Source organism: Aethalodelphis obliquidens, unplaced genomic scaffold (genome assembly GCF_003676395.1).
Source record: "Aethalodelphis obliquidens isolate GAN/ISIS:26980383/991018 unplaced genomic scaffold, ASM367639v1 scaffold62, whole genome shotgun sequence".
Taxonomy (NCBI): Eukaryota; Metazoa; Chordata; class Mammalia; order Artiodactyla; family Delphinidae; genus Aethalodelphis; species Aethalodelphis obliquidens.
The window spans coordinates 998,419-1,070,507 of record NW_020838006.1 but is presented as its reverse complement, the minus strand read 5'-3'; positions in this window follow the sequence as shown (position 1 = coordinate 1,070,507).

The window sequence follows — 72,089 nt, the reverse complement described above, 5'->3', positions numbered from 1 at the left end:
GATTCTGACCTTGGAGACTACTGTGGCATTTTCACTTTTCAAATGGAAGAAGTAGCAGATATATTTGAAGTTTGTTAACTCTATATAGCTCTTCTTTCTGTCTTTCCTGATACGTTTGAGCCTTGCCTCCTGTTCTGAAACTAGGAGACTGGTATTGCTGTACTGGAAGCAATGATGTTTCAGACATAGAGTTACGACCTGCCTGCTTTTGGTTGTTTCCTCAGCTGGTGCAGCAATCTTTTCTAGACTGGTGGTTTAACTGGGCAGGTAAACACCCTGGCTCTGAGGTCAAGCAGATTTGGATTCAAATGATGCTCTATTACAGTCCTCCCTCTGTGTCCACAGGGGAGTGGTTCCAGGACCCCTGCGGAAACCAAGATCTGGGGCTGCTCAAGTCCCTTATATAAAATGGCTTAGTGAAGTCGGCTCTCCATATCCATGCATCCTGCACCCCCGGATTCTGCATTCGTGGGTATGGAGTGCCAACTACACGTACTAACTGTATTGGCCAAACTTGTCTCACTTGTAAAGATGGAGATAAAAAAATATGCCTATCTGAAAGATTTATTGTGAGAATCAAATGAGACGATATTTGTAAAGTGATTATCGCACTGCTTTGGTGCATGGAAAACAATCAGTAAATGGTAACTATCATTATACTTATGATCTCATTGCTATGCTGAGAACCTGCACTGTGCTAAACAGTGTGGTTCACAACCCTTCCAGACTCAGTGCCACAAAGATGAATATCAGCCTCCAGATATTCATAAGCTACAACCCCCACCCCCAAAAAAGCAACCAAAAAACCCTACCTATAAATAAAAGAGAGAGAAAAAGAAAGTAGTATAATGAAAGAGTCACATGTTTACCTAAATCAGAATCCCCACCAGTTGGAAAGCTACGAAGCAGACTGTCTGGTATTGAAATACCAGAACCAACACTGCAGTTAGGAGCATGATATTTCAAAATAGTAAACATCTCTCTGTAAAATTCTGAATAAAACAAAGGACAATCTTCCATGGATTTACATGATAGTTAGATTTCTGGAAAAGTCGGTGAATCTAAAAATTGTGCTAAATATACTTGGTGTTAATATGAAAAACAAAGTTATTTTTTCATCATTTTAGCTTTCATCATTATAGCTGACAAGTAACATAACTGAGTGTAATGCAACCTAAGACAGGACATCCAAGAAATAACTACACACTTGTGTTACCGAGAGTGGGTCCGGCTGCTCACCACTCAAAAGCCAATAAAGAGGCAGGGTTAGTGGAAAGGAAAGTTTGCTTTATTTCAGAGGCCAGCAACTGGGGGAGGGGAGGGCAGACTCCTGTCCAAAGGCCAACTCCCTCGACTGACAATCAGTGGGTAGAGCTTTTATAGACGGAGAGAGGGGGCTACATGCAGAAACAGCACAGTCAGCTCTGACATGTACTTCAAGCCAGCAGTGATACACCTCGTAAGTAGTTATACTCTGTGACAACTTCATTAGACAATTCTTTTCCATCATGAACACTGGAGTCAAAAGTATGGTTAGAAGTAAAATAATAGCTTTCCATTAGATTAAAAAAAAATTTTCTTTTTACTAATATTTCTATCTGAGATGTCTCAGGGGTGCTCTGGACAACTCAAAGTTAGCTAGAGAAAGAAACTTACAATCTGTTATCAAAAACAGCTCAATATTCCAGGAGAACTTTGTTCTCTTAACACAGAGAGAAAACCAAATTCAGTCTTGCATCAGTTTACTGTTAATAACAAAATTCATTTACCTAATTAAACTCAATCTAATTTTAATCCTGACAATGTACAAAATTCTTTTTTCAAAGTTCCTTTTTCACAAACCTTTTAGCACTTTCTGGATCCATATTAATTTTTCCCTTGTTTTCCCATACAGAAGCCACCAGCCCTACGACAAAATTATTCTCCTTTTTTTCCCAACAAAAATATCTCACCTTTATACCTTCTCTTGCTGACAACACATATCGTACTTGCTTTATATACTGAAATGCTTCCCTTACCATTTTCACATATTACAGTTTTTAACCTTGAAAACCTTAACAAAACCAAGAAACAAGTAATTGAACTGTTATACCAGCATTTTTTTATTGGCAAACTTAAGAACATATTTCATAGCCTCTAAAAACATATATTTTTTTCATAGCACAATTTCTCTTTAATGGTACAAGATGTTTGTTTAATAAACCTAAGCCCTCTTTCCTCTCTCTTTTTTCTTTTTTCTTGGCTTGAAGTTTTACTAATTTACCCAAGGCTGAAGTCTCAGGCAAAGTGGGCTGTGTTTGTACTTTAAAGACACGATAAAAGTTAACTTCAAGCTTTATCCTAGGCATATTTTTGTTCTCTCAGGGTCAGAATTCTGAAAACAGTATTTTATCAAGCTAGCTTTCTCTAACTGCATATGCAAAAAGAACCAGTTTTGGAGTTTCAAGAGTTTCATCTTAACCAATTTTCTCCAGAGTCTAAAGAGTACTGTTGCCATACATTGGTTAAAAAAAAAAAAAAAAAAATCTTTTTCTTTAGTCATAGTTTTATAGCTAAAATTTTTCTTAATGAATTGAACCTGAATTTCCCATTTTACAAAAGGCAACAAGAATACCAGTCACACAAATGCAATACACACTCACACACCCGAAGACAGAACTGTCACAAACCCTCCAGAGGATGACTGATACAGAGTCCCAGACAAACACTTCCCAACACAAATGGGCCTTGACGTCAGACACAAGTCAGAACCAATTAGGAATACACCCAAATGACACTCAGTGCTCGCAAAGGGTCCTCAACATCAGAAACACGTCAGACCAATTGGCAAAATGCCCAAATAGCACCTCATGCTCAAAAGAGAAGTTTTCCAGACGCACACCAGTGCACTTACTCAGTCTTGGAGCTCGTCAGCTCGTCCAGAGGCATCTTTCCGTTCCACCAAGGAAAAGCGTACGTTGGCAGCCAGTGCCGAGCAGGGGAGAAACAGGGAGGAACCCTGAAACAAATGGTTTCAGCAGCTGCTAGGAACGTCCCCACCTAACCCTTCTCAGGGCAGGGCCAGTGAGCCATGAGCAGAGGACTCCTCACCGCCTTCCTGCCACATCATCATGGCGGCCGCTCTGCTTGGGAGAACCTGGGAGCCAGATATCGCGAGATCCCAGCCTCACTTTTGGCGCCAAAAGCTGTTAGTGAAAGTGGATCCAGCTGCTCCTGCTCAAAAGCCAATAAAGAGGCAAGGTTGGTGGAAAGGAAAGTTTGCTTTATTTTGGAGGTCGGCAAATGAGGGTGGGGGGGCAGACTCCTGTCCAAAGGCCGACTCCCCCCACTGACAATCAGTGGGCAAGAGCTTTTATAGGCGGAGGGAGGGGGCTACATGCAGAAACAGCAGTCAGCTCTGACGCTCATCTTGAAATTGGTCATCCACCAGTGGTCAGACTACCATCATCTTGATTGCTTTAAGTACAGTTAGTCTTTAGTTCCAGGGTTGGTTTGTTCCCGTTTCTTTGAGGCCAGCTTTTGGAATTGTGGCAGCTTATGTCATGGTCATAATGTAGTTAACTTCTTCCACCTGGTTTTAGTCTCTATAAGACAGCTCACAGTCTCTATCTGAGCTCACAGCTCAGAATATTATCTATAGCCCTTGAAAAGGAACTAAAGTCCTTCACTTTGCTTAATGACTAAACTATTATTATTTAGTTTTGTTGGACTGTTTTCCTTTGTTTCTGCATTTCTCTTTTTTCTTTTTTTTTTTTTTGCGGTACGCGGGCCTCTCACTGTTGTGGCTTCTCCCGTTGCAGAGCACAGGCTCCGGACGCGCAGGCTCAGCGGCCATGGCTCACGGGCCTAGCTGCTCCGCGGCATGTGGGATCTTCCCGTACCGGGGCCCGAACCCGTGTCCGCTGCATCGGCAGGCGGACTCTCAACCACTGCGCCACCAAGTAAGCCCTTATGTTTTAATTCTTAAAATTAACAACAGGTGTTTAAGATAGAGAGGTTGTGATATTGTAATTTATTAAAGGAAATATATATTTCACTTTAGTCCCCTCCCTGGCACAGAGCTCCTAAATAAAATTCTTGGAATTTCCTGTGATGAGAGCTTTAAAGGTGTCTTTTGCTATGTTAACGAGTGACTTTTGGAAAGCCCTCCCACCTAAGGATGGGAGATGGTTGCTGGTGGAGCCAACGCAGTGATGAGAGGTTTGGAGCTTTCAGTCCCACCCCCTGAGCTCTGGGGAGGGGAGAGGAGCTGGAGGTGATTTAATCACGGGTGAATCATTACCTGTGGCCAATAATTTAATCAGTTGTACCTGTGTATTGAGGCCTCCATAAAAAACCAAGAGAGCTTCCCTATTTGTGAACATGTGGGGGTCTGGGGAGGGTGGTGCACTCGCAGAGGGCAGGGAAGCTCCGAGCTCCTTCCCACAGACTTTGCCTGTGTGTCTCTTCCATCTGGCTCTTCCTGAGTTGTATCTTTTCACAATAAACGGGTGACCTAGTAAGTAAGATGTTTCTCTGAGTTTTCTGAGCTGCTCTAAAAAATTAATCAGACCCAAGGATGGGCGGGGCCTGGACTTGCTTTTAGTGTCTGATGTTGGGGGAAGGGTAAGGATGGCCGTCCTGCAGGACTGAGCCCTTGACTTGTGGGATCTGACACTCCCTCCAGGTAGATTGTGTTAGAGGTGAGTTGAATTGTAGGACACCCTGGTATTAGAGAGGTACTTGGTGGTGTGGAATAAAAACACACATGTTGGAATTGGTGTGGAAATCTTAGAGGCTGAGGGAGATTTGACGCACACAGAAGAGGAGGTGTCAATGAGAGTGGAGGGATGAGGCCACAAGCCAAGGATGCAGGCAGCCGCCAGAAGCAATTCTCCCCTTGAGCCTCCAGAGGGAGCACTGCCACGTTGACGCCTTGATTTCTGCCCAGTGATACTGATTTTGGACTTCTGGCCTCCAGAACGTGAGGGAATAAATTCCTGTTGTCCTGCACCACGAAGTTTGTAGTAATTTGTTACAGCAGCTGTGGGAAACAAGTAAAACTAACATATTAGTTATGGTAAATGTGTTTCAGGTTCTCACTTTGGGACAACTAAACTGGTCCGTTTTGCATAGTCACATGACTATGACTACATGAAAGCCAAGCAAAGATGCTAATCTTCTAAACAAAGAGGCACCAAGGGAGAGACTGGACCTGGGGACTCACAGGACTGAGAGAATCACGAAGACATTCTGCACTGGGTTTGCACTGCACTATCTTCAAGACCTTAGAAAATTCTCATTAAAAGTTATAATGCTGACTTTGTTAAAAATACCGTGGTCCCGGGGAGCACAGATGCCTGCAAGAAGCTGGCTCAAAATTGGCAAGAAGAGCACAGCAATGAATAGTCCTTGGTCTGTGGTCCAGAGCAAGTTGGGGGCTGAAATGGCAAATGACGACCAGGGAAGATCTAGGAAGGTCTGAGCACTTCTCAGGTTCCTGGGGGAAAGAAATAGAGTCAGTATCTGGATTTCCTGAGATCAAACAGAGTGAGACTCAAACTACTGTGATTTGGCATTTAAAGGAAGTGTGACACGAAAACAAACTGAAATTTTTAAATCATAGTCCTTATAAAGCTTGGAAAAACATGCAGCACAATGCCTCATTATACTAACAAAGGAGCTGAGGCTCACAGGAATCATCAGAGTCTCAGTTTCCCTGTCTTTAAAGTAGGAAAGGTGGACAAGATCTTCTTAAGTAATTCTAAGTGGTGGAGGGAATGGCTGCTGGAGGGCAGCCAAGTGTTTGCTGCAAATTGTGCTGAGTATCAGCCTGCTTTCTGATAAAATATTAAGGTTGGGAATATTTGCCTCACAGCTAAAATTTACTATTTGTTTCTGAGGCTTTTGCTGCCTGTGTTTCTGTCACTTCTTTCTTGATTGTACAACAGCCCCAGCCTTCTGACAAACCTGCTTTGGAAACTGGCCAAGAAATGCTAGCTTGCTCCCAGGGCCGAGAGATGGCATGTCACTTTCTCATCTGGAAAGAACGACTCTAGAAAAGGCCATTTCTCCTTGTATTATCTATTGGTCCACCAGCCACCTTTAGGCCAAATCTGTCAGCCTTCTGTGTGTCTGCTCCAGGACCAGGCCTGAGCCTGAAACTTCTTTTGTACCAGGGAAACTTCCAGATCAGCCCCACACTCCTCACTTGGCTTCTCCGTGGGCAATAAAGCAGCAAGTTCCATCACCGATGTCCAAATGGCAAATGAGAAGTGATGGTTTGAGTAGAAGGTACTGTCTGGAAAAGAAGAGAAAGGCAGCGCTTGTGACAGAGCTGTTCACACTTTCCCTGCACAGCTGGGAGACATTAGCTGGATTTCCCCAGACTGGTCTGCTTTCTGGCACCGGTGAGTTAAAAACCCCCCAGAGCCTCCAAGTTTAGCTGGACTTCTATCATACACATTTAGCAGCTAAATCACCAAAAGTCGCTTTCAAATATTCATGCAAAGCTGCATCTTTACCCGAGGTCAGGAGTTCAATAGAAGTTAGCAAAAAGAAAAAAAAGGAATGGGAGGCAGAGGGCAAGAAAACAAAGAGAAAATATGGATAGATTACCTTGGTTCAAAAGCTGCTTTCTTTTCGAGGGAGTTTGTGCTCAGGAAGGTAGATAAAAGATAGTTCTGCAATAAGTAGGGTGTAATATACAGTAGGAGAATGAACACAAATAATATTTCTATGTATGTTGATTTCTACTCCTGCCACCCTACTGAGTGGATGGTAAGGAGGTTAAGCATTTGAAATTTAGTAAATAAATAACCCACATTTCAGGATGCTTTCTTTACTACACTTATATCCAGCAGTCTGGTCTGCCTCTATCAAAGGCTGTCAACTGATTTTATCCAAAAGTTATATGTAAAATCTGTTTAACACAAAATCTGTTTAGTAGCAAAATATGTGGTCTTTTTATTGCTTTTGTCAAAGCTATCTTAAATCAGACACCAGAAAATGTTTTTTATGAATACCTTTTAAATCTTGTGTTATTTGCATAGTGGAGGGGAAAAATCCAAAACACAGCCTCAGAATAGAAAAGGCTGGATTCCAGCCCTACCTCACAGCCAAGTAACAATATTTTCAGAGTGTCCTATAACTATGGGGCACAGCATCCTGTTCCCTTCACTTTAATGGGAACTTAATTATGAAAAATTCTACTTTTCTCAATATCAAGTGTTCTATTAACAGCTTCTGATCGCATAGTCAGGTGCTATCTCTGGAACTTTTGTTTATACCTCACCTTATTCCAACAGAAATCCCAAGTTGCTCTATGGGCCAGCTTATAGGACTTTGATATAGCTTTCAGATTTTAAATGTTTTTCTGAATCTATACAGCAATATCAGAATGGATTTTGAAAGTGTCAGCTCTGATTTAAAATGGCTTAAAACAGGATTGTGTCTAGAAATCTTCATTTATAGCTTGTACCTAAATAATTTAATCCTGCTCACTTAAATGATCTATGTATTCCCTTCTGCCCCAACGTATATAAAAATTAAAAAAAGACAAACATCCTTCCACATGTTAATGATATAATCTTAGTATTACAATATAAGAATGGCCTCAAGAGTAATGACACCTGCTGGCAAATTCCCAATTTAAGTAAAAAGAAAAAAGAATTCTGTCTCAAAAAAGACAATATTTTAGCATTTAGATCTGTGGTTTCCCTGTTTTCTAGAGCCGGGGGCTCATGAGAGCAGAGCTAGAAAGACTGAGGCAAATGGAAACAGCTCCAGCCCACCCCTCAAAGAGCAGCACTTTCATTGGTGGTGGTTTTATTTATTGGACTTCTACATAAAATTCAATTAAAGAAAAGGATTTCTTTTTAAATTCTTATTTTATATTGGAGTATAGTTGATTTACAATGTTGTCTTAGTTTCAGGTGTACAGCAAAGTGATTCAGTTATATGCATATATGTATCCATTCTTTTTCAAATTCTTTTCCCATTTCTTGACCAAAAAAACAAAAAAGAATGGAAAACAAACACAAAAGCCTGATCTAGGTGGAAAGAGGCAAACCAGGAGCCATGAGAGCAGATCTTGCCCATGGAGTTTTTTGGCCTGTCATTAAATTTTTAAAACCATGTTGCCAATATTTAAAGACAAGTCATTTTACACAAAAATCTGGATCTCTTGACAACTGGGGAGGTCTGAAAACACTGGGATCCCATTCCCACAGATAACTGGGTCTGGGTAACCCCCTTTAGAAAGTCACACACCCTCCAGTTCACCAGGTCCCCACACATCTGTTGACCAGAGTGAAGTATTCTGTAATTAGAGTGTTCTGAGAGTATAGTGAAAGAAACAATAGAGGATGTGTCCTGACCGTACCAGACAGCACACAGCTCTCTACCCTCTGGTGTGTTGCCCAAGATGCATGCCTGCTCAAACTCAAGCTTTGTGACTTAGACAAATTGAGTCTTTAAGGGACAGAACGCAGCAGCTTCCACCAGGGCGTGGTTCAGCTTCAGACAGATTGGGGGTTTGGCAGCCTTATGTCCTTGGTAGCATTTTGTGAAGAGAGGCTGGCACTACCTGGGTTAACTTCAGGTAGAATCAGGAGGACATCAGTTTCCTATCACATACCAAAGGATGACTGATTGCAACTCTGCTTTTGTCTAACAGCCCAGACATCTTCCTCCCTTCTCCACCCTACAGTGATCTCAGAATCACAACTGAGATGAGTCAATACAGGAGGGTTGTGTAAAGAAGAGCTTTTCCAACCTGTTTGTACCATGACCTGCAGTACAGAATGTATTGGGCCACATGTACACACAAACTCACACGCACACAAGTTTTGTGTTCTAGCACTTGCCCTTGCTAAGTAAAAATATCCTATTTTGTATTCAAATTTATTGTTTCATTTTTAAAAGTGCTGTTTCTGACCTAGTGTACTGATTTCACAGTCCTTAGTAGGTCATAATCTGAAGTTTGAAAAACATGGTTTAAGAGACATCCTGTTAACTATTTACAATAGCCAAGACATGGAAGCAACCTAAACGTCCATAGACAGTTGAATGGATAATGACGATGTGGTACATGTATACAACGGAATATTACTCAGCCATAAAAAAGAATGAAATAATGCCATTTGCAGCAACATGGATGGACCTAGAAATTATCATACTTAAGTGAAGTAAGGCAGACAGAGAAAGACAAATATATGATATCACTCATATGTGGAATCTAATTTAAAAAAAGATACAAATGAACTTATTTACAAACAGAAGCAGACTTACAGATATCAAAAACAAACTTACGGTTACCAAAGGGGAAACGTTATGGGGAGGGATAAATCAGGAGCTTGGGATTCACATACACACACACTACTATATATAAGATAGATAACCAACAAGGACCTGCTATATAGCACAGGGAACTCTACTCAATATTCTGTGATGACCTATATGAGAAAAGAATCTAAAAAAGAATGAATATATGTATATATATAACTGAATCACTTTGCTGTACACCTTTACTAACACAACACTATAAATCAACTATACTCCAATAAAATTAAAATATTAAAAAAAAAGAGAGACATGCTGTCAATTTATCTCCTAGATTTTTAAAGTTCTCTCTCCATGGTAGTGGTCATAAGAAAATAACGTCTATGTGATATTATTTTAACTCCTTATAGAGATGCTAAAATTGAATTATGAATTAATATTTTACCCTTGTCTTTCATCAAAGGCTGAGATAAGATACAGCCATATTCATGCACAGTGTTCTTTGCAGGGTTGTATTCTTGATGTGTTCCTCTTGGAGTTCAAGAAAATTTTGGTCGTGACTGGTATACAGTATTTTACTATGTGATTATTATGGAATAACATCTTTCATTTCCTGTTTTTCCATGACCGTTAGGAAACTTAAAACTTTAATACACGTCTGCTGTAGCTTTTCTTAACCTGGATTTTCTAGTTTGATTATTTCTTCTCCATCTCTCCAAACTCACTGTCTTTGCCATTATCAGTTCTCATCTAAATTACCGCAATAGTTACTAACCACTGTCCCTACTTCCTCTACTTCTTATCCTACTCCACACTGTTCTGGAGTGATTTTTGCAAAACACAGATGTGCTGATCTAAAACACAAAATGACCTCCCCCCTGCTTCACATGTTTCCATGGTGCCCTTCAGGGTCACCTCCACGTGCTTTGACTGGAAACTAAGTTAGGTAAATATACTTATACAACATTATAATTTGTAGTACTTCAAAAGCATAGATAGAAAAAGAGAAAAATGTCTAAAGGGCAAGTAAAGAATATGTGGTTCTAGACTGTTTTATTTATGACTATATATTATTTTTTTTAGTAATGTACATATAGAAGCACATAAAGTTGATGCTTATAGAACTAGGAATGATCTGACTTACTCAACAAATGAGAGACATCTAGGTATGGATCTTAAACTGGTGGCTCATAGGCCAAATTCAGCCCTCAGCCAGGCTTAGCTTCTCATGTTCAGCATTTTAAAATTTGCCCCTTGAATACCTTCACATAGACGTGTGCTGACTGCTGTACCACTCCTGACTGCCCTACTCATAGCCCATCACATTCATTTCAGTGACCTGCAAGACCCCAATGGCTTTAGAATTTATCATTCTTGATAGAAAATTAAAAGATCAAGGAGAGGTGATCAAATGGGGTCCTTCTCATCATAATCTAGTTTGTCTCCCAAATACTGGTGTTGCTTCTCCTTCTCATATTCCGTCCATGTTTTATTCTAAATGTGCCTGAAATCCCAGAGGAAAGAACTGTCTTCCTACCAGTCTAAATAAATAAGTAAACAAACAAACAAATAAAACCTTAGGTAATGTAGTGAGCACAGCATCACTGATCAGGTGGTGAGACTGAAGCAGGAGGGGTGAGCTATGCAAAGAGCCAGGCAAAGAAAATTCTAAGAGAAGAAACAGCAAGTGCAAAGGGCCTGCAGCAAGAAAGAGGCTGGTGTGTTAGGTCAGTGTGACAGAGGCTCAGTCAGAAAGAACGAGAATGGCTGTGATGTTAAAAACATTGCCAGGGGTTGGAATGTGAAACACCTCTAGACCACAGTAAGGAGTCTGGGTGTTAGTTAAGCAGTGGTAAGAACCCTTTTAAGAGTTTTGAGTAGGGGGTGTTGTAGTATGATTGTAGTTTTGACCACTGGGCAAGAATGAATCATAGGGGAGCCAAGGAAAGAAGCTGAGAACCCTGCTAGGAGGCCACTGCCGCACACGAGGTGAGGGATGCTGGTAGTTAGACCAGGTGCGGTGGTGGAGGTGGAGAAAGTGGGTGGATGTGCGTGAAACACGTTTGGAGGATGAATTGACAGGAATTGCTGGTTGGCTGGTGGTGAAGGCACTGGAGAAGTAGTATTCAAGGATGATTCCCAGGTTTCAGGCATTATTAACTGAGTGGGCGATGGTATGGGAAGGCAGGGGATGAATGAGGTCATGTGGTGGTGAGTGGGAGAAGGGAAGGCCTGACTCCTTCTGTGCATGTCCAGTTTGAAACCTATTAGCCATGCACTGAAATGGGATTCGGAGGAGAAGCTCCTCACTGGAGACAGATCAGCACTGGCTAAAGTTGGAACTTCAAGCCTTAGTCAGAGTGTAGACAGAAAAGAGGAGGAACCCAACTGAAGGTCAGTGATCCTCCAATAATAGGAGTTGGAGTAAAGCAAGAGGAACCAGGAAAAAGTCCTGAGGAGGAACAGCTGGACAGGAAGAAAGAGCACAGGGAGAGTGTAACGTCACCAAAGCCACACAGGGAGAAGACGTCGTCACACTGTTGAATGATACTCAGAAGACAAGGAAGGTGAGGATGAAAAACAGCCGTAGGGCATCACCAAGTGTGGGTCCTTGGTGACCTGAACAGAACAGTTTTGGTGACTGGTGGAGTGGAAGACAGTTGGAAAGAGGTTGAAGAGAAAGTGTGAGGAGAAGAAAGTGCTGATGGTATAAAAAGGGAGTACCTGAGCTTCTCAGTAAGTAGCTCTGCATCTCTGCTGTGAGTTCCTTGGATAGCTTAAAGCAGCATGAAAATATGAATTTGGGGAATATGGTTTCAGCGTTTGTCTTACTTTCAGGGCCCCTTTCAATTTGAGGAAGTCACCCCTTCCCTTGGTTGAGTCACTACTGATGTTTGTCAACCAACTACTCTTTTCAGAGACAGTTTTCCAACTTGGCTGTGATCATTCCACTCGTCCATGTACTTCAGGGCTCAAGGTCATATCAAGATGGTATGTTGGAGTCTGTACAAGTTTAATTGATTTAAAACTTGGACTTGGTAAGAGAGTCTCTTGAGATATAACACCTCCCTCCCCCTGGCAGGATTGGGGATGGGAAACAAATCATACACAGCAAATATCATTTATACCATTCTAACATGTTCATAGCATGTTCACAAAATCCTAACAAAGGGATGGAGAATGCACATGTGACAGGGAAGGTCATAACATGGGAAATATACAGTCATTTTAAGAATAGATGATCCAATAAGGAAGTTGTGGGTAAGTTACTGACCCCAATGTTCATTTTTAACTTGAGGAGATATCAGTATTTAGAATTTCAATATCTAAAACTAAAATGAATTCTGTACCTCTACACAGGAAAAAAAATTACTATTATTTTGTACTTGTCAGTATCTAAGCAACAATTCTCTTCTCTGTTAATCATGAAGGAGTTGCATATCTCATTGCAATTGCAGAGCTGTAATAGTCTTTTATGTCCTCATTTTAGAAATTCTGGATCCAGCCAGAACATCGCAATTTAGCCCCAAACACAAATTAAGTCCATTTTAAGCTAAGGGAGGGATCTTGTGTCTTGAGCCTCTGATGATTATAGTGTAGAATCATAGAAGCTTCCACTAGAAGGAATCCCAAATTTACCCTTAATGAAAGTGCCCACCTAAATAACAGGGGTCTTTCAAATCCTGCTTGAAAATTGTGTCGATGGTGTGCTTACCATCAGAGCCAATATCATTTTGAAACAGATCTCACAGAAAATTACTATGATTTCAACTCTATTCTCATCACAGGTATCACAACACTCAAATATTTAAAGCGCATGACAAAGTCTCTCCATTAAAATATTCTCTCTTCAAGGCAAATAACAATAGCAAATAAGTGTTACCTTCTTGTTGAATATTTACAACGTGTGCCTGTGCAAATTGTTTTACATGTTTTATCCCATTTAACATTCACAGTTCTGGCCTGAGGTGGTTGTGGCCAGCTCTATCTGTCTCCATCTCTCTTGCCTGCCCTCCTGCCGCAGAGGATAGCAAATCAAATGCTCTTTCTCATAACCTCTCTTGCAGCGAGAGAATTGTTTTGGTCAAGGAGACACAGAGGAAAATCTGCCAAGGGGATCCTGGGAAGACATTTCCTCTTTCTTGAAGGGAGAGGGTCATTTTGGGGGGTGTTTCTCTTCCTCATTCCCCTGCCCGCTCTCACTGCTTCCAACTTGAAACTTGGACTTGAAAGTGTGAGAATGAGCTGTCTGAGGCACTGCTGCCATTTCAACAGGGGTAGGAAAATCAAGGAAGGCACAGAGGACCTGCAAGCCTCCCATCAGGAAGCTGCTGGGGCAGCCCGAGAACTGCTCATGCCTTTATGGACTGAGCCAAGGTTAGCTTGCTCTTCAGTCACCTGAAGCCACTTTCACCCTGACTGATTCAGTGGGCAGGGTTAATATCCTCATTTCACAAATGACTTGAAACACACAGGAAGATGAATATCCTGAGGCGGCCCCGAGGGCAGAGCGCAGAACCCTGACTCAATCACATAGACTCAGAACAAAAACATCATCTCCTCCAGTTCCCTGAAGCAAAATTTTCAGGTCCTGCTTTATGCAGCCTCATACTGTCATAATTTGTTCTCTCAGTACTATATCTCTCCTTTGAGATTCTTGGGAATTTCCTGGCGGTACAGTGGTTAAGACTCTGCTTCCACTGCAGGGGGCACAGGTTCAATCCCTGGTCGGGGAGCTAAGATCCCACATGCCCTGCAGCGCGGCCAAAAAAAGAAAAAAAATTCCTTATTTGTCCTTTGAAATTCTTGGAGCAGGCAGAGTCCCTCCATAATGTGACTAGTGTAGACGCCAGCCATCACATTTGGAACATGCCCATAAACATGGGCTGGAATTTCACAAGCTTCTACTCACCCTCATACTGATTCATGTTAAGGTTTATTATTTCTGCAACTTCCCTCTGACCTTCCAATATCTATATAATGGAAATACTTTTAGAGAATTAAAAGGAGTCGTGTAAGAAGCATCTCCTTTCATCATTTGCCTTCATACATACACACGGGCTAATGTAGAATTCTTTTTTTTCCAGCTTTATTGAGATACAGTTGACATATAACATTGTATAGGTTTCATACACATATATAATGCAAAATGATTACAGCAATAAGGGTTGTTAACACCTCCATCACCTCACATAATTACTGTTTCTTTTTCGAAGTGAGAGCATTTAAGATTATGCTCTAAGCAAATTTGAAGTATATAATACAGTATGAACTATAGCCGTCAGGCAGTACATTAGGTGCCCAAAACTCATTCATCTTATAGCTGGAAGTGTACACCATTTGACCAGCATCTCCCATTTCCCCCACACTCAACCCCTGGCAACCACCATTCTGCTCTTTTTTTCTATGATTCAGCTTTTTTAAAAGAGTTTTTAAATTTCATTTTTATTTTATATCGATGTATAGTTGATTTACAATGTTGTGTTGCTTTCAGGTGTACAGCAAAGTGATTCAGTTATATATATATATATATATATATATATATATATATATATATATATATCCACTCTTTTTCAGATTTTTTTCCCATATAGGTTATTACAGAATATTGAGTAGAGTTCCCTGCATGATCCAAGTTTTTCAGTTTCCACATATAAATATTTAGTATCTGTCTTTCTCTGTCTGACTTTTTTCACTTAGCACAGTGCCCTCAAGGTTCATCCATGTTGTCACAAAAGGCAAGATTTCCTTCTCTTTTATGTCTGAATAATATTCCATTATATATACAGATCTCCCTTGACTTACAGTAGGGTTATGTCCCAATAAACCCATCATAAGTTTAAAATATAGTAAGTCAAAAATGCACTATTTACCATGACACTCCGTCTAACCAGTTATTTTTGGACCCTTAACTGCTGATATGCCCAGAACACATATGACATATGAATATGTCACACGGGTTAGAATTGAGAGCTATGTTGGAGCCAGTGACCAAGCAGAAGGAAGGAAGGAGTAAAGCCAAGATCTGTTGCAGTTACAATTTCCTTTGATCACTCAGTCTTTCCTCCTTTCACAGGAGGAGAGCATAGAAGGATATATTTCTAGCCACACCTTTTAGGTTTTTCCCAATACTGAGTTCTCTTTAATATGTTATCCTGATTCCTACTATTTTCATAGGAATCAAAATTAGTCTCTAAGGTCTGGATTTTCTGTTTCCCCTGATAACACATTACTTTTTAAAATCTAAACTTAAAGAATTTCACTAGGTCTTCATGAGTACCTAATTGCCCTGAGATTAGCCATGGGGTCAATTCTTTACATTGGATTTTGGAACCTGTAAGTGTGAATCCATTTACTCTTTATCATCACTTTAATCAACTCTAACGACTTTTGTTTAATTATCCTACTTCTTCTCCCATGAAGAGCCTATTCTAGATTTTGGCTCACTCACTGCAATGATTAGAAAAGCCCTTTAGCATAAAATTCTAAACAAGTCTGAGATAAACATGTCTAGAGTTCAGCATTACCAAAAGAACTTGTCATAGCTAAAACCAGGAAGAGATTCAGGAAATTATGATTTGTAAAGAGCGTTACTATTATCTGAAGTGTGTTCTCTTAACTGGTAAAGATGATGTCAAATAAGGAAAACTATGATATGAGTTTCTCTGAGAACATATTCAGAAATGTTTTATTGCTCTGAATTTAATCTAATTGAGCACTGTAGAATTTGGACATTGTAGAAATGTCTTCTTCATTAATGAGATTTACAACTTAGTTTGCCTCCCCAGTAGAAGGAAAAATTGTTACTATTGACGTAGTTGAAGAAGAAACCAGAGTTTGAAGCTACTCATCTGAAGCCTTAAGCTAATAGAAACACAGGTAACTATGGAAACAAAATGATAGCCCATCATTGTTAGAATATTACTGGCATCATTTATCTTAACATATTCTTTGAGTTAAACCTCTTAGAAAAGACAAGTGTTACATGCTTTGAAGTTGGTGTTCAGTTTCCAATGGGCCATAGTTGAAGAGACTTGTCACAAGACCCACCACCCACTTCCTTCCGATAGGCACTCAGATGAAACTATTTGCTGGACATTATTTATTAAAACAATCTCTAACATCTTGATCTAGGCTGCCAGGACTCTGTGCCACCCCAAGAATATAAAATCAAAATCAGGCATTGCCACAAAAGTGAAAACAATTGCCAGTGAGTAGGAAGAATGACCAAGTTCTACTAAATTTTAGCACGAGGCATTAGAGAATAAAAGGTGAGGAAAGTATTGGTAACAGTACTGTGAATTCACTCCCAGTCCTCTTCCAAATAGTGCTAAGTTCCAGGGAAAACCTGTACATTTGCCAGATACAACTCTTATGTATTCTTGAATGGAGTGGAAATTGATGCAACTTCTTTGGAGGACAATTGCCTTTGAGAATTTCATTTTTAGTAGTCTGTGCAACATATATAATCCACATGTTTTCAAAATTGTGTATGACATTCATAAGAACAGATTGAAAGCAATATAAATATGTCAGTGGAGGTTCACTCAATTATGGTACATTCACACAGTGGAAGGCTATCTGTCCTTAAAAAGTGTAAGCTGCAATGAAACAATCTTCAAGATGTTTTAAGTGAACAAATAAAATACATAACTTTCTCCCCCTTCCTGGTATATATTTACATTGAATTTCTCTGGAAGGTGACACACAGACAGATGACAGTGCTTCTAGAAAGGGAAACTGAGAGGGTGGGGAACAGGGCAAGGAGGAAGAATTTCATCCTACCACACAAGAGTTTAGATTTTTAACATGTTTATGTATTGCTAATTTTAAAAATTAACTTTTAAAATGGATGCATTGCTATATTCACAGTATCTGTGACTTTTATCATCAATGGAAATCCCATTTCTTATTATATCACAGTTGTTTCAGCTACCTGGAAATTGCGAAGTTCAACAGCATTAGAAATTAGAGTTGTTATTAAATTAGATACTAGATCTTGTTATTTGTGTGCTAATAAACATAGATAACTACCATAAATTGTATTTTAATAACATTTGGTTAACTGTATGTTAATATAAATATTTTCTTTTTATGCCTTTATTTTATTCCTTTAGAAGTGTTATTCTGAGAAGTCTACAGGCTTGACCAGATTTCCAAAAGTTCGAGGGGACAGAAAGATTAAGAAAGTCTAGAGTGATGGGCATTTCCTGAAAGATGTGTGACTGACATAGGTCTCTCCTTCCTTCCTCCTCCACCCCCAAAAAAACCCTGGAGGAAACCAGGGCACTGAAAGGACATGCGAATGGGGACCAGGTGGAGGGTGGCCTGCAGTTCAGCCTTGGGAGAGGTGTGTCATCACTGCTCCTACTTCTCACCACACAGCCTCAGAAGAGTCATTGCAAGCCTGAGGGCCATTTTGAGATTAGCAGCCACAAAAGAAGCCCAGATGGCTGGCTTGGCCCTAATGCCAAGGTATCAAAAAATTGCTGAAGTGTGGATGGACTCAGAACCAGAGTGTGGACTCACCATTTTCTCCTGCTCCAAAGCAGCAGACCAGTGGGTTACAGCCCCAGACCCATTGGGGTCAGTGGTGATGCCTGGAGGGCTGTGCTCTGGGGCTCCTCCCTCCCCTCTGCCTAAATTCACCAGAAAGTGTACCAGCCATGATGTGACCTACACCCCGCACAATGCCAGCGTGTTGCCAAACCCCCAGGGGAACAGCCTTCATAGCCCGAAATGCATAGACACTTGAGGAGTGCAGTCACTATAGAAACACACACTGTGTGTGTGAGGCAGATTTATGGACCAATGGATCCATACTTTAAAGTGAGACTGAAATCCGCAGAAATCTGACATAGGATATGTAGAGTTGAAGTCCCAGTAAGTAGAAGAAATCTTGCCCACTGTCAACAGTGACAAGTTGGTCAGTAATTTGCTGTAAGTCCATGATGAAAACTGAAATATTGATAAAGTTACTAGTAATTCTTATGAGGGCCCAGAGTCATAAAAACCAAGTAAGCAACCAACCAAACAACAGCAACAACCACAGTTAGTATCAGTCAGGAAGGGCCTCTTGGAGCAGAGCTTTGAACCAAAGCTTTAAGATGGACAAAAATAAGGTTTGGTAGAGGGGAAGTGAGGACATTCAAGGCAGACAGACAATATGCATCAAGGCACAATATGTTTTCTGGACAGAAAACCCAGACTTGGAAGAAGCAAGCGGATTCATCTGGCTTGAGCTGAGAAAGTGTTTAGAAGCATGAGGAAAGGACAGAAAATTGATGTAGGTTATTGAATAAAAGATTAAGGAGTTTTACATACTAGGCTGAAGGTAGCCACCAGAGATACTTAAGCAGGCAACTGACAGATATCCATTGTACTACACTGATATGTAGGAGTTTGTAAAATACACATCAAATCACATTCACAGACTTCCTTTTTAAATCTGCCCTCATTAATAACGTCTTCTGTGCTGTTAAAGTCTGGAGGCATCACCAATGCTCCGATGGATGACCTGGTGGGAAACAGGAGTTTCAGGGTTTCATGATAATGTATTTGGGATTTTGTAGTCCTTTTTAGCAAATTTCAGTTTCCAGAAAAGTCATCCTGAAAAAGAGTGCTCTTAGGATTTTTATATAATCATTGACACAATAAATGTCGTGGTCAAGATGTTAGGATAACTAGTATTTTTGACAAACTGAACATGAAAAAGTATTCTTTGTCAGTCAGTTAGGCTATTTTCTGTGCTTATTAATGATTTCAGGAATCCTTATTGTGAATTGAGGGTAAGATTAGAAGTGTGGTTAGAAGTTTTTTTTAACAAGGTGCTGTTGTGTTGTATCTATGATGTCTACGTATTTTATGTCTTCAAATCCTCACATAAAAAGGGGCCCATATACTTATTTACTACTTCATTCACTTCATACAGTTTATAATCTGATATTTCCCAGATTTGAATCCAAAAGTTTAATTGTTTGTATGTTTGCTTGTTTATTCTTTAAACTAGGATTTTGATAAGAATTGGATGTTAAATAACTTGCAATTATTTTCTTGGATAGGGTTTTGTTTTGTTTAAAATTTATTTTTATCCCATAGTACCTACAAATAATTTTAGTTATCAAAGATTTTTTTGTTCAGCAGAACAAAAATCCACCAGTCTCTTGATTCCTCTTTCACAGTTCCTCACAACGGGGCCCAGAGTAAATCATTTTCAGCTTTTTTTGTTGTCTCCTCTGACATTTACATCAGTATTTTAATATAATGTATACAGCCTTTTTCTCTTGATTCTGGCTAAGAACTAGACAAAATCACTGTTGCCCAAATCATTGTCATTTTAATTCTCATCCTTTTTGATATGACCCATCTTTCTTAAGGTCTGTTTTGTCCCTATTGTTTGGACATTTCGCAGTCCTGTGCCAGACTGTAGGTTCTTTTTCATGCATTGTGCTGGCACTCATATTATTCAGTTTGGGGAAATATTCTTGTATTTCTTCTGCATCATTTTCTCTATTCTTCTTTTTCCCCTGGAACTTAGAATATTGGAACTTTAATTTTCTCTTCTTCTATCATCATCTCTTTTTCCTTGTTCAGTTTTGGTAGAGTTCCTCACCTTTGTCTTCCAAAGTTTCCACAGTTTATATATTTACTCACATATTTTAAATTGCCTTTCCATTTCCTTTAGTGGTATGCTGTTCTTGTTTTATTTGTGTAATATTCCCTTATCTCTCATGTTTTCTCCAACGTTTTCCTCTTCTTGCATTTTCCCTTTTTTTTCCTGTTTCTGCTTTTCCACTTTGCTTATTTCAACCTCTCTATTTCTTGTTGGAGATAATCCTCAAATACATGGTTATCATTGGCTGTTCTTTTATGTTGAAGAGTGAGGCACTAAAAAATTGCCTGACATCTGTTTGTGCAAGGGGAGGGGGTGTGGGCTGGTGGCTGCATTGCAGGCAATAGAGAGGCCGTCTGGCTTTTTAAAGGGACCCCTCTTATCAATACTAGTGTCTTCCCTCTAGAGCTGTTTGTTTTCTCCACAGAAGGAGTTTCCAATCTCCTGTTTAGAAGGTGAGGTGATGACAGAGGAAGATAAAAAACCCAGCTGATGGGTGCTCTGGAACTGGATGGGGAAAGAAGACAGAAGGTTTCTCAGCAGTCAGGGTGTCGGTATTCACTGGGTGACATTGTTTTCAGTGCGCCACCCCTTCTACTGTCTGTCCTTGTACCTGGTATCCCTAGTCCTGAACCTGTGGTTAATAAAGAGGATAAAACATGTAGTTTCTTACTAGAGTAAAAGAAGCACTCTGACAGTGCAGAACAGAAGTGAGAAGTAGAAGTCCCCATCTCTAGAACTGACCTCCCATTTCTGAGCCTTTTGCAGGTTCTGTAGACACATCTGCTTGCTTCTGTGGCCACTCTTCACACACACACACTCAGTTGCTTAGATAGGACCTTCCTTCTACCTTCTACATCATTTATGATTTGTCCATCATTTTCTGTATGTACATTTTATTTGAATTAAACATCTTCCAGTCTCATTGGCAGTGGAATTTGGTTTTTTGTGTCTTGTTGCTGTTACTGTATGGGAATGATCTTTGGAGACAAGAGGTCAAAATACATCTTTATTAGGTTAACATTGAAATGAAAATCTCCTGGAAAGTGATTGAAGAATAGATCATTTTTGTGATTGGCGAGGACTGCATAAATTTTATATTAACACTGTCCAATAAAAGTTTTTGAGATGACCAGGAATATTCTCTTCTGGCACCATTCAATAGGGCGATTACCAGCTCACGTGGATACTGAATACTGAAATGTGGCTGAGGAACTGAATTTTTCATTTTGTTTAGTTTAAATTAATTTAAATTTTAATGTCTCCAAGTGGCTAGTGGCTATTGTATTGGACAGTGCAATTTTACATGGTAAAAAACTTGAGGAGCCAAACTAAGACTCCAGGCCAGATAGACGGCCGTTTCCAATATGGCAGTAGATTTAGTCCTTTCTCACTCATAAATAATTAATGCAATTCCCAAATACTATATTCTATATTTTTATGGTATTGTGGAGATTATTTTTTGCTGAAAGTTCTATATGTCATCTATCTACAGTAAATGTCAAGAGTACTCCAATGGAATGTCCAATTATTTTTAAGAGCTTTCAGGAAAAAAACTAGCAGAATCAATTACAAATAGCTCCACCAAAGTACAAATGAAATCTCCTACTGTATGAATGTATTAGCTATGTGTTAATTAAGTTTTAGAAGAAATTTGCTAAAAATAACATTTTAGTTTGAGAATAATTAATATTCAGTCCTCTTATGGCAGTTATTGAAAAAAATCTTTGTCCTCTGAGGCCCCTCCATATTCACTGTCACAAAAACATGTAACTTGCATACAGAAGGAATATTGTTTGTTCTATTTGTTATAGCCAAGGGGCATTTATCCAGAGCATCCTGGTCATTGGGTCACAGGATGAAAAGAAGGAAAAACAACACAGCTCCATTGCAGCTCGAAGAAACAGACTGTTTCTGTGGAGTCTGAGACTCGTACTGGTGTGTCTGGAGCAGGCTTCAGATGTTGTAGTAACTGGGTATCAGGATGAGTCTTTGCTGAGTAACCCATCATAATTCCTGTTTCTGGAACTAAACACCAAGGAAACTCAGGTGAAAGCTGAGATCCACGTTACATGATGTCTATCAGCTTTCTTCGTGAGATGAAGAGTGATGGGGAGAGAACCGTTCCCAGGCTCACTTCCCTGTGTAAACTGTTGTTGAGGAGTAAACTAGAATAATGTCAGGCTGGAATTTCCATCAAATTGCCAGCTCCACACTTGGAGGGGGGTGAAAAATTACTAAAAGAGTCATTTCCTATTTGTAATAGGAAAAGCGAATCCTCTGATAAGATTACAGTCATGGACTAGCTAGATACATTAACTATTCTTCGGTAGAAAATTTTTGATCACAGTTCAGTTGTTTATAATGATAATTTTGACACAAAGGTAAACAAAATGCCAAAATTCCTTTTTGCATTGCCAGTGCCCAGTAGGGACTGTTTTGGTATGAGTCTATGTAATGTTTGTGTTAAAGCTGAAAGGCTGAATACTTGTTAGTTTCTGCAATTGAGAATATGACTAAACACCTAAATTTGGGTTACATTTTTTACCTATCATTCTACTGTGAAGAAGATTAATTGGTTGGTCTCAATAAAGGTTTATGTCTAAATTCCAGCAAAATATGGCTTAAGCATGGGTCCCTGTGCAATGTGTGTGATGTATAAATCAAACACTTGTGGACCCCAGTGTTCTCCGTGTACTGAAGGGTACTAATGACTTTAATAAGAGTGAAATGTTGTGCTTAAAGCAAACTGATTAACCTTGACAACAGACGTGTAAACAAGAGTCTAATGAATATTAATTTTTCTTCTTTCCTGCATTAGCTGTAGCTGTTGACTGATTAGCTCTGACACCTACATGGTCAAATTAACAAGCATATTTGGAAGATATTTTCCATTGTGTATAATAGCAACAATACTCCTGAACTTTGGTAGCTTGTTAATGGCAAGTTGTCATCATTTTTTAAAAATCGATCAGATTACCTTTAAAGCAATCCTAGATATTAGCTCCTCTATTGTAAAAAATGCATATTTTGGAAAGGGTGCATCTAGTTTCAATAATTTATAATGGGATTTCAGAGGCTAAACCATAATGTAATAATGATTGTGTTATTAGACTTTCATATGAGCTGGAATTACTTATAAGCAGCACTGATTCAAGGGCAGGCTGGATGTAGCCAGAGCTACCATATTGAACTAAGTGCCACTTCCCATTGTGTCCTTGCCATCTGTATCATGACATCAAAGGAGACAAGGCAGGAGCAGATGGCACCAATGGCACACAAGAGCAAAAGTCACACCCACAGCATGCTGCTGAGTAATGAAAGTGAGGGGACGCAAGGCAGAAAGCAGAAGGAAATTAAGAAAGGGTCATGGTGGAGGTGGTTACCCCCACCATCACTGCGAGAGCAGCAGCCCCACCCGCTCCAACCCCCTCTCTGGGGAAATGCTCTCCCACCGTTCCCAGCATGTGCTTCCAGCAAGGGCTGTCATGTTTTTATAGGATCCCAACCTCCCTCACCTTAGCACCTGACCCAGTGCAGACCCATTTTGCCTAGAATTTGAACTAAGAAAAAAGAGGTCTTCCTTCTCCAATGGTGATGAGAAGCACAAGTTGAGAAGCTGTGAGCTGTCAGTAGTGACGTCTCCAGCCATGAGGAGGAAACTAGCCTATGGTCAGGGAGAATGACAAATAATACAACACGACGTGAGAAACAAGGATGGAAGATACTTGAGGGTGGGTTTCAGAGGACAAAATCTCTGAAATGGAAGACACATGGAGTCAGATCTAACTGTCCCTAATCATGCAGGTAAAGGTGTAAACTTTACAGGCCATGGTCGGAACATGTAAAGACTGTGGTACCCAACCACACTGGTCAAGACTGGCCAGGGCAACACCTAGACCATTTGCTTCTTCTGATCTAAACTTGCAAAATAAGCAGGGCTGTTTCACAGTCAGTCACTTTCTCCACAATAAGGGAAACCATTTAGCTCCGGCCCAACAATTCCTGCCCCTCCCCAGGTCCACTCCATTCAGAAAGCCTCTTCAGAATGCCCAAAGTGCTGCCTTCTCTTAATCCTCTTAACTCTAGTGGAAGCCAGAAAGCTCTCATAAATTTATCCTTAGAGATCACTGGGATGTTCAGGGTCTTTGCTATGTGTCTAATGTGAGTTATCCCTGCAGAGCAGATTGGAACTGGAGAGAGAGACAGTGAGCAAGAGGGACATTCAGTGAATCTACACTGGTTAAAGTATTTTATAGTCATGATGATATTGTGATGGTAATGTGTCAAGTTCTCTACTAAATACATATATTAATCCATTTCCTTCTAGCAACAACCCTAGGAAGCAAGCACTAAAATTATCACTATGTTAGAGATGAGGAAACTGAGGCACAGGAATATTAACTTACTCAAGGTCACATGACTGATAATTGGCAGATCCTAGATGGTAACCAGGTAATCTTGTGTCTGTGTTACACCAACTCAGTATGAGGATGGGTATAATAAGGTTGATTTGCAAGTGATATCTGAATGATACTGCAAAATGAGGGCCATGAGAATTTTCTCATGGTGCAGTGAATACAATATCTGTTATTTCTGTCTGGGAACAGTCATGCCTAAGGGACACCAATATGGAATGGCAGCATAATACTGTGAAAAGAACATGAGATTGAGCTAGCAGGCTGAGATTTGGGAAGAAGAGGTGGTTTATCCCATTAGAAAAGTTTTTTTATCCCAACTGAATCTTTTTTTAAAAAAATTTTATTGGAGTATAGTTGATTTACAATGTTGTGTTAGTTTCAAGTGTACAGCAAAGTGATTCAGTTATACATATACATATATACATTCTTTTTCAGATTCTTTTCTCATATAGGTTATCACAGAATATTGAGTATATATGTATGCTATACGGTAGGTCATTTTTGGTTCTCTCTCTCATATATAGTAGTGTGTGTATGTGAATCCCAAGCTCCTGATTTATCTCTCCCCCACAATGTTTCCCCTTTGGTAACCATAAGTTTGTTTTCGAAATCTGTGAATCTGTTTCTGTTTTGTAAATAAGTTAATTTATATAATTTTAAAATTAGATTTCACATATGAGTGATATCATATGATATTTGTCTTTCTTTGTCTGACTTTCTTCACTTAGTATGATAATCTCTAGGTCCATCCATGTTACTGCAAATGGCATTATTTCATTCTTTTTTTATGGCTGAGTAATATTCCATTGTATATACGTCTTCTTTATCAATTCCTCTGTTGATGGACATTTAGGTTGCTTCCATGTCTTCTTGGCTATTGTAAATAGTGCTGCAAGGAACACGGTGCATGTATCTTTTTGAATTATGTTTTTTTCCCAGATATATGCCCAGGAGTATCCCAAGTGTATCTTAAATGGTGTGACCTTGTACCAACCATTTCACCCTTTTGGCAGTTAGTTTTCTTGTACATAGATAGCCATTTAAAAATTATAACATTCCATTATTACATGCTAGTATAGTTGGTCATGTCTGTAGAACTTACTTTTATACTTGGGATTAAAAGTGAAATTTCCTGATCATTCAGCAACTGAAATTTCCCATCTTTTGGACAGATGTATAACACTCCCTCAGGGAAGTAGGCATTATAGCTATTTAAATGTTTCTTTATCCAAATGAAAGTCAAATATCCAAAAAGTCAGGGCTGGCTGGTGGGAGTGGTCCATGGGACATGGGAATTTTAGGCTTGGTGTCAAGAGCCAAGTGGATGCCTGCTTTCAGCTCACATAGTGAAAGAAGTTTTAATATTGGTAGCTTCAAGTCCACGCTTTCTGACATGGATTCTAGTAGAAAAGAAAACAGAGAAGTACAAAAATTAATTTCTGCCTGGAGATAGTTCATTTGGGAATGAGATGGCCTATAACCGAAAAGTTTATTTATCTCTCTAAGAAGAGCACTACAAGTAAAAGGAATCAGTTCTCAAAGCTTGTGGGATGTGCAAGTGGGCACAAGGAAACTTTTGGTGTTGCTGGATATGTTCTATTTCTTGACTGTGGTTTGTGGTTGTGGTTACATGGGTGTATACATTTTTCAAAACATTGAACCATACAATTAAATTGGATACATTTTATTGTATTCAAATTCAATAGAGTTGAATTAAAAAAAAACCTCATGTTGACACATTGTTAGTTTACTCAAAAGGATTCTGTCTCAATTTTTTGAGCTAAAGATAATCAAAAATTCCCAAACACTTAATTCAAAATATGCTTACCTCTCAACTCACAAATTCATTTAGATAAATGATCCTTGTAAGGAAATATTAATTGATGAGAACTAAAATTAATCTTTAGGATGTTCACTGCAAAGTTGCTTATAATAGGAAACAGAAGGACACAAGGTAAATGTTTGGCCTTGTGGGATGGCCAGAATGTTAGTTCAGAGCCCAGTTCTGCTGGTTAATAGCTGGAGATTTCAGGAAAGTTTCTTAACCTCTCTTGCCTTAGTTTCTCTATTTCCAAAATGAGGCTAAGAATAATACTTACCTCATAGCATTGTCATGAGGATTAAATAAGACAGTGCTTGGCACATAACAAGTGCTGAATATATAATCATTAACTGAACAAAGTGTTTCTCTTCAGATTACCAGAGTTCAAGCCTAGCAATTGTCCATTTTGATGTTATCTTTTTTCTAGGTCCATGTTGACACAGTGATTTTATAACAAATATACTGAATTTTGATGATAAACATAACAAATTATTTTCATAAGAGTTGTAACTTAAGACCTGTAGAACTTTCTTCTATAGCCTTCTAAGCAATCCTCTTTATAATAGTGTGTATAGTATGCTACCTTTTTAAAAGAGAAGGTATATAAAAGTCCATGTGATTTTTTTAATGGAACAATAAACTAAAAATAAATATAAATGGCTATCTATAAACTAAAAATAAATATAAATGGCTATCTATAAAGGGAAGGAAGGCACAAGGTGGAGATGAAAGAAATGGAAGCCACACTTCTCTGAATGTAATTAGTTTCATAGTTTTGTCTTTGTTTCCATGTAAATGTTTTATTTAAAAAAAAATTAACCCAAAAACGATAGCTAATTTTATGTGTCAATTTGTCTGGGCTAAGTGATGGCCAGATAGACAGTAAAACATTATTTCTGGGTGTGTCTGTGAGGGTGTTTGTGGAAGAGATTAGCATTTGAATTGGTGACCTGAATAAACCAGATCCCCCCTGCAGCCCCACCCCATGCAGGTGGGCACTGAGGGCCTGGAGAGAACAAAAATATGGAGGAAGTGTGAATTTGCTCTCTCAGTCTGAGCTGGACATTCATCTTCTTCTGCCCTCAAACAGTGATCCTGGTTCACAGACCTTCAGACTCAGATTGGGATTTTCACCATCTGTCTCTCTACCTTCAGGCCTTTGGACTCAGACTGAACTACACCCTAGGGTCTCCAGCTTGCAGATGACAAATCATGGAACTTCTCACCCTCCCTAACCATGTGAACCAATTCCTATAATAAATCTCCTCTTATATGTATCTATATATATCTTAATGGCTTTGTTTCTCTGGAGAACCCTGATGAATACATCCAAATATTTAAATCCCTAAAAAATAAAAGCAAAATGAAACATAATTGTGGGCTTAACCAGATACATAACTTTATTTTATATATATGTATATATATACAATTATGCAGAATTAGTGGGATATACCTCAAAGACAAAAAGAAGTACAAGGAAAGCAAGCTATGTTTAATAATAATATTGTTCATAATAATTATTTTGAAATTGTATATTGTTAGGATCAAGCAAAGACATAATTATATTAATTGAATATCATTAGAAACCAAAATTCTCAGCATATGAGAAAGGAGATACAACTATAAAAGCAAATAAGTTAAATAAAAATTGTAAAGTTATTCTAATATTAGTTCATACTCATGAAATATTTTTTCTTAAAAAAAAAAGCTCCTAGTTCTGTCTTTTGAAAGGCCTGGAAACAATGACCAACCCTGTGGCAATAAGCACCCTTATGCTCAGACTGTGGTTTCTAAATACCATTTCCCACTAAAAGGAAACAGAGTTGTTGGAGAAATGGCTGAATCCAGACTCGGGTAAGTACAAAAAGAGCCTCTTCTGCCAAAAATCAAGGAAGCTATCAAAGAAACTAAAGGAAAGAGAAGACAACTTGAGGGGTCTGACTTTGGGAAAGGTGAAATAATTTTTCCATTCAAAATATATGATTTTAATGTATTAAAACACATCAAACTTTTTTAAAAAATCCATGAGTTCCTAATAATAGGCAATTTTTTAAAAACCATCAAGTATTTCTTCTATTTTTATTTCATAAAAACTTTTGCTTCAGGGTAACTAGTAAAGAACTTTATAATAGTTGGATCATGTTGAAAACACATTAACCCATTTATTTCTTTTAATAGCACCAAATGAAGAGACAATACATTAAATGCCTTCTGATCTGATATGGAAGAATTCAGGATCACCCATGAAATATTCTTACAAAAAAAGTAAAACCAAATCTGATCAAGCCTCTGGGTCTAATTATCAGTTTATTGAAAAACCAGGGACTAGATTAACGATACATATGACTAATCAGTAAATCCAGAAAGTGGGAAATTGAACATGACAAATGACCTGGTTTCTTTAATAAATAGCAAACAAAAAAAGTGGAGATTCTATAAATTAAATGAGACTTAAGAGATATATGGACCTACGCCACATGTGTCTCTTGTTGTATCTTCGTTTGAACAACAAAGAAAGAATATCAAATAAAAATTATAAGACAACTGGAGAAATTTAAGCCATGATTACATATTTGATTATATTGAAGAATAATTGTTGTTTCTATTTTAGGCATTATAATGGTAATATGTCTGTATTTTTTAAAAATTTCTTTTAAAAATACATTTTGAAGTATCTACAGGTAAAATAAAAGGATGCTTAAGATTTGCTTTAAAATAATCCAGATTGGGGATGAAGGGTTAAAGTAGGTGGGGCTATAAGTGAAACAAGTTACACAATGTGCTGATAATTGTAGAAACTGAGTGATGTATTCATGGGTTTATTATACTAGTCTCTCTACTTTGGTATATGCTTGAAAATTTCCAAAATAAAAAGGTACCACCTTCTCCTGATTCCTAATGTAGTTTTTGGATTCTTTGTTCTTTTCACACTGTTACTGTTTTATGGTGGATGTCTGTAATTAAATTGTGGGCTGAGGCTTCTTACAATTGAATCAAAACAAGATATGCAGAGTGGGTGGTAGGTGGGAAGCCACCGGTATATTAAACCTAAAAATCTGGCTTTTAAGGAATAATCTATTATTAATACTACATAATTACATGTGTCCTTACTTTTGTTTGACTTCCAATGAAGCAGCATTTCTTCATTTTGCTGCCACTGGATAATAGTGTGCGATGAATGTCAAACATAATTAAAACATAGCAGAGCACAAGGAGAGACATTGTCAGCAGCTCCTGAATACAGTGCTGTTTTTCATCTGGTAAAAAACTGTGCCACAGGCAGCTGAACAGATGCTGCATTTAACTCAAAGGAGTTTATAGAGAAGGGAAGCAATTTCACAAAACAATGTAACCCCATTCATCTCATCTCCTGCCCTTTATTACCTGGACTCTTCTTAGAGTCTCTTACCTGTTTTCCTTGCCTCCAGGCTTTCCCTCTCTAATCCTTAGTTTCCTAAAACTTGTCGGTTCAGATCCTGCTCTGGCTGCTCAGGACCCCACAGTCTGCTTAAGTTGATCTTGCCCCTGATCCTGGCATTCAAAGCCTGCCGCCATCTGGCTCCAAGCTTTGTTTCTGGCCCTGGCTCTGGCCACTCTCTCCAACATTCTGTGCCCCAGGCAAGGTAATTCCTTATTGTTTCCTTAACACAACAAAACTCCTCATTTAAAATTGCCACCTAGTTACAGCCAACTTCCACCTTTTACTGCCCTCCACCCCCACCTCCCACCTCACCACTACACCAGTGCAGTTAACCTGAAAGGTCATTAAAACATTTAAAATATTAAAAAAAACTCCCAATCCTTTGATTGTCATTCCCTACCTCAATGTCCGCCATTGGACTTTCAAAGTCATATACATATGCATTCAACTGTCTTCTCCAGATTCCAAAGCAATTTGTCAGTTTCCTCCCACTTACATCACTTTCCTAAATCCTTTCACTCCCCCAGTTTCCTTCTTCCTAGTCAGGCTCACGTTTTTTACCCTGTACCCACCAGGTCCCTACATTCTTCACCCTTTGTGATAAAATTACTTGTTAAATGTGTATCTCCCCAACTAAACCAAGAATTTTGTATGGCAACAACCACATTTGTCTTTTTCTTTCTTTTTTTTTTTTTTTTTACATCTTTATTGGAGTATAATTGCTTTACAATGGTGTGCTAGTTTCTGCTTTATAACAAAGTGAATCAGTTATACATATACATATGTTCCCATATGTCTTCCTTCTTACATCTCCCTCCTTCCCACCCTCCCTATCCCACCCCTCTAGGTGGTCACAAAGCACCAAGCTGATCTCCCTGTGCTATGCGGCTGCTTCCCACTAGCTATCTATTTTACATTTGGTAGTGTATATATGTCCATGCCTCTCTCTCACTTTGTCACAGCTTACCCTTCCCCCTCCCCATATCCTCAAGTCCATTCTCTAGTAGGTCTGTGTCTTTATTCCTGTCTTACCCCTAGGTTCTTCATGACATTTTTTCCCCTTAAATTCCATATATATGTGTTAGCATACAGTATTTGTCTTTCTCTTTCTGACTTACTTCACTTTGTATGACAGACTCTAGGTACATCCACCTCACTACAAATAGCTCAATTTCGTTTCTTTTTATGGCTGAGTAATATTCCATTGGATATATGTGCAACATCTTCTTTAACCATTCAACCGATGATGGACACTTAGGTTGTTTCCATCTCCTGGCTATTGTAAATAGAGCTGCAATGAACATTCTGGTACATGACTCTTTGAATTATGGTTTTCTCAGGGTATATGCCCAGTAGTGGGATTGCTGGGTCATATGGTAGTTCTATTTGTAGTTTCTGAAGGAACCTCCATACTGTTCTCCATAGTGGTTGTACCAATTCACATTCCCACCAGCAGTTCAAGAGTGTTCCCTTTTCTCCACACCCTCTCCAGCAATTATTGTTTCTAGATTTTTTGATGATAGCCATTCTGACTGGTGTGAGATGATATCTCATTGTACTTTTGATTTGCATTTCTCTAATGATTAATGATGTTGAGCATTCTTTCATGTGTTTGTTGGCAGTCCGTATATCTTCTTTGGAGAAATGTCTATTTAGTCTTCTGCCCATTTTTGGATTGGGTTGTTTGATTTTTTTGTATTGAGCTGCATGAGCTGCTTGTAAATTTTGGAGATTAATCCTTTGTCAGTTGCTTCATTTGCAAATATTTTCTCCCATTCTGAGGGTTGTCTTCTGGTCTTGTTTATGGTTTCCTTTGTTGTGCAAAAGCTTTGAAGTTTCATTAGGCCCCATTTGTTTATTTTGGTTTTTATTTCCATTTCTCTGGGAGGTGGGTCAAAAAGGATCTTGCTGTGATTTATGTCATAGAGTGTTCTGCCTATGTTTTCCTCTAAGAGATTTATAGTGTCTGGCCTTACATTTAGCTCTTTAATCCATTTTGAGCTTATTTTTGTGTATGGTGTTAGGGAGTGATCTAATCTCATACTTTTACATGTACCTGTCCAGTTTTCCCAGCAACACTCATTGAAGAGGCTGTCCTTTCTCCACTGTATATTCTTGCCTCCTTTATCAAAGATAAGGTGGCCATATGTGCGTGGGTTTAAGCCCAGATAGAAAGCCCAGAGGGGCTTTCTATCCTGTTCCACTGATCTATATTTCTGATTTTATGCAAGTACCATACTGTCTTGATTACTGTAGCTTTGTATTATAGTCTGAAGTCAGGGAGCCTGATTCCTCCCGCTCCATTTTTTGTTCTCAAGATTGCTTTGGCTATTCGGGGTCTTTTGTGTTTCCATACAAATTGTGAAATTTTTTGTTCTAGTTCTGTGAAAAATGCCAGTGGTAGTTTGATAGGGATTACATTGAATCTGTAGATTGCTTTGGATAGTAGAGTCATTTTCACAATGTTGATTCTTCCAATCCAAGAACATGGTATATCTCTCCATCTATTTGTATCATCTTTCATTTCTTTCATCAGTGTCTTATAATTTTCTGCATACAGGTCTTTTGTCTCCTTAGGTAGGTTTATTCCTAGATATTTTATTCTTTTTGTTGCAGTGGTAAATGGGAGTGTTTTCTTGATTTCATTTTCAGATTTTTCATCATAAGTGTATAGGAATGCCAGATATTTCTGTGCATTAATTTTGTATCCTGCTACTTTACCAAATTCATTGATTAGCTCTAGTAGTTTTCTGGTACCATCTTTAGGATTCTCTATGTATAGTATCATGTCATCTGCAAACAACGACAGTTTTACTTCTTCTTTTCCGATTTGGATTCCTTTTATTTCCTCTTCTTCTCTGATTGCTGTGGCTAAAACTTCCAAAACTATGTTGAATAAGAGTTGTGAGAGTGGGCAACCTTGTCTTGTTCCTGATCTTAGTGGAAATGCTTTCAGTTTTTCACCATTGAGGACGATGTTGGCTGTGGGTTTGTCATATATGGCCTTTATTATGTTGAGGAAAGTTCCCTCTATGCCTACTTTCTGCAGGGTTTTTATCATAAATGGTGTTGAATTTTGTCGAAAGCTTTCTCTGTATCTATTGAGATGATCATATCGTTTTTCTCCTTTAATTTGTTAATGTGGTGTATCACGTTGATTGATTTGCGTATATTGAAGAATCCTTGCATTCCTGGAATAAACCCCACTTGATCATGGTGTATGATCCTTTTAATGTGCTGTTGGATTCTGTTTGCTAGTATTTGTTGAGGATTTTTGCATCTGTATTCATCAGTGATATTGGCCTGTAGTTTTCTTTCTTTGTGACATCCTTGTCTGGTTTTGGTATCAGGGTGATGATGGCCCGTAGAATGAGTTTGGGAGTGTTCCTCCCTCTGCTATATTTTGGAAGAGTTTGAGAAAGATAGGTGTTAGCTCTTCTCTAACTATTTGATAGAATTCGCCTGTGAAGCCATCTGGTCCTGGGCTTTTGTTTGTTGGAAGATTGTTAACCACAGTTTCCATTTCAGTGCTTGTGATTGGTCTGTTCATATTTTCTATTTCTTCCTGATTCAGTCTTGGCAGGTTCTGCTTTTCTAAGAATTTGTCCATTTCTTCCAGGTTGTCCATTTTTTGGCATAGAGTTGCTTGTAGTAATCTCTCATGATCTTTTGTATTTCTGCAGTGTCAGTTGTTACTTCTCCTTTTTCATTTCTAATTCTATTGATTTGAGTCTTCTCCCTTTTTTTCTTGATGAGTCTGGCTAATGGTTTATCAATTTTGTTTATCTTCTCAAAGATCCAGCTTTTAGTTTTATTGATCTTTGCTATCATTTCCTTCATTTCTTTTTCATTTATTTCTGATCTGATATTTATGTTTTCTTTCCTTCTGCTAACTTTGGTTTTTTTTGGTTCCTCTTTCTCTAATTGCTCTAGGTGCAAGTTTAGGTTTTTTATTCGAGACGTTTCCTGTTTCTTAAGGTAGGATTGTATTACTATAAACTTCCCTCTTACAACTGCTTTTGCTGCATCCCATAGGCTTTGGGTCATCATGTCTCCATTGTCATTTGCTTCTAGGTATTTTTTGATTTCCTCTTTGATTTCTTCAGTGATCACTTCATTATTAAGTAGTGTATTGTTTAGCCTCCATGTGTTTGCATTTTTTACTGATCTTTTCCTGTAATTGATATCTAGTCTCATAGCGTTGGGGTCGGAAAAGATACTTGATACAATTTCAATTGTCTTAAGCTTACCAAGTCTTGATTTATGGCCCAAGATATGATCTATCCTGTAGAACGTTCCATGAGCACTTGAGAAAAATGTGTATTCTGTTGTATTTGGATGGAATGTCCTATAAATATCAATTAAGTCCATCTTGTTTAATGTATGTTTTAAAGCTTGTGTTTCCTTGTATATTTTCATTTTGGATGATCTGTCCATTGGTGAAAGTGGGGTGTTAAAGTCCCCTACTATGAATGTGTTACTGTCAATTTCCCCTTTTATGGCTGTTAGTATTTGCCTTATGTATTGAGGTGCTTCTATGTCGGGTGCAAAAATATTTACAATTGTTATATTTTCTTCTTGGATTGATCCCTTGGTCATTATGTAGTGTCCTTCTTTGTCTCTTCTAATAGTCCTTATTTTAAAATCTATTTTGTCTGATATGAGAATTGCTACTCCAGCTTTCTTTCGGTTTCCATTTGCATGGAATATCTTTTTCCATCTCTTCACTTTCAGTCTGTATGTGTCTCTAGGTCTGAAGTGGGTCTCTTGTAGACAGCATATATATGGGGTTTTTTTCTGTATCCATTCAGCCAGTTTGTGTCTTTTGGTGGGAGCATTTAATCCATTTACATTTAAGGTAATTATTGATATGTATGTTCCTACTCCCATTTTCTTAATTGTTTTGGGTTTGTTATTGTAGGTCTTTTCCTTCTCTTGTGTTTCTTGCCTAGAGAAGGTCCTTTAGCATTTGTTGTAAAGCTGGTTTGGTGGTGCTGAACTCTCTCAGCTTTTGCTTGTCTGTAAGGTTTTTAATTTCCCCATCAAATCTGAATGAGATCCTTGCTGGGTAGAGTAATCTTGGTTGTAGGTTTTTCTCCTTCATCACTTTAAATATGTCCTGCCCGTCCCTTCTGGCTTGCAGAGTTTCTGCTGAAAGATCAGCTTTTAACCTTATGGGGATTCCCTTGTGTGTTATTTGTTGTTTTCCTTTGCTGCTTTTAATATGTTTTCTTGGTAATTATTATTATTATTTTTTTGCGTTACACGGGCCTCTCACTGTTGTGGCCTCTTCCGCTGCAGAGCACAGCCTCCGGACGTGCAGGCTCAGCGGCCATGGCTCACGGGCCCAACCGCTCCGCAGCATGTGGGATCTTCCTGGACCGGGGCATGAACCCTTGTCCCCCGCATCGGCAGGCGAACTCTCAACCACTGCGCCACCAGGGAAGCCCTGTATTTAATTTTTGACAGTTTGATTAATATGTGTCTTGGCGTGTTTCTCCTTGGATTTATCCTGTATGGGACTCTCTGTTCTTCCTGGACTTGATTAACTATTTCCTTTCCCATATTAGTGTAGTTTTCAACTATAGTCTCTTCAAATATTTTCTCAGTCTCTTTCTTTTTCTCTTCTTCTTCTGGAAACCCTATAATTCGAATGTTGGGGCATTTAATGTTCTCCCAGAAGTCTCTGAGACTGTCCTCAGTTCTTTTCATTCTTTTTTCTTTATTTTGCTCTGCAGTAGTTATTTCCACTACTTTATCTTCAAGGTCACTTATCTGTTCTTCTGCCTCAGTTATTCTGCTATTGATCCCATCTAGAGTATTTTTAATTTCATTTATTGTGTTGTTCATCGTTGCTTCTTTCATCTTTAGTTCTTCTAGGTCCTTGTTAAATGTTTCTTGCACATTCTATATTCTATTTCCAAGATTTTGGATCATCTTTACTATCATTATTCTGAATTCTTTTTCAGGTAGACTGCCTGTTTCCTCTTCATTTCTTAGGTCTGGTGGGTTTTTACCTTGCTCCTTCATCTGCTGTGTGTTTTTCTGTCTTTTCATTTTGCTTATCTTACTGTGTTTGGGGTCTCCTTTTCGCAGGCTGCGGGTCATAGTTCCTGTTGTTTTTGGTGTCTGTCCCCAGTGGCTAAGGTTAGTTCAGTGGGTTGTGTAGGTTTCCTGGTGGAGGGTACTAGTGTCTGTGTTCTGGTGGATGAGGCTGGATCTTGTCTTTCTGATGGGCAGGTCCACATCTGGTGGTGTGTTTTGGGGTGTCTGTAGCCTTATTATAATTTTAGGCAGCCTCTCTGCTAATGGATGGGGCTGTGTTCCTGTCTTGCTAGTTGTTTGGCATAGGGTGTCCAGCACTGTAGCTTGCTGGTCGTTGAGCTAAGCTGGGTCTTGGTGTTGAGATGGAGATCTCTGGGAGATTTTCACCATTTGATATTACGTGGAGCTGGGAGGTCTCTTGTGGACCAGTGTCCTGAAGTTGGCTCTCCCACCTGAGGCACAGCACTGACTCCTGGCTGGAGCACCAAGAGCCTTTCATCCACATGGCTCAGAATAAAAGGGAGAAAAATTAGAAAGAAAGAAAGGAAGGAAGGAAGGAAGAAAAGAAAGAAAGAGGATAAAATAAAATAAAGTTATTAAAATAAAAAATAATTATGAAGAAAAAAATTTTTTAAAAAAGAAAAAAAAAAAACGGACAGATAGAACCCTAGGACAAATGGTGACAGCAAAGCTATACAGACAAAATCTCACACAGAAGCATACGCATACACACTCACAAAAAGAGGAAAAGGGGAAAAAATAATAAATCTTGTTCTCAAAGTCCACCTCCTCAATTTGGGATGATTCGTTGTCTATTCCTGTATTCCACAGATGCAGGGTACATGAAGTTGATTGTGGAGCTTTAATCCGCTGCTTCTGAGGCTGCTGGGAGAGATTTCCCTTTCTTTTCTTTGTTCGCACAGCTCACAGGGGCTCAGCTTTGGATTTGGCCCTGCTTCTGCGTGTAGGTCGCCGGAGGGCGTCTGTTCTTCGCTCAGACAGGACGGGGTTAAAGCAGCAGCTGTTTCGGGGACCTTGGCCCACTCAGGCTGGGGGGAGGGAGGGGTGCGGATGTGGGGCGAGCCTGCGGTGGCAGAGGCCGGTGTGACGTTGCACCAGCCTGAGGCGCGCTGTGCATTCTACCGGGAAAGTTGTCCCTGGATCCTGGGACCCTGGCAGTGGCGGGCTGCACAAGCTCCCCAGAAGGGAGGTGTGGATAGTGACCTGTGCTCGCACACAGGCTTCTTGGTGGCGGCAGCAGCAGCCTTAGGGTCTCATGCCCGTCTCTGGGGTCCACGCTGTTATCCGCAGCTCGCGCCCGTCTCTGGAGCTCCTTTAAGCAGCGTTCTTAATCCCCTCTCCTCGTGCACCAGGAAACAAAGAGGGAAGAAAAAGCCTCTTGCCTCTTCGGCAGGTCCAGACTTTTCCCGGACTCCCTCCCGGCTAGCCGTGGTGCACTAACCCCCTGTAGGCTGTGTTCACGCCGCCAACCCCAGTCCTCTCCCTGTGCACTGACCGAAACCCGAGCCTCAGCTCCCAGCCCCACCCACCCCAGCCGGTGAGCGGACAAGCCTCTCGGGCTGGTGAGTGCCGGTTGGCACCGATCCTCTGTGTGGGAATCTCTCTGCTTTGCCCTTCGCACCCCTTCCGCCGTGCTCTCCTCCGCGGTTCCGAAGCTTCCCCCTCCGCCACCCACAGTCTCCACCCGTGAAGGGGCTTCCTAGTGTGTGGAAACTTTTCCTCCTTCACAGCTCCCTCCCACTGGTGCAGGTCCCGTCCCTAATTTTTTGTCTCTGTTTATTCTTTTTTCTTTTGCCCTACCCAGGTACGTGGGGAGTTTCTTGCCTTTTGGGAGGTCTGAGGTCTTCTGCCAGCGTTCAGTAAGTGTTCTGTAGGAGTTGTTCCATGTGCAGATGTATTTCTCCACATTTGTCTTTTTCACATTGTAATCCCAAGGCCTGCAGCAAAGAGAGAAAACAAATATTTTCAGTGAATGAATGAATGCAGCAAGTCTCTTTGTTTTATTCCCTATTAATCAGCCAATATTAACTTTGTTTTCTCCTTATATTAGTGCATCCTCCACTCTATGTCAAGAATCATTTTTTCTTTCCTTTCCTTTTAGAAAACATTTCCTAAATCCAAAATTCCCTTACACCAATTTTTTTTAGCATATGCATAAACTCCTTACATTGTCCTTACATACCCATATCAGGGCTCTAAAATAGGGAAATTGAAGAATAAACAAATGTTTGGGGAAAAGTTCAGCCTAATCATAGAAAACGATGAATGTATAAAATCAGTCTTGGTGCACTGCAGCCATGGGCCAAATCCAGCCTACAGACTGTCTTTGAAAATGATGTTTTATTGGAACCCAGCCACACTCATTCATTCACGTACTGTTTATGACCCTTTTGTGTTACAAGGACAGAGTTGAATAGCTGTGACAGAGACTGTGTGGCCCACACACCTAAACTATTTACTATCTGCCCTTTACAGAAAATGTTTGAGGACTCCTGGTATAAAAGATTGGTTTTTTTTAGGGGATGATGTAGGAAGGATTTGAGTTCTGGCTAATTGAGAGGAAAGACTTCTCCAGGTAACACAGTTTGAGCTACACAATGGACTTTTGGCAATGTGCAGGGAACCTCCCAATAAAAAGGTGTAGTGTCACAAGGTCAAGATAAAAGCCTGAAGGAAAATCGTCTATTACTAGAGAAACAGCAGTACCAACGGGAATGCTCTGTTGGCGGTTTGTGTGAACTCGCGAAGCAAGTATCCAAAGGAAATGGTTCCAAACCCACATCATAGCTGGGTGTGTGCTCCTGAATTAATTATCTGAGAGTTTGTTTTTTGTGTTAAACAAGTGGCTTCTGGGTGATATGAAGGTTGGTGCTCAGAGCCACGGTTGGAGTAGAGTATGAGACCCAGGGACACAGGATACAAGGAGGAGACAGATGGGTGCCCTTGGCAATGAGTTCACCAAAAACCATGGGCCTCCATCACCCCACATATGAGATGGGGGGCAATCATGTATAAATGCTTAAATAAGAAAATGTGTATAAAATTATCTGGCATAATCAAATAAATGTATCCTTGGCTAGGCTGAATGGGACACTGCAATCTACCACCAAGGATTTTGTCATCATCATGGATATTGGCAGAATAAGCTCTCCATAAATAATAGTGCTTTTTCTGACAGTAAAAGTACATATACATGTTTATATGGGGACCTTTGATGACCTGGAATTACTATCAGATTTTCCCCTGATCCCAAAGTCACATAAGAAAATCCTGGCCCTGTGGGATTAGACAAGCAGGTAGCATTACCTGCTCCACAGTCTTTCCTACTCTTCATGTAAGACCATTTCTGATCTGGCGTGTTTGACAATGACTTGCCCAGAAGACAAAGAAATTGTGCTTACATGGCATTTTTCTTTGCCCTTCTAGAGGGAGTGTGCTTTTATTTGTTCATTCAGGGCCTCCCTTGTGCTAGATGTTCTCGGACTTGAAAGCACAGTAGTGAACCTTAGTACTTCTTAAGGGAATACTTGCTGCTATAATGATAAACTCCAAATCTCAGTGGGTTAAGCCAACAAATATGTATTTCTGGCCTCTGTAAGGTCCACTATGCAGAAAGAGGGAGAGGACACTCTGCTCCATAGAGTGATTCAGGGACTGGGATGCTGGAGGATCTGCTGTCTTCTGTCCACGGCTTCTAAAATGTCCTGAGTTAGCAGATGAGGGCTAAGAGAGCATGGAGGATGGGTCAAGTCTGGAAGAGATACACCTCAATTCCATGCACCTTTCTTTGGCCATAACTCAGTCGTGAGGTCCCACATAGATGCAGGACATGCTAAGCAATGGTTGTCAATGGCTAGAAACCCCTTCCTTGCAACAATTCTACGTTGTTAAAGGGGAGCATAAACTTTTGCCAGCTGACCATGCTGCCACCCTTTCCTATAAAAGTGAGACACCATTAACAATTACATGTAAATATTTGAGCAGGATTCCAGTTCTGAAATCCTAAGAGGGGAATTGCTAAGAGGGGAATAGAAGTTCACATTTTTTGCCACAAAAGGGCTTACTGGGAAATTTTAGTAAGCTGTATCAGACTCTCTGAATGAAACCCATAGGGTGCTTTCACACCAAAAGCAGTAAAAGATAGATACACACAAAACAAAAATTAATACAGAGGCTTTTTCTTTTTCAGTGTAACTTTATTTTACCACTTTTATTAGATCATTCCATTGTTTTCTCAAATGTTTTTCTTCTCGAATTTGCTACTATAATCTCAGAGGCTGCATCAATCAATCAATCAATCAATCTTTGTTGGAAATTTACTTGATGAGCATCTGTCATGGTATTTAATTATAGTTAACAGCAACCATAAAAAAATGCATTAATGACATTCACAGTTCTGAACCGTTCATCATGAAATTATCTGGCTCATGTTGTATTGTGAAGTTTTTGCCAGGGAAAAAATCTAGAAAGTTCCATCTATCATAGACCTCTGGGTCCTAATTAAGCAATCAGAGTCAACAAAGTGTGTATTAGTGTAAGATCACATACCTGGGGGGCATTAAAAAGCTGAAGTCTGTTCTCTGAAAGTCAATTACAATTTGTAGTGTCACAGTATCACTGTAAAATGTCCTATATTGTAACTGAAAGTATCTCCAGAGTTAAGAAGAGAAAGTTTCAATCCTTCTTCTGTGGGTCACTCAGTCTGAAAGGCATTTACCTTTAGGTCAATAAATAACTCTACTCCGTAAGAGTTTTTACCTAACTAACATATAAGTGAAACGGAGCAGGACCCTGTGGTCCTTGACCCCCATGTCCTCAGCCTGCCTTTTGTCTGTGAAAAAACTTTAGTCAAACAATAAGTTTAATCAGAGAAGTGAGAAAACGCAGACACAAAGGAAAAGAGTCAAACGAGACCAAATAATAATAGTTTAGTCATTAAGCAAAGTCAAGGACCTTTAGTCCCTCCTCAAGTGCTAGAGATAATATTCTGAGCCATATCCTGTGAACTATCTATATTATAGATACTGAAATCCCCACCAGGTGGAAGAAGTTAACTACATGATAGCCAGACTGTAGCCATGACATAAGCAGCCACAATTCTGAGAATTGGCCTCAAAGAAATGAGAACAAACTGACACTGGAACTGAAGACTAACTGTACTTAAAACAATCAAGAAGATGCTGATCAGACCCCCACATGACCAGTTTCAAGATGACTGCCAGAGCTGACTGTGCTGTTTCTGCATGTAGCCCCCTCCCTCCGTCTATAAAAGCTCTTGCCCACTGATTGGGGGGGGGGAGTCGGCCTTTGGACAAGAGTCCACCCCCAACCCCCACCCCTCCAGGTTTCTGGTCTCTGAAATAAAGCAAAATTTCCTTTCAACCAACCTTGCTTCTTTACTTGTTTTTGAGCAGGAAGCAGCTGGACCCAATTTAGGTTAAGTGTTTGGCTCCCAACATAAGGCTGCCCTCTCGCGATATCTGGCTCCCGGGATTTTCCCAAGCAGAGCAGCCTCCATGACACCACGCCGGGTTGGCTTCAAGGAGTCCACTGCTTGTGGCTTGCTGGCCACCGAGAGGGGATTTGGGAGGACATTCCTAGCAGCTGCCGAAACCAGTTGTTTCAGGGTTCCTCCCTGTTTCTCCTCTGCTCTTCACTGGCTGCCAAATTATGCTTTTCCTTGGTAGAAGAGAAAGATACCTCTGGATGAGCTGATGAGCTCCAAGACCAAGTAAGTCCACCGGTGTGCACCCAGCAAACTTCTCTTTTGAGTACAAAATGCTATTTGGGCATTTTGCCAATTGGTTCTGATGTGTGTCTGACATTGAGGACTGTTTGTGTTGGGGAGTGTTTGTTTGGCACTCCATATGGGTCGTCCTTCTTGGAGGATTTGTGACAGTTCTGTCTTCTTGTGTGTGAAAGTACATTCCACTTGTGCGATTGGTATCTTTGTTGTCTTTTGTAAAATGGGAAATTCAGGTTCAATTCATTAGAAAAATTTTAGCTATGAGATTATGACTAAAGAGAAAGAAAGATAATTTTTTTTAACAATGTATGGCAACAGCATTCTTCAGACTCCAGAGAAACCTGGTTAAGATAAAACTTTTGAAACTCACAAACTGGTTCTTTTTGCATATGCGGTTAGAGAAAGCTTGATAAAATACTGTTTTCAGAATTCCGACCCTGAGAGAACAAAAATACGCCTAGGAGAAAGCTTGAAATTAACTCTTATCATGTCCTTGAAATACAAAAACAGCCCACTTTGCCTGAGACTTCAGCCTTGTGTTAATTAGTAGAACTTCAAAAGATAGGTTTACTAAACACACATCTTATACTACATTAAAGAGAAATTATACTATGAGAAAAATGTAAGTTTTTAGAAGTTATGGAATATGTTCTTAAGTTTGTCAATCTGTAAATGCTGGTATAACTGTTCAATTACTTGTTTCTTGGTTTTGTTAAGAATTTTAAGGGTTAAAAATTTTAATATGTAAAAATGATAAGGGAAGCATTTCAGTATGTAAAGCCAAGTAAGATATGCATTGTCGGTGAGAGAAGGTACAAAGAGTGGAGATATTTTTCTTGAGGAATAAAAGGAAAATAATTTTGTCCTAGAGCTGGTTATTTATGTATGGGGAAAATAGGGACACAATATGGATCCAGAAAGTGATAAAAGGTTTATGAAAAAGGAACTTGGAGAAAACAATTTTGTATGTTGTCAGGATTGATTAAGATTAGATTGAATTTAATTAGATAAATGAATTTTGTTATTAATAGTAAGCTGGTACAAGGCTGGAATCTGGTTTTCTTTCTCCCTGTTAAGAGAACAAAATTTTCATGGAATATTGAGCTGCTTTTGATAACAGATGGTAAGTTTCTTTCTCTAACTTTGAGTATTCCAAAGGGGCCTCTAGGCATCTCAGAAGAAATATTAAAGTAACTAGGGTTATTTGGTATGTTAAATTATATTGAAAACATTTGATAACTTTCAGATCATACTGCTGAACTGGGTAAGAAATTTAAAGAATTCTAATGGGAAGCTATTGTTTTGCTTCAAACCATATTTTTGACCCCAGTGTTCAGGATGGAAAAAATTGTCTAGTGAAGTTAACACAGAGTATAACTACTTATTATGTGTATCATTGCTGGTTTTAAGTTTAACACTAAAAATACATGTACAATGCTTGTGTGACAATTGGGTATAAGTGATGTATAGCCTATAAAATATTTCCCCATCAACATACCTTTCTGTAGTTGTTTGTTATGTGTAATTAGTTGTCCCCCAATGTGGATGACTAGACAAATATATAAACAAAAAGTTGGCCTAGCACTGAGGGACATGAATGCACCCAGAGCAGGTAACTGAGCCACTCTGGCAATGTTGGAAAAATATATTGATTTTTAAGTGCTTTCTATGGAAAGATTTACAATTAAAACTGAAAAATGATGGAAGAAATTTTCACATATTGAGATATGGGGAAGTCATTCTGGCTTATACATGATTTAATCTTTAAGCTAACCAAAACAGCCTGTTTGTGGCCTATTAAGCATACACTGTACATCCACTTTACCCATTAAGGAAAAAAAGAACACATTTAGAGAATAATACAAAGTTGCATTTTGATTATTATCCTCATTGTAATACATCTACTAATTTTCAAATGTTTGTCCAGGTACTATGACAAAGTAATCAAAAAGAGAGATAATGTTTTCATAATACAAAATATTGATGCTATAATGTTTTCATAATACAAAATATTGATGCTAAGCTTGGAACTTGAGATTACTTCCAATTCTCTGTCCATTCCCCAAACTAGGCAGGACTACACCCCACTTTAGCAGGAAGTAGCCAAGAGCAGTTGTCGCCCCAATCCCTCAAAGAGTTGGGGAAAATTGGAACAGAAATGTAAACTAAAGAAAAATTCCTCTGCCAAGTCTATGATTAACCTCTCTATCCCAAACTTTATTCCCTATTTTGTTCTGTAACTGTCCCTCCTCAAGATTGAAGAGTATCAAAGAACAGGGGAGATTGAAATGGAGCAGGACCCTATGGTCCCCCCCCACGCCCACTCCACGTTTTCAGCCTGCCTTTTTGTCTGTGGAAAAACTTTGTCCAAAGAATAAGTTTAATCAAGAAGTGAGAAAATGCAGAAGCAAAGAAAAACAATCCAACAAGACTAAATAATAATAGTTTAGTCACTATGCATAGTCAAGGAACTTTAGTTCCTCCTCAAGGGCTGTAGATAATATTCTGAGCCATATCCTGTGAGCTGTCTTATAGATACTGAAACCCTCACCAGGTGGAAGAAGTTAACTACATGATGACCAGACTGTAGCCATGACATAAGCTACCACAATTCTGAGAATTGGTCTCAAAGAAATGGGAACAAACTGACCCAGGAACTAAAGACTAACTGTACTTAAAACCATCAAGATGATGCTGATCAGACCTCGCATGACCAGTTTCAAGATGACTGTCAGAGCTGAGTGTGCTGTTTCTGCATGTAGCCCACTCCCTCCGTCTATAAAAGCTCTTTCCCACTGATTGTAAGTGCGGGGGAGTAGGCCTTTGGACAGGAGTCTGCCCTACTCCCTCAACACCCCTCAACCTGGGTTGCCGGCCTCCATAATAAAGGAAACTTTCCTTTCCACAAACCTTGCCTTTTTGTTGGCTTTTGAGCAGTGAGCAGCCAGACCCAACTTTTGGTAACAGGATTATAGGATCATATGGTAACTCTATTTTTAGTTTTTTTGAGGAACCTACATACTGTTTTCCATAGTGGCCGCACCAATTTACATTCCCACCATGGAATGTAAATGTAGGAGTGTTCTCTTTTCTCCACACTCTCTCCAATATTTATTCTTTGTAGACTTTTTGATGATGGCCATCTGACCTGTGTGAGGTGATACCTCATTTTGGTTTTGATTTTCATTTCTCTAATAATTAACAATGTTAAGTATCTTTTCATGTACCTGTTGGCCATTTGTATGTCTTCTTTAGAGAATTGTCTATTTAGGTCTTCTGCCCATTGTTTTGATTGAGTTGTTTGTTTTTTTAATATTGAGTTGTATGAACTGTTTGTGTATTTTGGATATTAACCCCTTGTTGGTTTCAGCATTTGCAAATATTTTCTCCCATTCTGTAAGTTGTCTTTTCATTTCGTTGATGGTTTCCTTTGCTGTGCAAAAGCTTTTAAGTTTGATTAGGTCGCATTTGTTTAATTTTGCTTTTTTTCTTTTGCCTTGGGAGACTGACCTAAGAAAATATTGCTACAATTTATTGTAGAAAATAAAATAGCAGAAAATATTTTGCTCTATGTTCTCTTCTAGGGGTTTTATAGTATCATGTCTTATATTTGGGTCTTTAAACCTAAATTTACCTAGCATCATAACTTTACCAATCTTGACTGATACACCCAGAATCTAAGTTCCCACCAACCTCAAGGCCAGTGAAAGAAGACAGTTTTCCTTTCACCAGGAAAAGTCTAAATCTTGCCTCCCAAATGATTGAAAGAAGGGAATTCCATTGTTCATTTCTCCCAGGGAAAACTATATCTACAAAACTCACATCAAAACTCAATAACTGATTATCAGTACATTTCCCAAAATATGGGTCATTCCATATTTTTATTAATGACAGCTTTATTGAGATAGAATTGGATGTAATTCACATACCATAACATTCACTCTTTTAACATATATAATTTAGTGGGTTTTAGTATATTCACAGAGTTGTGCACCTATTGTCACTAATTTTAGAACATTTTTACTCTCCTCCAAAGAAATCCTGTTCCCATTAGCAGTTATTCCCCATTTCTGTCCTCTTCCCTCAGCATCTGGTAACAACTAATCTACTTTCTAGTTGTCTCTATGGACTTGCCTATTCTGGACATTTCATAAGAATGAGATTCCACACTATGTGGTCTTTTGTAGCTGGCCTCTTTAACATAATGTCTTTGGGTTCATCCATGTTGTACCAGGTATCAGTACTTCCTTTTTGTGGATGAATAATATTCTATTGTATAGATGTACCATATTTTGTTTATTTATTCATTAAGCAAAACAGATAATGGACATTTAGGTTGTTTCTACTCTTCAGCTATCAAGAATGATGCTGCTGTGAATGTCTATGTACAAGTTTTTGTATAGACATATGTTTTCAATTCTGGGTCATTCAATCTTGGAATTACATGTGGACCACAGACAGCCTTGTCCTTTTTCAGAATCTTTCTTCTGTTCTGAGATGGTGAAGTTACACATCTGTAGTAGTTTCCTGTAACTGCTGTAGCAAATGACCAGACTTTGGGCTTAAAACAACACAAATTTATCATCTTAAAGTTCTCAGGTCAGACGTCTAATTGGATCCTTGGGCTGAACTCTAGGTGTTAGCAGTTTCCTTTTCTGGCTTCTACAAGCTGCCTGCAGTCCTTGCTCTTGGTCCTCTTCTGTTTGCAAAGCCAGCAGTCTTTCTCACACTACGTCACGGTGACTCTGTCTCTTCTGCCTCCTTCCTCATTTAGAGGTCTCCTGTGGTTATGCTGGGCCCACCTGGATAATTTAGGATAATCTTCTTATTTTAAAGTCAGCTGATTAGCAACCTTAGTTCCTCCTTACCATTCCCAGATTCTGGCACAGACACTTTGGGGGGGCATTATTCTGCCTACCACAATACCTCTTTAACTGGCTTAGAGTCTCTGCTCCTAATCCTCTGAAACAACTGTTTGAATACACATACACACACACACTAAGGAAAAGCAATAAACTACAGACTCAAGACAATACCTGAAAAAAAAATCTATATGGTGGGAATGCAAAATGTTCAGCCACCTTGGAAGATAATGTAGCAATTTCTTTCAAAACTAAGCATACTTTTACCATATGCTTCAGTAATCATGCTCCTTGATATTTACCCAAATGAGTTGAAAACTTATGACCACACACAAACTTGTAACCTTATTTAGAACTGCCAAAACTTGGAAGTAACTGAGACATCCTTCAGTAGGTGCATGAGTAAACAAACTATGGAACATGCAGACGATGGAGTAGTATTCAGTGATAAAAAAAGTGTTATTAAGAAAAAAATTAAAGATACAGAGGAAATTTAAATGCATATTGATGAGTGAAAAAAGCTAATCTGAAAAAGCTACTTAGTGTATGATACCAACTATATGACATTCTGGAAAAGGCAAAAATATGGAGATGGTAAAAAGATCAGATCAAACTCCCAAGAGTTTGAAGGAAAAGACTGAGGGACAAATAGGGCACAGGGGATATTGAGGGTAGTTAAACTACTCTCTATGACACTGTGATGGTAGAAACATGTTTACATATTTGTCAAAACCCCTAGAATGTACAACAGGAAGAGTGAACCTAATGTAAACTGTGGACTTTAGTTAATAATGTACCAATGTTTGCTCATCAATTGTAACACATGTGCCACACTAATGTGAGATATTAATAATAGGGGAAACTGTGTGTGGAGGGTTGAGGGGTTATATGAGAACTCTGTACTTTCTTCTCAATTTTTTTTTTTTTTTTTTTTTTTTTTTTTTTTGCGGTACGCGGGCCTCTCACCGCTGCGGCCTCTCTCATTGCAGAGCACAGGCTCCGGACACGCAGGCTCCGGACGCGCAGGCCCAGCGGCCATGGCCCACGGGCCCAGCCGCCCCGCGGCACGTGGGATCCTCCCGGACCGGGGCACGAACCCGCGTCCCCTGCATCGGCAGGCGGACTCTCAACCACTGCGCCACCAGGGAAGCCCCTCAATTTTTATATGAACGTAAAACTGCTCTAAAAAATAAATTGTATTAATTATTTAAAAATTCAAACTACAGAGATATACTCTGACCACTATAAAAGTAAGGTTTCACATTATTTCTCAGAAAAGTGTAGGTCCTTAGATCTACCCTTCTCAAATGTCTGGATTTCAGAAATCTTTCTCTCATGTGTACAATTAAAAGCCTATCAGTGTGGTTTACCCCAAACAAAAGGTCAGTTGGATTTAAAAATAAATTGTAGCCCTTAGCTGATAAAAGACAAAACTTCTAAACAACAGTTTTTACAGAATCAGCTCACTAAAGTTTCAGACATTCATAAGGCCCATCTCAGTCACCATCACCTTGTTGCACCTGTAACACAGTTAAGAAATCCAAGAATGGGTCTCTAAGCTCAGTAGCTATTTATATTAGCTGAAATTCAGAGGAATTTCATCTCAGATGGCAGCCACTGTACATTTAATCTCAAAGTAAGCTATTTTTGCACTTTTCAAGTCATCCTCAGACCTCCCGGGGTTTACTCCTTTAGAAAAGGAAAATGTCTCCCCCAGTGAGTACTGAAATAGACATCTGAGCGCTGCCACCATTTCCTCTCTTCTGTGAGGATTTCTAGCAAGTCCAACTCACTCATCATTAACAGTTCTCTTCAAAAATTATGAAAATGCAAGTCAATCACTAAGAGAGTGAGTTTATTTAAATCTTAGGCAAGGGTTTCCCTGATGGTGCAGTGGTTGGGAATCTGCCTGCCAATGCAGGGGACACGGGTTCGATCCCTGGTCTGGTAAGATCCCATGTGCCGTGGAGCAACTAAGCCCATGCTCTGAATCTACTGAGCCTGCACTCTAGAGCCCTGTGCCACAACTACTGAAGCCTGCGCACCACAACTACTGAAGCCTGTGTTCCTGGAGCCCGTGCTCCGCAGCGGGAGGCCTGTGCACCTCGGCAGAGAGTGGCCCCCACTTGCCGCAATTGGGGAGGGCCCACGCACAGCAACGAAGACCTAACAGAGCCAAAAATAAATTAATTAAATAAATAAAATTTTAAAAAAATCTTAGGCAAGATTCTGGGCTGAGACTCTTAGAGGAGGTCAAAAAATTACAATTAACACAAAACTGCTCAATTTGGTTATTCTTTTGTATTGAGCACACCACAATTAGGAATCTCTATAACTTTCTGTCAAGAACTGTGAAGAACCGTCTGGGATTTTATCCCACTTATATGCTAAGAAGTCTGTCACGATTTCATGGGTGCTGGTGGAAAGCTGAAGACTCCTGGGTCAGAGATGGAGGCTTTGTTACACGACACAGTGAGCAGCAGGGAGTGAGCACATGTATGTGTGTCAGTTATCCTTGTCCCTAAGTTCCACAGGGCAACACAGGAGGACCTGGGTGGTACAGGAGACTGCGTTGCAGGAGATCAGACTTAATTCAGCTTAGGAAACTCACATCTTTTACAGTGGCCGATAAACAGATCAGGCCTTTCCTCTGAGGAAAATTAGCCTCAAGGCTGTAAGCACATCTACTCTTGCTCTGGAGGGAGGCATTATCTCTATCTTTCAAGGATTTTCACTATAGAAACATCTTCGAAAGAATATTCTGGGAGAAAATCTTATAAGGCATGCAGAAACATGTGACCCAAGGAGAACCATCTCCTCATCTTTCCTTGAAGTTTCTGATATATGCTGTACTCCCTATAATAAGATAATCTGACTGATCTGACAAATCCACACCACTCTTTAATTTATTTTTATTTTATTTTGAAATTTTATATTGGAGTATAGTTGACTTACAGTGTTGTGTTAGTTTTAGGTGCACACCCTCTTTTAATATGTGTTTTGAGTGTTCCTTCCTATCAGAGACAGTGATTTGTCTAGAAGGGTTTAGATTCTCACCTATTGCCCCTTGAAATTGAAGTCTGGTTTAGTAATGTGGTTGGTGGTCAGAGAGGAATCCAAGCTAATGGCCACATGTGGGCACTGAACCAACTACTGCAATCAGCTGAGCTAGAAACCATCTATTAGATTCAGCCAGACACTGGGAGCAATCGTGCCTGCCACCTAACCCTAACCCTAACCCATAGCCAGTCAATCACCAATCCCGTTGACACACTTGGACCAGACTGCCCTCTCCAGCGCTCTCCTGCATGGTCCATGTCCTCTCCCTGCCCTGCTAGACCTGCTGTATTGTCTCCTCACTGGCCCCTTTCCCTCCCGATTGCCTCCTCTCTCCCCAGTCTTATCCAACTCCGCTCTGCCACTCACATAGCTGCCAGAATAAACTTCTAAAATGCAACTCTCTACATGACACTTCTGAAAAATCTACAGTACCTCACAGACTACAGGATAAATGTCAGCTTCTTAGCATGGAACATGGATCTTCCTGTAATTTGGCTTCTGATAAAAACTTTATGCACAATACTCATTTTATCCTGTCTTCTGCCTCTAGCACTTTCACTGGCAAAATAGTGGTAATAATAGTATCTGCCACCTAGGTTGCTATGAGAATTATAGGTGTTAATACATGTTAATTGATCAAGACAATGGCTCAAAATAGTCGCTCAAGGGGAGTCATGAGAAGAGTAATTCACTAGCCACATCAAACTATCAATTTATCCAATAGGCTAGATGAGCCATAATCAACTCCCTGAGGACTTCTTGGATACTCTGTTATCTTGGGCACTACTTTTTCTCATTACAGAGCCTATAATAAAATATTATCTTAAAAAAAAGTGCTTACAGTCCACTCTCCTCACTGCAGAGTAAAATCCAAAAGGCAGGTTTATGTTTTACCCATATTTGGATTCCTAAGGCCATCCCATTGTCTGTCACATAAAAAGCACTTAATAAATATTTGATGAACAGTGGTATGCTGTTTCTGCATTTATGGATACAAATGGAATACTACCAGCAGATCTTTCCATGTTCTTTTCTTTTTTTGCGGTACGCGGGCCTCTCACTGTTGTGGCCTCTCCCGTTTCGGAGCACAGGCTCCGGACGCGCAGGCTCAGCGGCCATGGCTCACGGGCCCAGCCGCTCCGCGGCATGTGGGATCTTCCCGGACTGGGGCACGAACCCGTGTCCCCTGCATCGGCAGGCGGCCTCTCAACCACTGCACCACCAGGGAAGCCCTCCTGTTCCTTTCAAGTCATTAGGTTTTGTAGCTGTAGCCTTTACTTACAGGTCTTCTGGAGGTTTTTGTTCTACTTGTTTTCAGTTTTAATACTTTTTTATTGAAGTATAGTTGATTTACAATGTGTTAATGTCTGCTGTACAGCAAAGTGATTCAGTTATATATATGCATATATATATATATATATATATATATATATATATATATATATATATACACATTCTTTTAAAAAATACTCTTTTCCGGGCTTCCCTGGTGGCGCAGTGGTTGAGACTCCGCCTGCCAATGCAGGGGATACGGGTTCGTGCCCTGGTCCGGGAAGATCTCACATGCCGCGGAGCGCCTGGGCCCGTGAGCCATGGCCGCTGAACCTGCGTGTCTGGAGCCTGTGCTCCACAATGGGAGAGGCCACACTAGTGAGAGGCCCACATAGCGCGCAAAAAAAAAAAAAAAAAAAAAATTCTTTTCCATTATGGCTTATCATAGGATATTGAATATAGCTCCCTGTGCTATACAGTAGGACCTTGCTGTTTATCCATCTGATATATAAAAGCTTACATCTGCTAACCCCAACATCTCACTCCATCCCTCTGCCAACCCCCTCCCCCTTGGAAACCACCAGTCTGTTCTCTATGTCTGTGATTCAGTTTCTGTTTCATAGATATGTTCATTCATGTCATATTTTAGATTCCACATATAAGTGATATTATATGGTATTTGTCTGAAAATCTTTGTATGAAATCTTTGTCTGAAAAATTTGTATGAAAATCTCTAGTTGCATCCATGTTGCTGCAAATGGCATTATTTCCTTCCTTTTTATGGCTGAGTGGTATTCCACTCTATAGATAGATGCCCCACATCTTCCTCATCTGTTGATGGACATTTAGTTTGTTTCCATGTCTTGGCTATTGTGATAGTGCTGCTATGAACATAGGGGTGTATGCATCTTTTTGAATTATGGTTTTGTCTGGATATATGCCTAGGAGTGGAATTGCTGGATCAGATAATAATTCAATTTTTCGTTTTCTCCTTAAGTCCTTTGCTCAGAAACCTAATAGTTTCTTACTGTCATGTCTTATCTTCCCCTCTCCCCCACACCCCCACTGTGGCTAGAATTATTATATGTGAATAATTCAGGAGTCATATTCATACTATTTCTTGTTGATAAATCTATTAGGCAGGCTTCTGGGTACTGATTTTTTAGTTAGTCCAGAAACTCAGTGTAGAAATATCTCACCTTATAAGATCCATTTACTTAGAATTTAAGTGAAAGGAAGGTGTTATTTCTTTGCTGCTGTATTTTGTCTCACTACCCCTTCTTGTTAGTTTTCATTTTTGTATGTAGTTTTCTATGTAGATTCTAGAAAGTAAAACAAGAAACACATTCAAGGAATCCCCTATGTACTCAATTATCTTTAAGAATACATGATTCTGATCACTTTATTAAGGTGGTATTCACCAGCTTTCTCCACTGTAAAGCTGCTATTTATCCTTTTTAAATTAATCAGTATTTATATGGAGATGCTTCAAGACGATGTAAATATTTTGTTCCTCATCAAGCTTTTATTCACTAACTTAGTCTCTGTTGATAATTGTTGCCTGGGTCAGTTATTACTACGATGAGCTCCAAAAGTGATGATTTTCAAACTCACATCATGTGTCCTTTATGTAATGCATTAGGAATGACAAAACATCACATATGTGGTGTTCCTACCCAAAATGTATAAGTTGAATCTGATCATGAAAGAAATAAGACAAGCCAAAATTGAGTATATTCTACAAAAGAAATGGCATGTAATCTTAAAAATGTCCATGTCATGGAGGAAAAAGAAAGGCCGAGGAACTATTACAGATCAAAGGAGCCCTAAGAGACATAACATTTAAATGCTATGTGGTATTTAAATGGATTGGGTACTGAACCAGAACAATTCACCGTAAGGGCATTATTGGGACAACTGTTGAAACTGGGGTGTTGACTGTGGATTAGACAATCATATTGTATCAGTGTTAAATTTCACAAATATGGTAATGCACTGTGGTTATGTGAGGAGAATATCATTGTTTAATAAATATATAATTGGTGCTAAGGAGTAATAGGGGATGATGTAGGTAACTTACTCTCATGGTTCAGAAAAAATAGTACACATATATATTCAATTACAGCAAGAATGATAAGAGTAGTGTGGCAAAGTGTTAACAGTGGGTGAATCTAGATAAAGGGTTCATGAGAACTCGTTGTACTACTCTTGCAATTTTTCTTTTAAGTTTAAAATTATTTTAAAAAATTCAACTCTTGCTCTGCATAAAAAAATATGAGTCTATGATCTTGGACATTTATTGTTGTTTTTGAATATGAAAAATCTTTTTTAAATACTATCTTAGAAGTCTGTTCTCCTTTTGGTTTATACTTCTTACCTGCAAGAAACTTATCTGTATATGTATTCTCCAATTGTAGAGAAACCCCTAATTACAAAAACAAGATAGATGAAACTGTATAGTAAGCAAAGGACACTAGAAATACTGACACAATCAAGCCTTTGGGAGCCTGGAATATCAATCATTGCAATTAATGATTCAAAAAAAAAAAAAAAGCATCTCTGGAAATCCAGCTCTCTTTACTTCCCCTTAGCAGCTGGTGACCACTAGTCTCTTGCCTAAAGATTATGCTATTGCTATTCTCAGGACTTAGCTTTTTTCTACTGCTGATTTCCTCTACTATATCTGTTTCTCCTTGTGTATCTTGTCTTCAAAATTTTTCAGAGGAAGGTTTGGTTGGGTTACTTAGTCAGCATCTAATATTGAGCAATGCCATTGGGTGGAGTCCAGTGCATCTCAAAGGCAGCTGGACTCCCCATGTCAAGCTTAGGATTCCAGTTTGATGTATATCAGAATCAACCCAACTATAAATTCATAGCAGAGATGGTATTCCATGTTATAGCATGAATTCAGGTTATGGCCAGTGGATCATAGAACGCAAAGAAAAGAAACCTATGAGAGTAGAACAACTCGTGTCACTTTCTTCAAAGGGGACATTCCTTTCCCCCTCACTCAGACCTGTCAGGGGAAATGAAGATTGGCTAGTGCCTATCTGAGTAAATCTACCTACCCCCCACGGAAACCAAATGTACTTTATCTGTGCTACAGCACAGGTATAAGAAAGCATGGTCATTTGTGCCATGAAACTCATTGAGTTTGAAATCAAAGAGACTGACTCCAATTCCTACCCCCATCACTTATTGGCTTCATGGTTTTGGAAAATTAACTTGTCTGACTCTTGGATTCCTCACTGGTCAAACAAAGATGACAATAACAGCCCCTTGGAGGAGATTAAACAAGATGATATGTACAAAGCATTTAGCATAGTGTTTGGCACATAATAGGAGTTCAGTAAATGACAATAGTTGTTATTATTACTATAAAATCTGCTTTAAAGCTACTGCCTATGTGCAGCTAAGGGCAGTGTATAAAGCTTTTTTCATCATATTAATCTGTATGTGTGAGGATCTGCCCTGTATTTTCGGTTCTTCTGCTTTCTGATGCCTTTTTAAAAAGAATATTTAAATATTTTTGAAATTGTTTAAGACTCACAAGAATTTGTACAATTAGTTCCCATGTATCCTTCACCCTGCTTCACCCAAAGAGAATATCTTATCAACACTGTATTTGTCTAAACCAGGAAATTGACATTGGTACCAACTATGAACTCAACTATAGAACTTACTTGAATTCACTGGTTGATTTTTTTCCTCCTTTCTTTCAATTCTTTTCTACCACAATCTCTTTCTTTCTCTTATTCCTGATGCATTTCTAGTTTACAGGTGACAATTTCCTAACTTAGAATGAACAAAAATGAAGCATCCCATTTCATTGCACAGTATCACAAGATGTTTGTGAGCCCACGTTGTCATAGTCATCATACTCCCAGAAAGGTGGGCTGAGACCTCTCTGTAAAACATTGGTCTTTTTCTTTCTGAGAAAGACCTGAAGACTAGCAGAATGGCTCTTCCAATGGCTCTTCTTCTTACTAAGAAAGAACCACATGGAGTCTGGTAGGAGTGGGGGAGAAGCCATCTAGTTGGGACCCACACTCCTGACAAGTGACCCAGAAGAGGAAGGGGGATATCATGAGCTCAGGAATCTTTCCTGGGGAGTGAGGTATTCAAGCCCCACATTGGGCACCCGAGCCCTGGGGTGAACATTGCACCCCAATGTTCATAGCAGCACTATTCACAATAGCCAAGATAAGGAAACAACCTAAGTGTCCATCAACAGATGAATGGATAAAGAAGATGTAGTACATATATATACAATGGAATATTACTCAGCCATAAAAAAGAGTGAAATTCTGCCATTTGTGACAACATGGATGGAGCTGGAGGGTATTAGGCTTAAAGAAATAAGTCAGAAAGAGAAAGACAAATACTATATGTTTTCACTTATATGTGAAATCTAAAAATAAAACAAACAAATATAATAAAACAGAAACAGACTCACAGATACAGAGAAAAAACTAGTGGTTACCAGTAAGGAGAGAGGTCAGGGGAGGGGAAAAGTAAGTGAAGGGAATTAAGAGATACAAACTAGTAAGTATAAAATACAGTACAGGGAATGTAGCCAATATTTTATAATAACTTTGTATGGAGTGTAATCCCTAAAAATACCGAATATTGTATACCTGGAACTAATATTGTAAGTTAACTATACTTCAGTAAAAATAAAGGAAGCTCCTACTTGTTGAGGTTAGGGTAGTCTTTGACTTATATCTGTTACTAAATAAATAGCTTCTATCTATCCGGGATAGAAGAATTAAGAATTAAGTTTTCTAATTCAAGATTTTGATTTTATACCACTTTTAATTAATGATCTAATGAAGTGGAGAAATTTTTACCTTTGAAAAGTATATACTAAGTAATTTTCTCTAAAGGAAAGAACTGCTTTTGGAAAAATACATTGGGAAGTACTGGGTCAGAATGTGAGTCCTCCAAGAGTGAGTGTGAGTTGATACAGAATGCCTGAAGAAGGGCGTTCCTCTACCTGAAATAAGAGCAGGAGTTCGTTGTTTTCATCTCAGAGGGAAAGGGATGTGAGTGGCTACAGGACATTCTTGAGGAGGTGAATGCTTATGATTCCTCTTAAGATTATTTATATTGCTATAGTTTCAGCCCCTCTTTTATCTTCACCCAAAACTCTTCAGTGAAGTCTGTTAAACTCACGTTCATTCGTGTTTTTCACGTGTTCATGTATTCATCCATTCATTCAACAAATTTTAATTGAGAAACTTTTATGTTCTCAGTATATTCCGGGCTTTGAAGTTACAGTAGTGAACATGTCTGAGTCCATGATCTCTTGGAGCTTACATTCTACTTGGGTAGACAGACAATAAACAGATTAATAAATGCACAACATGTCAACAAACTCTCAAACTCTCAAATATTACGAAAAACATTAAAGCAGGGGTATTGAGGTAGTGTGTTATTTTAGGTGGGGCATGGAGGAGGTGACATTCATTCCTGAATGAAGTGAGGATGAAGTCTGGAAGGACAGTGTTCCAGGCAGAGGGAACAGCAGGTGTAAATGTCTTTGAGGAAGAAGTCAGCTCGTCATGTTTAATATAAAATAGCCTCGTGTGCTTTGAGACCTGTGAGAAACAAGGAGAGTTTTAGGAAATGATGTGCATGATTGTTATGGAAGATAAGAAAGGACTAAGTTCTGTGTAGTGAAATGAGTGGAACAGAAGAAACTTCCAGAACCCAGGGGCCTGAAAGTTGTGCTGGTTTTGAGAGTATAAGCCATCATCTCCTTCACCACGCTAGAAAACTTAGATGCTAATTTGGACTTCTGAAAAAAAGGGACTGGTGAGGGCTGAAGACATTATGGTTTCATTTTGGAGGGACAAGGAGACACTATGGTTTCCTCTGATGTAGCACTTTAGAAATACTTGAACCTTTATCAAAATTTTAATTTTAGGTCATCATAGTTTTCAAGAAGCCATTGTGTCACTACTGTTTAATAAGACATTAAATTCTGGTAATAAAATCACTAGGATGTAAACTAAACAAAAGAGCATCTTTGTCTTGTTCCATACTTCTCAGCTCCTAGGGAAGTGCCTGGCACATAACAGGAAATCAATAAGTACTTGCTAATGGAGTGAAAGTAACAAATCATTCAAATTTGAAATCCAAACAGTACACATACCCATCCTTAAAAAAGGAAATTTGTTTATTTATTTGAAACTTTAATATCATGGATAATTATGTATTTTTCTGTAGCCAGAGGGTAAATAGCACACAACCCATGATTCATCTTGGCTTCCTAAGGAGGATATTTTTTATGAAAAAATATAATTTGATTACAGAACATCTGTAATAGCTTCCAATATTTTCAAGTAATACATGCTTAATTTAGATAGCCAATGTTCCCAGATTCTGTGACATATCGTATTACCCAGAAGAATTGGTTTGAATAGTGTCAATCTAAACTGAAAATATGCCAGGTTTATTAACACCAGCATTGACAGACTTTTTAATTAAGTTGCTGATTCTGTCAATAATACTGTTTCAGAAACAAGAAAAGAGTCAGATAAGCATTTCTCTTTTTATAACTCTTATTTGGTAACTTTTATTTCATGTAGATGTGGAGTGGGGTAAAGTTGCAACAAAAGTGCAAGAATCCAAACAAAATTTCATGATGTTGTTTTATTGCTGTAAAAATAAAGATGTTTTAGTTTGCTCCTCTAAACAGAAGTTTTCCTTATCAGAAACTTTGAATGAACTAATTAATTAATTAAAATTTGCTGTTTTAAATGTACAGATTGATTCTCTAGAATTCTGGTTCTTGGATATATTGTTGATGGAATCTTCAACATTTGTTTATCATATAGCTTTCAGTGTGCTAGAAGTGTGGCCAGACAACACAGTCAAGAAGAGTTTACACTGACAGATTTGCCTAGGGCAGGCTTCAGCTGCAGAGAGCTGCCCTGACTGAGGTCACACCCTCTGGGGCCAACCGCACCCAGGGACTGCTCCAGGCAAGGCTGTGCAGGCCTCAGCATCCCAGCCCAACACTGGACAGTGCTGACAGCCAGAGACCCAGGAGGTTGGTGAGGCTCCGTCAGGCCTGCTTCCCAGTTTGCCATCTCTCTCTCTGCCCAATCCTGTTTCCTTCCCCTCCTTTTGGTATGTGTTTATCATGACTCTAATAAATACCTTGTACCCCACATTCCACCTTAGCATCTGCTGTTCTAAAGAATCCCAACCGTGACACCCAACGAATACCACGCAGTAGCACAAATTCAGGCGTGACACAAGCCCACGGAACTGTCAACAGTTTAGCTGTGCAGACTCACTCTCACCATATTATTAACATTCCGGTGATGCAACTTTATATTTGACACCATTGAATGTTTGGGGGTCTATTTATAGTGACCTGGTGGATTTTTGTGTTATTGTGTTGTATTTTATTTTATAGTATTAATCAATACTTTAAACTTCCTCTCAATTTTCATCAAAAACAAGAGTTTTCCTTGTTCCCTCACCCTCTCAACCGACAGCTAGGACAGTAGCAGACAGGCCAGCTATCTTTAGGGAGGAAAGAATGGCTGCTTCTCTGCTTCCTTCTCAACTGGCTGATGGAGCGTCAACCTCCTCCAGGGCCAAGGCCGGGGAAGGGTCGTCCCAGAGCACACACTGCCCTTTGCTCCAGTCGTTGGAGCAAGTGCAGGCACCTCCTGGACACTTACAGAGTATTCAGCTGGGGTGCTCAGACTTACCATATCTGAGCACCCCAGCTGAATTTATAATTTAACATCCTGTCTCCTACAGTGACTTCCACTTTCTTATGCTTAGTATTTGTGTGGTCTATCTCTTTACATTCTTTCGTTTTCAATTTTTCTGTGTCTTTATTCCCTAGAAATATCGCTTGTGAAAAGCATGTAGGTGGGTATTTTTATATGCAGTCTGTCAGTGTAAGTGGCAGAATTGGCCACCTTTGCAGACAATTCTATGGCTGGCATATGTGAGTAGTAGGGACTCAAGATCTTTCCAGGAGCACTAATGGGGCTGGCAGAGGTTGCTGGTGGCAGCCTCAGCCTCATCTTTCTTTTTTCATCATGGACCTCAGCCTGTCCACCTAATCAGCCTATGTCCTCAGCCTCTTTATTGTCTTTTCCCAAACATCAGGGAATGATCTGATTGGTTCATCCATGGACAAACACCAAACAAGTGTTCACTTTCTCATGGGAAAACTGCATTCTAGTGGACAAGAGAACTCCTGCTTGATTTAAAGCTAGAGGAGAAAACACTGAAATATTGACTGGGGAAATTTTTGTAGAGGTCTCACAGAGGCCAAAGGAGAGATATTACTCCAAAAATCTGACCAGGCAAGAAAAGCTAACCTTTGATATGTTTCCCTGTTAAGGACTTCTACAAGGAACAGACACATTTTTGATATACTGCAAACACAAAGATGTCACATGATTAAAATGTTAAAGTGGAAGGAATGAAATTGGGAGGTTTTATTCTCTGTGGTGGAATACAAGACCTCTATATCAATTAGAAAGCTTTTAGCTGCAAGTAAAAGATTCCTCAACTAACAGTGGCTTAAGCACTATGACATTTAGTTATTTCACATAGCAAGGAATCTAGAGATTCCAGTTTTAGGGCAACAGTTTAAAAAATGTCTTTAAAGCTCCAAATTCTTTTCCATCCTTCTGCATCTCAGTCTCAGAATTTCTTTTTAGTTTGGTCTTGGTGCTTGTGCCTCATGGTCACAAGATAGCTACTGTAGCTCCAGTCATCATGGTTACATTCAAAGAAAGGAAATAGGCACACAACCCATGGCTGCCATCTTGAATTGCAGTATCCATGCAGACCCACCAAGCCGAGGCATCAGGTGCAGTGGCTCTGTGCTGGGAACCCTAATCCAACGTATAAGGTGCAAGGCCTCTGCACAGGCTCCCTAAAGGCAAGTGAAACCAAACCAAGCACAAAAGAAGAGCTACTTTTTGCATGAATTACCTGGACATTTTCCTCCAAAGGAAATGAAGTTTGAGGAAAATTCCAGCAGACTGATTTAGACAAAGTGTGCTCCATGAAATGAGGGACAGATCTGTCTGGTTCTACACTGAATCTCAAGCTCTCACCTCATAATTTCTCACTAGGCACTCTGATCTGAAGTGCCGGGTGCAATGCCACTGCATGAAGCACCCTGTGAACAAGTAAAACTAGACAAAGCACAAAGGAAAAGGATAAAAAAAGCAAGCCGCAAACACTCTGAAAAATATGCCTCTGCACCTCTAGCTCTTGTGGAGCTTGGCATCTTCAGTGGAGTCTCCTGCTGCAGGGGGACCTTCAAGATGGCAGAGGAGTAAGACGTAGAGATCACCTTCCACCCCACAAATACATCAAAAATACATATACGTGTGGAACAACTCCTACAGAACACATACTGAACGCTGGCAGAAGACCACAGACTTCCCAAAAGACAAGAAAATCCCCATGTACCTGGCCATGTGGCTGACAGGGTCTTGGTGCTCTGGCCTGGTGTCAGGCCTGAGCCTCTGAGGTGGAAGAGCTGAGATCAGGACACTGGACCACCAGAGACCTCCTGGTCCCACGTAATATCAATTGGCGAGAGATCTCCCATAGATCTCTGTCTCAACGCTAAGACCCCGCTCCACCCAATGGCCATCAAGCTCCAGTGCTGGATGCGCCATACCAAACAACTAGCAAGACAGGAACACAACCCCACCCATTAGGTGAGAGGCTGCCTAAAATCACAATAAGTTCACAGACACACGAAAACACACTGCTGGATGTGGCCTTGCCCACCAGAAAGACAAGATCCAGCCTCATCCACCGGAACATAGACATGAGTCCCCACCACCAGGAAGCCTACACAACCCACTGAACCAACCTCACTCACTGGGGGCAGACACCAAAAACAATGGGAACTACAAACCTGCAGCATGTGAAAAGGAGACCCCAAACAAAGTAAGTTAAACAACATGAGAAGACAGAGAAATACACAGCACATGAGGAAGCAAGGTAAAAACCTACCAGACCAAACAAATGAAGAGGAAATAGACAGTCTACCTGAAAAAGAATTCAGAGTAATGATAGTAAAGATGATCCAACATCTTGGAAATAGAATGGAGAAAATACAAGAAACATTTAACAAGGACCTAGAAGAAATAAAGAGCAAACAAACAATGATGAAAAACACAATAAATGAAATTAAAAATACTCTAGAGGAAATCAATAGCAGAATAACTGAGGCAGAAGAATGGATAGGTGACCTGGAAGATAAAATAGTGGAAATAGCTACTGCAGGGCAGAATAAAGAAAAAAAAAAAAGCAAAGAATTGAGGACAGTCTCATAGACCTCTAGGACAACATTAAATGTACCAACATTCGAATTATAGGGCCAGAAGAAGAAGAGAAAAAGAAAGGATATGAAAAAATATTTGAAGAGATTATAATTGAAAACTTCCCTAACAGGGGAAGGGAAATAGTCAATCAAGTCCAGGAAGCACAAAGAGTCCCATACAGAATAAATCCAAGGAGAAACATGCCAAGACACATATTAATCAAACTATCAAAAATTAAATACAAAGAAAAAATATTAAAAGCAGCAAGGGAAAAGCAAAAAATAACATACAAGGGAATCCCCATAAGGTTAACAGCTGATCTTTCAGCAGAAACTCTGCAAGCCAAAAGGGAGTGGCAGGACATATTTAAAGTGATGAAAGGGAAACACCTACAACCAATATTACTCTACCCAGCAAGGATCTCATTCAGATTTGACAGAGAAATTAAAACCTTTACAGACAAGCAAAAGTTAAGAGAATTCAGCACCACCAAACCAGCTTTACAACAAATGCTAAAGGAACTTCTCTAGGCAGGAAACACAAGAGAAGGAAAAGACCTACAATGACAAACCCAAAACAATTAAGAAAATGGTAATAGGAACATACATATCGAAAATTACCTTAAATGTAAATGGATTAAATGGTCCAACCAAAAGACATAGACTGGCTGAATGGATACAAAAACAAGACCCATATATATGCTGTCTACAAGAGACCCACTTCAGACCTAGGGACACATACAAACTGAAAGTGAGGGGATGGAAAAAGATATTCCATGCAAATGGAAATCAAAAGAAAGCTGGAGTAGCAATTCTCATATCAGAAAAGATAGACTTTAAAATAAAGACTATTACAACAGACAAAGAAGGACACTACATAATGATCAATCCAAGAAGATATAACAATTGTAAATATTTATGCACCCAACAGAGGAGCACCTCAATACATAAGGCAAATGCTAACAGCCATAAAAAGGGAAATTGACAATAACACAACCATAGTAGGGGACTTTAACACCCCACTTTCACCAATGGACAGATCATCCAAATGAAAATAAATAAGGAAACACAAGCTTTAAATGATACATTAGGGCATCCCTGGTGGTGCAGTGGTTAAGAGTCTGCCTGCCAATGCAGGGTTCAAGCTCTAGTCTGGGAAGATCGCACATGCCACAGAGCGACTAAGCCCGTGCACTCAACTACCAAGCCTGTGCTCTGGAGGCCACGAGCCACAACTACTGAGCCCACATGCATAGAGCCCATGATCTGCAACAAAGGAAGCCACCAAAATGAGAAGCCTGTGCACTGCAACAAAGAGTAGCCCCTGCTCACCTCAACTAGAGAAAAGCCCACATGCAGCAACAAAGACCCAGTGCAGCCAAAAATAAAATAAATAAATAAATTTAAAATTTAAATGATACATTAAACAAGATGGACTTAATTGATATTTACAGGACATTCCATCCAAAAAAACAGAATACACTTTATTCTCAAGTGCTCAGGGAACCTTCTCCAGGACAGATCATATCTTGGATCACAAATCAAGCCTTGATAAATTTAAGAAAATTGAAATCTCATCAAGTATCTGTTCTGACTACAATGCTATGAGACTAGATATCAATTACAGGAAAAAAATGTAAAAAATACAAACACATGGAAGCTAAACAATATGCTACTAAATAATCAAGAGATAACTGAAGAACTCAAAGAGGAAATCAAAAAATACCTAGAAACAAATGACAATGAAAACACAATGACCCAAAACCTGTGGGATGCAGCAAAAGTAGTTCTAAGAGGGAAGTTTATAGCAATACAATCCTACATCAAGAAACAAGGAAAATCTCAAATAAACAACCTAACCTAAAGCAGTTAGAGAAAGAAGAACAAAACCCCCCCAAAGTTAGCAGAATGAAAGAAGTCATAAAGATCAGATCAGAAATAAATGAAAAAGAAATGAAGGAAACAGTAGCAAAGATGAATAAAACAAAAAGCTGGTTCTTTGAGAGAATAAACAAAATTGATAAACCATTAGCCAGACTCATCAAGAAAAAAAGGGAGAAGACTCAAATCAATAGAATTAGAAATGAAAAAGGAGAATTTACAACTGACACTGCAGAAATACAAAGGATCATGAGAGATTACTACAAGCAACTATATGCCAATAAAATGCCAATAAAATATTACTACAAGCAACTATATGTCAATAAGATAGACAACCTGAAAGAAATGGACAAATTCTTAGGAAAGCACAACCTTCCAAGACTGAACCGGGAAGAAATAGAAAATATAAACAGACCAATCACAAGCACTGAAAGTGTGATTAAAAATCTTCCAACAAACAAAAGCCCAGGACCAGATGGCTTCACAGGCGAATTCTATCAAACATTTAGAGAAGAGCTAACACCTATCCTTCTCACACTCTTCCAAAGTACAGCAGAGGGAGGAGCACTCCCAAACTCATTCTATGAGGCCACCATCACCCTGATACCAAAACTAGACAAAGATGTCACAAAAAAAGAAAATTACAGGCCAATGTCACTGATGAACATAGATGCAAAAATCCTCAACAAAATACTAGTAAACAGAATCCAGCAGCATATTAAATGGATCATACACTGTGATCAAGTGGGTTTTATCCCAAGAATGCAAGGATTCTTCAATATATGCAGGTCAGTCAATACGATACACCATATTAACAAACTAAATGATAAAACTATATGATAATCTCAATAGATGCAGAAAAGGTTTTTGACAAAATTCAACACCCATTTATGATAAAAACTCTCCAGAAAGTAGCCATAGAGGGAACCTATCTTAACATAATAAAGGCCATATATGACAAACCCACAGCCAACAACGTTCCCAATGGTGAAAAACTGAAAGCATTTCCTCTCAGATGAGGAGTAAGACAAGATTGCCCACTCTCACCACTCTTATTCAACATAGTTTTGGAAGTTTTAGCCACAGCAATCAGAGAAGAAAAAGAAATAAAAGGAATCCAAATTGGAAAAGAAGAAATAAAGCTGTCACTCTTTGCAGATGACATGATACTATACATAGAAAACCCTAAAGATGCTACTAGAAAACTACTAGAGCTAATCAATGAATTTGGTAAAGTAGCAGGATACAAAATTAATGCACAGAAGTCTCTTGCATTCCTATACACTAACAACGAAAAATCTGAAAGAGAAATTAAGGAAACACTCCCATTTACCACTGCAACAAAAAGAATAAAATATCTAGGAATAAACCTACCTAAGGAGGTAAAAGACCTGTATGCAGAAAATTATAAGATGCTGATGAAAGAAATTAAAGATGATACAAACAGATACCATGTTTTTGGATTGAAAGAATCAACATTGTGAAAATGACTGTACTATCCAAAGCAATCTACAGATTCAATGCAATCCCTATCAAACTACCAATGGCATTTTTCGCAGAACTAGAACAAAAAATTTCACAATTTGTATGGAACACAATAAACCCTGAATAGCCAAAGCAATCTTTTTTTTTGTTAAACATCTTTATTGGAGTATAATTGCTTTACAACGGTGTGTTAGTTTCTGCTTTATAACAAAGAGAATCAGTTATACATATACTTATGTTCCCATATCTCTTCCCTCTTGCATCTCCCTCCCTGCCACCCTCCCTATCCTATCCCTCTAGGTGGTCACAAACCACCTAGCTGATCTCCCTGTGCTATGCGGCTGCTTCCCACTAGCTATCTGTTTTACATTTGGTAGTGTATATATGTCCGTGGCACTTTCTCACTTTGTCACAGCTTACCCTTCCCCCTCCCCATATCCTCAAGTTCATGCTCTAGTAGGTCTGTGCCTTTATCCCCATCTTACCCCAGGTTCTTCATGACATTTTTTTTCTCTTAGAATCCATATATATGTGTTAGCATACGGTATTAGTTTTTCTCCTTCTGACTTACTTCACTCTGTATGACAGACTCTAGGTCTATCCACCTCACTGTAAATAATTCAATTTCGTTTCTTTTTATGGCTGAGTAATATTCCATTGTATATATGTGCCAAATCTTCTTTATCCATTCATCTGTTGATGGATATTTAGGTTGCTTCCATGTCCTGGCTATTGTAAATAGAGCTGCAATGAAGATTTTGGTACATGACTCTTTTTGAATTACGGTTTTCTAGGGTATATGCCCTGTAGTGGGATTGCTGGGTCATATGGTAGTTCTATTTTGAGTTTTTTAAGGAACCTCCATACTGTTCTCTATAGTGGCTTTATCAATTTACATTCCCACCAACAGTGCAAGATGGTTCCCTTTTCTCCACACCCTCTCCAGCATTTATTGTTTCTAGATTTTTAGATGATGGCCATTCTGACCAGTGTGAGATGATATCTCATTGTAGTTTTGATTTACATTTCTCTAATGATTAATGAGGTTGAGCATTCTTTCATGTGTTTGTTGGCAATCTGTATATCTTCTTTGTAGAGTTGTCTATTTAAGTCTTCTGCCCATTTTTGGATTGGGTGTTTGATTTTTTGTTATTGAGCTGCATGAGCTGCTTGTAAATATTGGAGATTAATCCTTTGTCAGTTGCTTCATTTGCAAATATTTTCTCCCATTCTGAGGGTTGTCTTTTGGTCTTGTTTATAGTTTTCTTTGCTGTGCAAAAGCTTTTAAGTTTCATTAGGTCCTATTTGTTTATTTTTATTTCCATTTCTCTAGGAGGTGGGTCAAAAAGGATCTTGCTGTGATTTATGTCATAGAATGTTCTGCCTATGTTTTCCTCTAAGAGTTTTATAGTGTCTGGCCTTACATTTAGGTCTTTACTCCATTTTGAGTTTATTTTTTTGTATTTTGTTAGGGAGTGTTCTAATTTCGTACTTTTATATGTACCTGTCCAGTTTTCCCAGCAACACTTATTGAAGAGGCTGTCTTTTCTCCACTGTATATTCTTGTCTCCTTTATCAAAGATAAGGTGACCATATGTGCATGGGTTTACCTCTGGGCTTTCTATCCTGTTCCATTGATCTATATTTCTGTTTTTAGGGCAGTACCATACTGCCTTGATTACTGTAGCTTTGTAGTATAGTCTGAAGTCAGGGAGCCTGATTCCTCCAGCTCCATTTTTTGTTCTCAAGATTGTTTTGGCTATTTGGGGTCTTTTATGTTTCCATACAAATTGTGAAATTTTTTGTGCTAGTTCTGTGAAAAATGCCAGTGTTAATTTCTTAGGCATTGCATTGAATCTGTAGATTGATTTGGGTAGTAGAGTCATTTTCACAATATTGATTCTTCCAATCCAAGAACTTGGTGTATATCTCCATCTATTTGTATCATCTTTAACTACTTTCATCAGTGTCTTATAATTTTCTGCATACAGGTTTTTAATTTCCTTTGGTAGGTTTGTTCCTAGGTATTTTATTCTTTTTGTTGCAATGGTAAATGGGAGTGTTTTTTTAGTTTCACGTTCAGATTTTTCATCATTAGTATATGAGAATTCCATAGATTTCTGTGCATTAATTTTGTATCCTGCTACTTTACCAAATTCATTGATTAGCTCTAGCAGTTTTCTGGTACCATCTTTAGGATTCTCTATGTATAGTATCATGTCATCTGCAAAGAGTGACAGCTTTACTTCTTCTTTTCCAATTTGGATTCCTTTTATTTCCTTTTCTTCTCTGATTGCTGTGGCTAAAACTTCCAAAACTATGTTGAATAAGAGTGGTGAGAGTGGGCAACCTGTCTTTTCCTGATCTTAGTGGAAATGGTTTCAGTTTTTCACCATTGAGGACGATGTTGGCTGTGGGTTTGTCATATATGGCCATTATTATGTTGAGGAAAGTTCCCTCTATGCCTACTTTCTGCAGGGTTGTTATCATAAATGGGTGTTGAATTTTGTCAAAAGCTTTCTCTGTATCTATTGAGATGATCATATGGTTTTTCTCCTTCAATTTGTTAATATGGTGTATCACGTTGATTGATTTGCGTATATTGAAGAATCCTTGCATTCCTGGAATAAACCCCACTTGATCATGGTGTATGATCCTTTTAATGTGCTGTTGGATTCTGTTTGCTAGTATTTTGTTGAGGATTTTTGCATCTGTATTCATCAGTGATATTGGCCTGTAGTTTTCTTTCTTTGTGACATCCTTGTCTGGTTTTGGTATCAGGGTGATGGTGGCCTCATAGAAAGAGTTTGGGAGTGTTCTGCCCTCTGCTATATTTTGGAAGAGTTTGAGAAGGATAGGTGTTAGCTCTTCTCTAAATGTTTGATAGAATTCGCCTGTGAAGCCATCTGGTCCTGGGCTTTTGTTTGTTGGAAGATTTTTAATCACAGTTTCCATTTCAGTGCTTGTGATTGGTCTGTTCATATTTTCTATTTCTTCCTGGTTCTGTATCGGCAGGTTGTACATTTCTAAGAATTTGTCATATTTCTTCCAGGTTCTCCATTTTATTGACATAGAGTTGCTTGTAGTATCTCTCATGATCTTTTGTATTTCTGCAGTGTCAGTTGTTACTTCTCCTTTTTCATTTCTAATTCTATTGAACTGAGTCTTCTCCCTTTTTTTCTTGATGAGTCTGGCTAATGGTTTATCAATTGTGTTTACCTTCTCAAAGAACCAGCTTTTCGTTTTATTGATCTCTGCGATCGTTTCCTTCATTTCTTTTTCATTTATTTCTGATCTGATCTTTATGAGTTCTTTCCTTCTGCTAACTTTGGGGGTTTTTTTGTTCTTTTTTCTCTAATTGCTGTAGTTGCAAGGTTAAGTTGTCTATTTGAGATGTTTTGTGTTTCTTAAGTTAGGATTGTATTGCTATAAACTTCCCTCTTAGAACTGATTTTTCTACATCCCATAGGTTTTGGGTCGTCGTGTCTCCATTGTCATTTGTTTCTAAGTATTTTTTGATTTCCTCTTTGATTTGTTCAGTGATCACTTCGTTATTAAGTAGCGTATTGTTTAACCTCCATGTGTTTGTAGTTTTTACAGATCTTTTCCTGTAATTGATATTTAGTCTCATAGCATTGTAGTCAGAAAAGATACCTGATACAATTTCAGTTTTCTTAAATTTACCAAGGCTAAATTTGTGACCCAATATATGATCTCTCCTGGAAAATGTTCCATGAGCACCTTTGAGAAATAGGTATTGTGTTTTTTGGATGGAATGTCCTATAAATATCAATTAAGTCCATCTTGTTTAATGTATTATTTAAAGCTTGTGTTTCCTTATTTATTTTCATTGTGGATGATCTGTCCATTGGTGAAAATCGTGTGTTAAAATCACCTACTATGATTGTGTTACTGTCCATTTCCCCTTTTATGGCTGTTAGTATTTGCCTTATGTATTGAGGTGCTCCTATGTTGGGTGCATAAATATTTACAATTGTTATATCTTCTTGGATTGATCATTATGTAGTATTGTTCTTTGTCTCTTGTAATAGTCTTTATTTTAAAGTCTATCTTTTCTGATATGAGAATTGCTACTCCAGCTTTCCTTTGATTTCCATTTGCATGGAATATCTTTTTCCATCCCCTCACTTTCAGTCTGTATGTGTCCCTAGGTCTGAAGTGGGTCTCTTGTAGACAGATATATACGGGTCTTGTTTTTGTATCCATTCAGCTAGTCTGTGTCTTTTGGTGAGAGAACTTAATCCATTTATATTTAAGGGAATTATTGATAATATGTTCCCATTCCCATTTACTTTATTGTTTTGGGTTTATTATTGTAAGTCTTTTCTTTCTCTTTTGTTTCTTGCCTAGAGAAGTTACTTTGGCATTTGTTGTAAAGCTGGTTTGGTGGTGCTGAACTCTCTCAGCTTTTGCTTGTCTGTAAAGGTTTTAATTTCTCCTTCAAATCTGAATGAGATTCTTGCTGAGTAGAGTAGTCTTGGTTGTAGGTTTTTCTCCTTCATCACTTTAAATATGTCCTGCCAGTCCCTTCTGGCTTGCAGAGTTTCTACGGAAAGATAAGCTGTTAACATAATGGGGATTCCTTTGTGTGTTATTTGTTGTTTTCCCCTTGCTGCTTTTAATATGTTTTCTTTGTATTTAATTTTTGATAGTTTGATTAATATGTGTCTTGGCGTGTTTCTCCTTGGATTTATCCCGTATGGGACTCTCTGTGCTTCCAGGACTTGATTAACTATTTCCTTTCCCATATTAAGGAAGTTTTCAACTATAATCTCTTCAAATATTTTCTCAGTCCCTTTCTGTTTCTCTTCTTCTTCTGGAACCCTTATAATTCGAATGTTGGTGCATTTAATGTTTTCCCAGAGGTCTCTGAGACTGTCCTCAGTTCTTTTCATTCTTTTTTCTTTATTCTGCTCCGCAGTAACTATTTCCACTATTTTATCTTCCAGGTCTCTTATCTGTTCTTCTGCCTCAGTTATTCTGCTATTGATCCCTTCTAGAGAATTTTCAATTTCATTTATTGTGTTGTTCATCACTGTTTGTTTGCTCTTTAGTTCTTCTAGGTCCTTGTTAAACGTTTCTTGGATTTTCTCCATTCTATTTCGAAGATTTTGGATCATGTTTACTATCATTATTCTGAATTTTTTTTCAGGTAGACTGCCTATTTCCTCTTCATTTGTTAGGTCTGGTGGGTTTTTATCTTGCTCCTCATCTGCTGTGTGTTTTTCTGTCTTCTCATTTTGCTTATCTTACTGTGTTTTGGGTCTCCTTTTCGCAGGCTGCAGGTTCATAGTTCCTGTTGTTTTTGGTGTCTGTCTCCAGTGGCTAAAGTTGGTTCAGTGGGTTGTGTAGGTTTCCTGGTGTAGGGGACTCGTGCCTGTGTTCTGGTGGATGAGGCTGGATCTTGTGTTTCTAGTGGGCAGGTCCACATCTGTTGGTGTGTTTTGGGGTGTCTGTGGCCTTATTATGATTTTAGGCAGCCTCTCTGCTAATGGATGGGGCTGTGTTCCTGTCTTGCTAGTTGTTTGGCATAGGGTGTCCAGCACTGTAGCTTGCTGGTCAGTGAGTGAAGCTGGGTCTTGGTGTTGAGATGGAGATCTCTGAGAGATTTTTGCCATTTGATATTATGTGGAGCTGGGAGGTCTCTTGTGGACCAGTGTCCTGAATTTGGGTCTCCCACCTCAGTGGCACAGCCCTGAAGCCTGGCTGGAGCCCAACAGCCTGTCCTCCACATGGCTCAGAATAAAAGGGAGAAAAAATAGAAAGAAAGAAAGAGGATAAAATAAAATAAGATAAAATAAAATAATTAAAATAAAGAATAATTATTAAGAAAAAAATTTTAAGAATCAAAAAATAAGGGCTTCCCTGGTGGCGCAGTGGTTGAGAGTCCGCCTGTCGGTGCCGGGGACACGGGTTTGTGCCCTGATCAGGGAAGATCCCACATGCCACAGAACGGCTGGGCCCGTGAGCCATGGCTGCTGAGCCTGTGCGTCCGGAGCCTGTGCTCCGCAACGGGAGAGGCCACAACAGTGAGAGGCCCACGTACCACAAAAAAAAAAAAAGAAAAAGAAACTGGACGGTCAGAACCCTAGGACAAATAGTGAAAGCAAAGTGATACAGACAAAATCTCACACAGAAGCATACACATACACATTCACAAAAAGTGGAAAAGGGGAAAAATAATCTGTCTTTCTCCCAAAGTCCACCTCCTCAATTTGGGATGATTCGTTGTCTATTCATATATTCCACAGTTGCAGGGTACATCAAGTTGATTGTGGAGGTTAATCCTCTTCTCCTGAGGCTGCTGGGAGAGATTTCCCTTTCTCTTCTTTTTTTGCACAGCTCCTGGGGTTCAACTTTGGATTTGGACCCGCCTCTGCTTGTAGGTCACCTGAGGACGTCTGTTCTTTGCTCAGACAGGGCAGCCTAAAGGAGCCGCTGATTTGGGGGCTCTGGGCCACTCAGGCTGTGGGGAGGGAAGGGTGCGGATGTTGGGAGAGCCTGTGGCAGCAGAGGCCAACCTGATGTTGCACCAACTGAGGCACGCCGAGCGTTCTTCCGGGGAAGTTGTCCCTAGGTTACGGGACCCTGGCAGTGGTGGGCTGCACAGGCTCCCGGGTGGGGTGGCGTGGAGAGTGACCTGTGCTTGCACACGGGCTTCTTGGTGGCTGCAGCAGCAGCCTTAGCGTCTCATGCCCGTCTCTGGGGTCCGCATTGATAGCCGCGGCTCACGCCCGTCACTGGAGCTCCTTTAAGCAGCGCTCTTAATCCCCTCTCCTCTCGCACCTGTAAACAAAGAGGCAAGAAAAAGTCTCTTGTCTCTTCGGCAGCTCCAGACTTCTCCCAGACTCCCTCCCGTCTAGCTGTGGTGCACTAACCCCTTCAGGCTGTGCTCACGCTGCCAACCCCCGTCCTCTCCCGGCATCTGACCGATGTCCGAGACTCAGCTCGCGGCCCCTGCCCATACCGGCAGGTGAGCAGACAAGCCTCTCGGGCTGGTGAGTGCTGGTCGGCACCGATCCTCTGTTCGGGAATCTCTCAAGTTTGCCCTCTGCACCCGTGTTGCTGCACTGTCCTCCGTGGCTCTGAAACTTCCCCCTCTGCCACCCACAGTCTCTGACTGTGAAGGGGCTTCTAGTGTGTGGAAACCTTTCCTCCTTCACAGCTCCCTCCCACTGGTGCAGGTCCCGTCCCTATTCTTTCGTTTCTGTTTTTTCTTTTGCACTTCCCAGGTACGTGGGGAGTTTCTTGCCTTTTGGGAGGTCTGAGGTCTTCTGCCAGAGATCAGTGGCTGTTCTATAGGAGCAGTTCCACGTGTAGATGTATTACTGATGTATCTGTGGGGAGGAATGTGATCTCCACGTCTTAGTCTTCTGCCATCTTCTCCTGGAGCCTAAAGCAATCTTGAGAAGGAAAAACGGAGCTGGAGGGATCAGGCTTCTGGACTTCAGACTATACTACAAAGCTACAGTAATCAAGGCAGTATGGTACTGGGCTAAAAGCAGAAATATAGTTCAATGGAACAGGATAGAAAGCCCAGAGATAAATCCATGCACATATGGTCACCTTATCTTTGATAAAGGAAGCAAGAGTATACAGTGGAGAAAAGACAGCCTCTTCAATAAGTGGTGCTAGGAAAACTGGATAGCTACATGTAAAAGAATGAAATTAGAACACTTCCTAACACCATACACAAAAATAAACTCAAAATAAATTAAAGACCTAAATGTAAGGCCAGACACTATAAAACTCTTAGAGGAAAACATAGGCAGAACACTCTATGACATAATCACAGCAAGATCTTTTTTGACCTACCTCCTAGAGAAATGGAA